General features: G+C 34.6%; 1 protein-coding gene across 2 annotated transcripts; it reads right to left on the bottom strand.

Annotated features, from left to right (window-relative positions):
- Positions 1 to 7,997: 7,997 nt before the first annotated feature.
- On the bottom strand, positions 7,998 to 61,401 carry Gp150 (leucine-rich repeat domain-containing glycoprotein 150). Of its 2 annotated transcripts, none has more exons than XM_072546815.1 (2): positions 61,217 to 61,401; positions 7,998 to 10,705 (listed from the first exon to the last, which is right to left on the bottom strand). In XM_072546815.1, the coding sequence occupies exon 2, from the start codon at positions 10,695 to 10,697 to the stop codon at positions 8,613 to 8,615; it is 2,085 nt and encodes a 694-aa protein (XP_072402916.1). In that variant the 5' UTR covers positions 10,698 to 10,705; positions 61,217 to 61,401; the 3' UTR covers positions 7,998 to 8,612. The 2 variants fall into 2 exon arrangements, with proteins under 2 accessions (XP_072402916.1, XP_072402917.1); XM_072546816.1 differs by lacking the exon at positions 61,217 to 61,401 and adding an exon at positions 23,010 to 23,141.
- Between the last annotated feature and the right edge of the window lie 6,590 nt (positions 61,402 to 67,991).

Below are 67,991 nucleotides of genomic sequence, written 5' to 3'. Positions count from 1 at the left end.
AAATCGAGGGAAAGAGAGGCCTAGGAAGGAAAAGACTATCGTGGCTCAGAAACATCCGACAATGGACAGGGCTAAATTTTGAACAGCTAATAAGAACAGCTGAAGATAGAGAAGATTTTAAAATTGTAGTAGCCAACCTCCATTGAGGAGAGGGCACTTTAAGAAGAAGAAGATAGGTTTATAAAAAAGAAGTTTTTTATTCTTATTTTTTATCTTGAATTCCGCATATATACACGAAGGGGATAGTGTGTTCTTTTATTGCGGATATTCCCATTTGCTTCTCATTTTCTCAGAAGCTATTTTTTACAACTGGTAAATCCCCCAGTCCCCCAACCATATCTCAAATATTTGTTTGGCAACGTTTACTCCTAGATACCAGATATGTCGCGATACTATTTCAAATTTTAGCTCCTCCTAAATAAAAAATGTCATTGAACTGACTAAGCACAGTTTGCGTAAGTACTTATATTGAAGTACCTTTTTTTTAAGATGGCAACATTGTAAATATATAACTGTGTGCCGGTACAAAAGAGTGTGTATGAGGCACTTGACACGTATGAGATAAGGGGAGTGCGTGAAATTGATACTCATAAATAGTATTGTCAATAGTCCATGTCAAAAATTTTTCAGACTATATTTAGTCCAGGCATATTTGACTTGTAAAAATATAAAATATGGTTATACAGTAAAATTTGTCTCTAATTAAACACATTAATTTATACAATAAAACAAGTCATTCAAATCTCTTGGTAGATTATTCTGAGATTATTATTATCCTATTTGACTATTTGACTACTGAAATATGGTTCATTCGTTTTAATATCACAATATTCCTATCACAATATATCTCTAAGGATTCCTCAAATGCATCGCGTATTGTGAAGATCAGACTGCTATATTAAATGGGCCCGTTTTCTGTAAATTTCAGTCAGAACTTGAAATATCAACAGAGTAGGTAGCGATATAATTTTGAATTTGACAAAGAAAGGTCGACAGTGTTCTAGATAACTAACCCCTGCTAAAATCCTGATAGCTTTCTTTTGGATTCTAAAAATTTGAAGTGCATTTGTTGAATTGCCCTATATGATTAATCCATAGTTTAGGTGAGAGTGGAATAAAAAAAATATCCTTTTTAATGTTTCAAAGTTGACAACCCTTGCTAGTTGGCTAATAACAAATAATGAACTTGATAGCTCTTTCTTTAGTTGTGAGATATGAGCCGACCAGTTCAGTCAGTCGATTATCTATGGTATATTCCCAATAGTTTAACAGTTTCTGTATTATCTGGATTATTATGTAAATTACTTGCAGATATAACGAAATTTAGCTTTTTATCGGAGTCAAGTTCCAGTTTGTTTGCAGCAAAACATGTGCTAGATTTAATAGAAACTTCCTCATAAGACATTTTTAAATCATCACTATTTTTCCTGGTATAACGTATGTCTTATCATCTGCGAATTGTATGGATTTGTAAGGAGATATGAATTTAGGCAAATCTTTGACATAAATAATAAACAAAAGAGGTCCTAAAACCGAACCTTGTGGAACTCCATGTTTTACGGACATAAAATCGGAGAGAAGACCTTTAGACACTACCGCCTGGTGTCTGCCACATAGGTAAGAAGTTATAAACTTAAGAGGGATACCTCTGATTTCATATTAATTTAATTTGTGAAGTAAAATGTCGTGAGACGCAGTCAAAAGCCTTCGACAAGTCGCAAAGAGAAATTGCTTTGCGATTGCCGCGTGCAAGCCCCTCAATCACCTCGCTCACAACATTATATACCGCATTCGTAGTAGAACGAGCACTTCACAATCCATATTATCTTATATACTAAAACGCTAAGCCCTTTTCTTTTCCACCACTTTACTCAAAAACCATATTAGATAATTAAAATATTTTTTCGGAATATTATTAGTATTACGTATGAGATTGTCAAGATATACTTTTGGTACAAAAATTCACTTCCGGTTTTGAGATGACCGGAAGTTAAAATTTACTTTAAGTTTTAGACCCCACAATGTATATATGGATCGAAAGGTCTCGTCGAGACGAATCTAAATATGTACTTCCGGTTGCGATCCGACACCGGAAGTGACCCGAAACGCGCATAAAACGTCAAGATAGAGCAAATCTGACACCGGATTCGTGATCAGCATGCAAAATTAACTGCTAAATGATAACATTGTAACAAAAAACATTGTTTTCGACGAAATATTTTGTGATATTTAATACACTTTTTACTTGCATTATTATTGATGAATGTTATGTATATTCTTGCTTATATTGTTTGTATTGATCTCTTAATTTTTCTCGCAAAATAAAAATTTCATTTAAAAAACTCGATGTCGAGTTGGTCCGCTAGTGAGTTGCTAAAGTAATTATTTGACTCCAAGTCAAAATAGGAATAAAATTGTTGTTTGATAAAATTTTCAATCACTTTTTCAAAAGTAGAAACAATTCTTATGGATCAGTCAGTCAGTCAGTTAAAATATTGGTTTTTATTGAAGGTACATAAATTGCACAAAACTCTGAACTGGTCTACATTATGTTCATTTAGATTAAGAGAAGAATACATAAGATTTTCTTTTACATAAATTGCAACTTCACCTTGTTTCTTTTTTACCCTACAAAAGAAATTAGTTAATGAAAAGCCGGAGACCTTGAGGTATTCAAAGTATTGAAACTAAACCTTGATTGTTGCTTAAACACACAAATCAATTTCAATTATAAACCTCTTTTTAAAATATTGTGGGGTTTAAGCAATTTTAAGTTATACCAACCAAAAATTACCTTAACTATATCGTAATGGAACCAACCATTTGCGTTGACTTACACAAAAATAATACATGGTCACAGTCTGCTTTCAGGCACAAATAAAATGCACTATAACCAGGAGCTACATTTTCGGCAAAGGATCATCCAGGACGAAAAATCCCACATTTCCAAGTACCTAAGCTTTTAACAAGCTATTCTTAAAAATTGTTAGATTTGCTGCCACAAGCATTTTTTACCTAAGACTCTTACATGCAGGGCCGCCGCTAAGGTATTGGCCGCCCGTGTGTAACTTAATATTTGCCGCCCCCCTTCCAACACTTTAGACATACATACTATTATTTAAAGAAATGTGCAAAAGATGCATAATATAACAATAATAATTTGTAAATAGATAAATACTTACTTGAACATTTAGACTAATCTCGATGATCCAACGTCCATAATACGAGTATATTATCCTAATGTATATCTTAATGATGTATATCCTAATATCCCATCCTAATATCCTGTTTTAAACGTCCATTATCCTAATTTAATAACCATGATCCAACGTCCAGAATATGTATATCCTAATATCCTTATTTAAACGTCCATTTAATTAAAATAAACCGTGAATAGAAACATAAACACATAAAAAAACTAAAACGCACTTTTCGGGCTTCCGTCTCGGAAAACTTTTTGACAATATCTGTAATGTCCAATGTCGCACACACTTCATGTTCTATAGATAACATTGCTAAAACAGAAAGTCTATCTTGCTTCATTAAGGATCGCAAATAGTTTTTAATAATCTTAAGTTTTTATTGTCATCAAATCCTCCGTCTCTATCCGCAGGAATATTCAATTGTTTGGTACTTTTTTCTATGGTTTGGACTTCGCTTGAAGTTGAAGGTCCTAAATTTATATCCGAGTCTTCTATATTTTCATGTATGTTTTTCATCAAAAATGATTACAGTGCGCCGCTAAGTTTTTTTTTCTCCTCAGTTTTTGCCTCTTTTATTTTTCTATATTGAAAGCCTGAAAGTCGTTTTCTTTTTCTTTCGGACATTTTGAAATTATCACTTAAGAACGAAGCCGGGCGAATTTAACAAAATAAATCCAAAAACACTTCAAATAAGTTGTCCAAATAATTTTTCTTCAAATAATATGTAGCCGTAACGCATATACGAATAAAATTGCTCTAATCTCGACGTTACTTTGAAATACAGTACCTACTGTGCAAAAGAAACGGGTACACTACTATATTTTACAAACAAAATCGTTTATCAAAAGCGTGTCTAAATTCTTAGAATTCTCAACTAAGACTGAACCTAAGACATAATAACCCATCTATAAACATAACCATAGGAACAATATTATAACAGAAACTTTACAACCACTTGCCTAAATTCTTGTAAAGTATCTACGTGTGAAATCCCAAATAACTGAAGTCCGAAAGCCGCCAGCTGCTTTCAATTAAAAAGTATTCCCAAAACTGCTTTATGACTGTACAGTACCTGCAAAAGGGCGGCAGTTCTTACAATAAATAATATTTTCTGACATTTTTTTTTTAGATTAGGATTAAAAAAAAGAAGTATACATGATAAATGAAACGCATTTGAGTATTATCACGTACTGAATAATTATTATTGTTTGGAATATTAGAGTTCACAGAATTATCTGAATCATAACTATTTAATTATTTGAATTTATTTTCGTTTTAAAAAAGTATTATCATCAGTGGACTGCTTTTGGTCGCCCGTGTGCGATGCACACTTGGCACACATGGTAGCGGCGGCCCTGCTTACATGCAAAACGAAAAATTTCGACATGGATGAAACCATATCATGGGAACAAACTATATTAAAAGTCGAAGTAAATCTTAAGGTGTACGGTACACAATTTTTATTAGGATGATTATTTTTGTAAATTTTTTTTTAATTTTGTATCTTATCTCTTTTGTATCTCTTATTGTATTTTTTTTTAAATGGGAAAGTTAAGTAAATAAATAAATACATTTGTTCCTGGCCTGCGTAGTTGCTTATTTTCGATCCCATTTCAAGGCAAAATCTCTACAACATATTGTGATTATGCGAACACGTCAGGATATATCTATATGTTGTAAATATGTTTACATACATACGTAAGAAGGATGTATACATAATCACTTAAATTATGCGACAATTCAAAATTTGTCTAGATGTGCCATGGTTGGCCTATTTTAACTCGTCATGGCAACGTTGTCAATTCTAATAGAACGGCTTGTGAAGTAGAATAGAGGTGACTTTAACTAGACCCCCAGAAATAAAAACACGCATGGAGAAAGCAAGGTTAGTATTTACGCAGATCAAGTCCCTTCTTTGTAGTAAAACTATAAATCTAGAGCTTAGAATAAGAATGCTAAGATGCTAAGTATATTTTTTCAATGTTGCCATACGGTTCGACGGCCTGGACTTGAGAAAATATTGAACTAGATAGAAGAACTTATTTGTTGAATACTTGAATAAATTGGACTCAGTGGCTGGTGGTAATAGCTGAATTACAACGGTTGGTCCCTGCGTCAAAGTTTCTTGCAGACGATGTGACAGACGAAAAGAAGAACACTTGACAGCAGCCATGTTGGATTAGCCACGTATTGACGGATGACGGACGCCACGTGACATCAATGGGCAAATATAAGTGCGGCGACCATCCTGGAAGGGGACCATTTATTGGGGAGAATTTCACCGAAATTTTTTTTATGATGTTACCTCCATTGTGAGTCCTTAAAATGTGTGAGTAACAGTGTCGGGGGGTTTAACCCCCAAACCCCCCTCCCTGGGTACGCCACTGTCCGGTAGGTCCACATCTCGAATACTTCAAGTCGATCGCTCACCTCTTTCTTTAAGGTCCAGGCCTCCACCCCATACAGCAGCACCGAAAACACATATGAACGTAATATTCTTATTTTGAGTTGCAAACTAAGGTCTCTACTGCATAATACTTTTCTCATCTTATTAAATGTTGTTCTAGCTTGTCCAATTCTCATTTTTATTTCTTCTGTATACTCGTTATTTTCATTAATAATTGTACCAAGATATCTGTATTTTTTTACTTTTTCTATTAGAACCCCTCTTATGTTTGAAATGTCTTGTTGTGTTTTGGAAATTGTCATAAATTTTGTTTTATTAGCAATAAGCATTAGTCCGCTTTCCTCACTAGCATTTACTACATTATCTAAAAGTGTCTGTAGATCTTTTATATTCTCTGCAATTAGTATAGTATCATCAGCATATCTGATATTGTTGATGGGTCTGCCGTTGACTTTTATTCCAATTGTTACATTTTCGAGTGATTTTTTAATTATTTCTTCCGAATATAGATTAGGAAGACCAATAAGTGGGAGAGTATGCAACCTTGCCTTACGCCTCTTTTTATCTTTTCTTCCTCCGAAAGTTCTTTGCCTACTCTGACTTTTGCTGTTTGGTTAAAGTAGAGATGAGTTATTATTCTTAAGTCTTTTTTGTCAATGTGTGTATCTTTAAGTAACTGTATAAGACGGTTGTGTCGGACCTTATCGAACGCCTTACTGTAATCAATAAAACAAACATAGAGTGGTTGGTTTACATCCATTCATCTTTGCATGAGGACGTTAAACCCATGGCATTCCTAAATCCAAATTGAGTTTCAGTGATGTCTTGTTCCACTTTTCTAAAAATTCTTAAATGGATAATTTTTAAGAATATTTTTAGTGTGTGATTCATTAGACTAATTATACGGTGGTCATTACATTCCTTTGCATTAGGTTTTTTGGTAATGTAAAGGCGGGTACACATTTGCGAGCAGAACTGTTCGCGAACCGTTTGTGAACGCTATATTCGTTAATGTGTACGGCAGAAAAAACCGCTTGCGTACTGTTTCATCGTGACTCGTCGCGAACCAAATTGTTGCGGTTTATTTCACGACTTCAAAGGAAGCTCGGCTTTCAGTTTGGACGGCGCTTACTAGACGCAGCGAACATTTTTATTGTGTCATCAAATCGACATTGTGTGAATGACGTGTTCCTTCCTAGAGAGACGTGAGAAAACAGTAAACTGATTATTGTCATGGACGTATAAATAAAGATAAAATCTTTATTTATACGTCGATGATTACTGTACATAATTTTATTTTTGTTAAACAAGCAAAAACAGGAACATAAATCAGTACCCAAATTATAAATAAAATGAATCATTTCGCACATGTGTGTTCGTTGTTGGTTTGTCGCTTTCCATGGATCGAGATAAGTATGCGATTAGTACGATGTAGAATATTTTTCAAGGATCTGTACGCGTACTGTACGTATACCGTTCGGCTCGCATATGTGTACCCACCTTAATAAATGTTGATTTGAGCCAATCTCTTGGAATAATACCCGTATTATACACATTTGGAATTTTATTTACGGAACGTAGGATTTTAAATACAATTACTAAGATTCCCTGATTTGCAATTAACCAGTGTAAATTTCTATATAACGCCGCAATGTTTTATAACTAATTTATTTGTTCCACTGGATTGCCTCACCTCTGCGGTTTGTAGAAGCGTATGTGGCACGCAGACAGTGTTGCTCCGTCTACCGGAACATCAATTTTGTTTGTGTTCATTAGGTATTATTTGAAGTATTAAATGTATACTTAAATACATTTGTTACTCCAAATATTGTTTATAATTTCAAATTAAAAAGAGTGTATTATTATTTTATTTTTGAAATTCCTTTTTATTTTTATTTTTAGATTTGTACTTTTTTTTTCAAGACGTTTTGGCAATAAAAAATAACCATTTTTTTTTGTTAAATAATATTTTAAATTCCATATCTACATTTTATAAATACGTACGTTTTTGCACTCTAGCTGTGTTCCGTTTTTACCCTTACACTGGCAGCATGAATTGAGACTCCAGTCGAACAAATGAATTAATTATAAAACATCGCGACGTTGTATTGAAATTTACACTGGTTAATTGCAAATCGAGGATCTGAGTTATTGTATTAAAAATCCTATGTTCCGTAAATTTGTTTCCAAATCTGTATATAGTATTATATAAGTCTACTAATACATTGATCTGATCTTCTGATATTAATTTAATTATTTCAGTTGGAATTGTGTAAGGCCCCGCAGTTTTATTAGATTTTGCCAGATTTATTGCAAATAATATTCTTCACATTATTCAATTTTATCTCTCCGACGCGTCGGAAATAAGTAGTTAAAAATAAAATATGTTTCTCCGATAAAAAATTTATTGAAAACATTTTGATTACAACTAAAAATTAGATAGTGTACAGGTATTAAGAAGAGCTGAATGCTGTTATTACATATGGCAAAACAATACCTGTTTACTCTGTGGCTTAACAATATTTTTCTATACTATAAGCGCAATAACATTTATAGACAGTTAAATCACGTAGAACTAAGACATGACAATACCAGTGCATGTTTCTAATTTGAAAATTAAGTAGATTTTAAATCAGAATTATTCTAAATTCAGTACATGAAAACGGATTTTCACCTAGTGCAATCGTTAGGAAACATGGTTAAGGAGTATGGTAAAAATCAATTTTCATATTGTCTTATTTTAAAAGTACAAAATATTTTTCGACAGGACCTTATCTATGGCGGAGTGCACGCAATGCCAGCTCTCCAGTCCCCAGGACGATTAAAGCTTAAAAATGGTTTTGGTTCACAGAAGTAATGGAAATTTGGTCCCTCGGTTATCTGCTGTACTGCGGCCAGCAGAATACATTATTGCTAATCTTATTTCATAAGAGACAATAATTTGATTATATACATATTAAACAAAATAGTCTTATCTATGAACCACAGAATTTTAAGTAACTTTAAGCAGTGTGCACTACTGGGTTTGTATTAAATTCATAGCGACTCAATTTAGGAGTCTTGGGACCTGAAAGGTCTTCAGAAAGAGGTCTGTACACAGATCCACTGTGTTTCTTTTGACCTGGAGTTGTATTCCAAAGAGGAATCTTCAGCCTTGGTAAGTTAGCTCGTTGCATGTCAAATCGGTTGTTTCTACGTAGAATGCATAAGGTTATGGTAACAGCTATGGTCAGTACTACTAAAGCACTTAAAACGAATACTGAAGTTACTGACAAGATGTAAGTGGCTCTAGCAAGGGATGTGTCTTGGAACTTAGTAGTCGTTTCTTCATCGTAGTATTCGTCGTCGTATTCATCAGAATCGCTGTCGTCGTCATCGTCGCTTTCCTCATAGTTATCATCTTTCTCAATTTTGTCAATAGTTTTATATGTAGTTTTGTTATCAATACGAGTCAGTTCAGGTACAGCAGATTCAGTAATATGTTCAGGACATTTACCTTTATGAACATCTTTCCACTCAATGGTTACAAAATCATCGATGTCTTCCCTAAAAGCCTTATCGGCTCCGGTATATATATTCTTGCTATAATCGATAGGAGTAATGCCTTCTAGATCTAAAAAGTATAATAATATACATAATTTTTCATCAAACACTAAAGGATTATCTTCCAATTCTATTGCCTCTAATTTGGGCATAATGTTGAAATCCTCGTTAGTTAGAGTTCCTAATAAATTTCCACTTAGAAGCAGTTTATGCAAAGATTTAACAGGTTTGTTGTAGTTGGACCACAATTTTGTCAGAGTAGCATTTCTGGCATCAATGTCTCTAAGAAGGTGATTTCCTGCAAACACTTCTGGGTTAAGAACCAGTAAAGGATTACCAGCAATGTTTAAAATTTCTAAATTGCTGTTATGTGCAAAAGCTGCTGGCGAGAAATATGCAATATCATTATAAGAAATATCTAATTGTTTCAAGCTGGTAATTTTGTCGAAGACATTATCTACATTCATTAAGTTATTGTGCGACAGTTCCAGATTAATCAAACCATCCATGTTTTGGAAGACGTTGGTTGAAAGACTTTTTAGGCCACAAGATTTACATGAAAATGTGTAAGTAGAGAAACTTTCATGGTTTTGGCGGAAGAAGGATGGTAAGGTCTCGAAATTGTTTCCATCTAAGATAACTTTGATGAGTTTACCGTTTCCGGAGAAGATATTATCTTCAAGTTTAGTGAGTTTATTGTAAGAAAGGTCAATTACTGCAAGATCCTGCATGTGGGACAGTGCTTTATTGGATATATCTTTGATATTGTTGTGACTCAGGTTTAATTCATTGAGAGAAGTTAATTTTTTCGTTGAGTCTTCGTCAAATGTCTCTAATTGACAGTTTTTAAGCGATAAAATCTCTAAACTGTCGGATGTATTAATGTTAAAATGTTTAAGAGGGTTGTTGTCGAGATTGAGGGTGATTAACTCTTGGTTATTAATAAATGCCGTAGGTGGGAGCTTGTGTATGTTATTGTCGGAAAGATGAAGCTCTCCTAGATCAAACAGTTCAGCGAAAGCTTCAACTTCAATATTTTTAATATAATTTCCCGATAAGTTTAAAAACGTTAAATTGATCAGTCCATTTAGATTGGGAATTTCTTCTAATTTGCTTTCTCCAAAATGCACCTCCTCCAACTTTGTAGAAAATAGCTCAGGACTGTCTTCAAAGGCACATTTGGAAAACTTTAGGCGTGTCACATTGTCGAAGGCTTTCACATCTATAGACGCAATTCTCGTATTTGTAATGATGACATCGTCAAGATTCTTGAACCCGGAGAAGGCACTAACTTGGATCTGGTTGATGATCAAATTGTCAAGAGTGATGACGTTCGTTGAGGTCTTGCTAATGTACTTAAAAGTGGAGTCGTTAAGTACTAGAGGCCTATCGCATTTGATTACCTGCAGCCTATTGGACAGCATTCCAAAGCTGCATGTGCAGTGGTCAATGCAAGTCTTTGCATTCGTTGGAAGCGACGGCGGCGGAGGTACGGCTAATACCGCCGCGGCCTGGACGGCCAAAAGCAGCAACATAAATTTCATGTAGGTATCTGAAACAAAATTATTATTATTAGTATATCGTGAAATATTTGCACTAAATTGTTACTTTGGGTACACATGGTAGAAAAACAATACTATAAATTATGGCAACCTACTTTAACCGTACGACGATAATAAAGTTGATAAAGTATCTTTCGGCATATACGATTGTGTTTATATAGCCGTAAAACATTATCGTTATCAGTACAATTTTACCGAAAACAATACAGAACAATATTATAATCATTGTATTGACTATAACATATATCAAATATCTATAACGGTTTCAGAAATGAAAACATTTTTCATTTAGTGAATAGTTATTGTTTGTTTTCATTTAGAAACCAACGTTCATTTTAGGGTACATACCCACATAGCCAGACACAAATTTTTTAAAAACAGATACAAGGATTACACAGGGATGACACTCTTCTCGCCCAGGGGCCGATCAGGGCATTTTAATAAACGATAAAAGGTAGGCCTCGGACAGATAGGTATACGTACATTAAGGAAAGAAATCAACGTTCATCAAACACCGTATACCTTTTAAATATAATTTATTATATTAATAAATATTTTTTCATTTTTTAATACATTTACAATTCTTTAAACAAAATCATTCATACTAGGGTCAAGGATTCTTTGTTTGGACATATCAAACATCTCATTTAATACTCCATCCATCTTTCATTCACGCATTCTAGTACTTTCCCACTACGACGGAATTCTTCTCTCCCTCTATTCCTCCCTGTTCATGTTCAATCTCACCCCTTCTCATTCTGCCTTATCTTCTTGCTTGGTCCTGCTGGGCATCCTGCCTACCTTCGGGTCGCCTTTCTTCCTTGTTCCTGTTCCTTTCTTTCCAATGTTCTCCTCACATATCTCTGAACTGCTCTCCACCGATGCGACGACCTAAGCATCTCCTCCACCAGTTCCGTGACCGATTGCACCCCACTTCCTAGCTCTCTCTCAAGCAGACTCCTCTCACCTGTCCATCTATCGCATACCAATAGAGTGTGTGAGACAGTGTTCGATATTTCACACTACAGGTATTTGTCATTCTCTGCCTTTCCAAATCTGTAAAGGTATGCCCTAAAGCAACCAAGTCCTGTGAGCACCTGCGTCAGGAAATAATCCAAACGCCGGTGCCCGCAATCCATCCATCTTCTCAGATTAGGAATCAACGACTTCGTCCACTGCGCCACCCTTCTCATCTCATCCCATTCCTCTTGCCACACTATTATGGACCTTTCCCTTTCTTCTTTTTCTAAACGTTCTGTTGCTATGTCTTCATTTCTTCTCTCGTATATTCTTCCTCTTTCCTTCACTAGCACGTGCATCGGAATACATTCAAATGTTATGCCGTCCCTTTTCCTTGGTCCCTTGAGAATTATAGCCTCGGTCTTACCCGCAGCCAGTTCTAGCTCATGCATTTTCATCCATTCCTCGACTTGGTTGCATGTACTCTGTGCACCAAAGATAAGGTCCTCCCTGTCCCGCGCCACTAGCAGCATAGCGAGGTCGTCAGCAATTGCGAAAGGGGTTACACACTCTCCGTATTGTTGGCTCACAACCACGTCATATGCCAAGTTCCACAGCGTGGGTCCTAGGACCGACCCCTGCGGCACTCCAGCCGTCACGTCAACCACTACTCCTTTTTCTACCACAAGTTTCCTCTCTGACAAATAGTCGGAGACCAAATTCATCAAGTACCTCGGACACTTTCTCTCTCGTAGAGCCTTCATTACCTCTTTCCATTTTAATGTGTTGAACGCATTCCGGACGTCAAACAATAGTAGGATTGCCCACCCCTGGTTAACTTCCACACCGCGTAACTCCCGGAAGACTTCCATCAGCGCATCCACCGTGCTCCTGTTCTTTCTGAAACCGTACTGCCTGGGTGACAGCCCGCCTGACTCTTCAATCACTGTGTCTATCGCCCTCTTAGGAGCCTCTCGTATAATTTACCTATGCACGACAAAAGGCAAACAGGTCGATACTTGTCTTCCCCCTTTGGGAGTAGCACGAGCCTCAAGATCTTCCAATTTGCCGGAAATCGATGAGTTTCAAGTAGTACATTCATGTGGTCCAAAAGCCACGTCGGCTCCATACTGTCAATGCATTTCACAGCTTCTGGTGGTATTCCATCGAGTCCCGGAGCCTTCATCGAGTCCCGGAGCCTTTCGTGTCTTTAGGGCACTTAACGCTTCGTTGAGTTCGTCTACGGTAAAAGGTACAGCTCGCTCAGCTTCGGCGTCCCACTGCACTCCATGCCAATGGCCGGGTGGAAATAGCTCTCGGGTAACCTCAAGCTTCCTGTCCAATGGCATTTCATACAGAGGGTACAGCTGTAACTGGTTCATTACGATTTTGTACCCCTGACCCCAAACGTCCTCATCCAACTTGTCACACAGTTCTTTCCAGTGCCTCTTCTTCTCGGCTCGGATCTTTCTGTTCAGTTCCTTCTTTCGCGCATCGTATACCATATCCATTCTGCTAGCTTCGGTTACTTCTCCTCTACCTCTTGCCCTCGTAGCCTGTCTTCTGATGGCAATGCATTCCTTCCTCTTATTGGCGATATCTTCGCACCACCAATAAGGCATTTTTCTTTTTTTATCTACCGTGTTTATACAATTTCTCATAGTCTCTCTTATTATTGATTTAAGTCCTTCTGCCGATGGCGGTTGGCATCTTCTCCTCTCTATCAACCATCTAGAATACTCATCAAACGCTAGCCAGTCCGTTCTATCTTCACCTCTGCTTCCTGTTTGGTTCTCTGATGACTCCACGTTGGTAGTCCCTACTCCGACGATCGAAAAGCCAATGTAGCGGTGTTCTGTAGCAGTGTCATCCGGCACCACAATGACAAAAGCCTGGCCTTAACCTCTTTCAGTAAGCTTCTTCAAAGATCTCGATCCACTGCTGTTCTTTTTTTTAAACGATTATGTATTGTGTCTGTACTTTATTTGCTTTTAGACCTATATTTAATGCAGATTCTTCAAAGCTTGAGCAAATAATAGGATAATAGGATATGCGGACGATATAACCATAGTAGCAACAGATAAAAAGGCATTAAAGAAAACATTCCAAGAAATAAAAAATGAAGCCAAACTGAGAGGACTGAAAATAATGAAAATAAAACAAAATACATGAACGTAAGAAAGAAAAAGAAGACACAAATGACAGAACTGACAATAGATGCACACAGTTTCGAATATTTGGGAGTACTAGTCAACAGAAAGAAGACTGTTAACCCTCGGTTAGTGTTCTAGGGTATACCATACCCCTGGTACTCCTTTTATTTCTATAAAATCGAAAGTAGATGAAATAGCGTCTTCTAGCGCCTAGTAGCTGTAGTTTATACATGTTTTCTCACGATGACCTTGTTACCAGATGTACATACAATTTCAGTTTGAATTAGAAGTTGCTCAAAGACGGTTGGGGTGTGTGATACCCCGGTACACTACTGTTGTAAATTTTAGTTGTTTTGTGTTCTAGAGATAAATTTACATATTTCTGATATTTTTTCGAGATGTACTATGATTTTTATTTTTCTTTCAGCGATACTGAATTATAGAATAATTATGTCTTACGAACAAGAGCAGGAAAGGTTAAAACGTTTATGGGCGAAGTTTGGCAGTATTTCTGACGATGATAAATCGTTCATTGATAGTGAATCTGAGGAAGAACAAACCGCAGTAGAAAGTCAAGAGACAATCATATTGGAAGACAGGGCTCAAGGAGAGACAGCACACAAAAGGGAAGATTCTGAAGAAGTGGAGGCTGAAAGAAGAAAGTTTCTGGTACTAAACGTAATATTACTTTCAATAATTGGTTTACCAGTTATCCGCTCATGATCAATCTACTTCAGACTCGTCATCTTACATCGGTTGGGACAGTTAGGAAGAACAAAAGGCAAATTCCAACAGCACTTCTGAACACATGAGGAAGAGAAATTCACAGTTCAAAATTTGCCTTCAAAGAAGATATAACGGCTGTCTCATATGTGCCAAAAAAGTCAAAAAATGTAATCCTCTTTTCTACATTGCATCATGATGATACTATAACTGAAGAAACTGGTGAAAAGAAATTACCTGCAATTCTCGACTTTTAAAATTCAACCAAAGGCGGTGTAGACACATTGGATGATCTATCTGCTAATTACAGCGTACCAAAAATAGTCGTCGTTCGACTTTGACACTATTTTTTTCGTTTTTGAATACAGCTGGAGTGAATGCTCAAGTTATATATAAAACAAATACAAAAAACGATAAATTAAAAAGACGATTTTTTTAAAGAACTGAAGATGTTTGAGTAAATGTTATGCATATGATCTGCAAAAAGATTTAAGAAACCGGAGAGTGACTCAACGACTGGACAACATCCACTTTCATCCCTATATTCAAAAAAGGAACTCCGCTAGATTGCAGCAACTACAGAACGGTAACTCTAATATTCCATGCAAGCAAAGGTTCTACTTCATGTAATACATGAAAGACTAAAAGCTTTTCTATTGCCTCAGATATCAGAAGAACAAGCGGGATTTGTCCCAGGAAAAGGCACAAGAGAACACATCCTTAATGTGTCACCACATCCCAAAAGAGATTAGGACTGAGGAGGAGGAGCCAACAGAAGAAATGAAAGTGTAGATAAAAAAAGAAGAATTCAAGCGGCAAATACAGCGTTAAAAAAAATGTTTAGAGATAAGACGATAAGCCCAAAACACAAAAATGAAAATCTACAAAACGATCATAAGACCAATAGTAGTATATGCCGGAGAAACATTTACATTAACAACAAGAGAAGAAGAGCAATTGAAAGTTTTTGAGAGAAAGATTATCAATAATATACTGGAACCAAAGAGGGAATACGAAGAGGATGCAAGACAATGGATGAATCACGAAATAGGGGAATGGATGGTCAAGAGAACATATTTAGAGCAATAAAAGCACAAATAATTAGATGGTATCGATGGACACATAATGAGAAGAGAGAAAAGCAATCTGTTAAGAGTTATAATGGAATGGATGCCACCAGGTAAAAGAACCAGAGGCAGACTTAAACTGAGATAGAGCTAACAAGTGGAAGAAGACTTAAGGAGAATGAAAATTAGAAATATAGAAAGGACCATCAAAGAGAGAGAAGAATGGAGAAAAGAACAGCGAAGTCACACCAGAAATTGTAAAACCAAACCCAGAATGGGATGATCGGGCTACGAAAACGTTATGTGATGTAGCCCGATAGGGTTTTAATATTATAACTTTTATAAAGGAATTTTTTAAATAATATTTTATTACAATTATTTCTTCGACGTATGGTAGTAATCTTTTTTAATCCGGTAGCCGTAGAATTACAGTATTTTCATTATTTTATGACTTATTATTACAAAAAAATGACCCGTGGGATAAACAATTCGAATAACTTTAAAACCAATTAATGGATCGAGCTGAAATTTAAGGGGTTTGTTAAGCACTATAAGACCCCCTTGGGAGCAATCACTAAAGTGTAAGTTAATTTTTACAATTAACGATTTGGCCTTATTTTGCGGTTTTTGGAGCAACAAATTAATTTAATAAATTATAGAATACACCATTTTGAAGGGTTTTCTATTCCTTAACAAATAAAATGTTTATATTTAAGTATAAAAGTTTTGTAATTAAATTTTACATAAGACAAATCTTAAGAATTATTATTATTATTGAAAAAATACGAAAGAATACAAAAAAACAGTTAAAAAAAAAAGGTTTTTTTGTGAGTTTATTTTCCATACTAAAATCAAACTTAGAACCTTCATATTCTGATAAAGAAAACTCGTTAATATGTTTAATTATCACACAAAATTTCATTAAAATCGGTTTAATAGATTTTTTCAAATTAATTTTTTTTAAATGAATACCTAATTTTCAAAATTATGTAGGTCAAAAATTAAAACTTCTAAATACTTTAAAAATAAAATTTACAAATAGAAGATCATTCAAGATTTCAAACCGATTTTGAAAAATTAAAATTCGGCGATTAGTAGCGAATAGAAATTTTATGCTCATAAAAAAATTTGACCAACTTCATTTATTGTTGATCGATTTTAATTTTCAAAACAGATGGTACTAGTGCGTCGAAAGACGATTCAAAAGAAAAGAAAAATAAAATTATCGGCGGCTCAGTAGTTCCGGAGTTATAATAGGTCCAAGTTGACTGTGATTTACACTAAAATAAAGATCCTAAGATCTGTTTTTTAAATAAAAACCTTTATTTACTAAATTTTTAGTTACCGTCTAAGACTAACAAACACATACAGAAATTTAAAAGCTGCAAAAATTCATAGTTATAGGAAGTTTCATAGATCTCACGATCGAGTTACTTAATTTTAATATCTATCTGGTAAAAGTTTGCTGGTCTAGTGCTATGAAATAGTATACTAGCCTCATCCTCACCTAATTATTTTATTAATAAACGACACTGAACCACTGCACAAAAATGTTAACCACCGTGACTTACATGGAATGTTATCATAGGTAAATTAAAAAATAACTGGTGTAATATCAATATTTCAGAAAGAAATAAACACTTCATTAGACGGGTGTCTATTAATAACAAATTTATTACGAGACCTTGAAACCTACATCTTGTAAAAATCCATCATGTATTACATATTCAATCATGTGAATAGGTGAGTTTTATGTGCCTCTTCAGATCAATTCTACAAGCAACAAAGTTTCATGTAAGATAATTATATTTAAAATTTTTTGATATTTTTTTTAATGGGATGTAAAGGCATTCCAGACAGGATTTAGAAGATAAAGATATGTAATGTGTAGAAAAAAAAGAGAATATTAAATATAAAAATAATACTAAAGAAAATTTCGATCATAAATATGGAAACTACTTACGGTTTCCATATTTATGATCGGAATCATACGGAAATATGATTCAGATGAAAAACACTATAGTGTATTTTTATGTATGAGAGAGTAATAAAACAATAAATTATGTATGCAAATCCCTAAACTGTTGATACGGGTGACTCAATGAAAAACAGATATTTGTCAACAAGTTTACAGAAGTATATAGAAAAACAATTTTAAATTGAGTATGACCACCAGGTATAAAGGTTGGAGCAGAATAGAATACAATAGTTGTGAGGATTACTAATCCCTAAATAAGGTTGCCAGTGTCGGAGTGATGGAGGTTAACAGGTACTAATGAATTTGCAAGAAATGTAAGATGTTTATTTTATTAAAATGTTAAAATAAAGTTTAATTCTTTAGATAAAATAAAACGTTTTATTTTATCTGAAATGAGTGCATTCCACGAAGTAAGGGTTTCAACAATCAAACATTTAATTCTTTAATTCCAGGAATCTACGACAGTAATTGACTAGATAATTACCTTCTAAACTTATTCCACAGAAAATGTGATAGTGGGTTTTTCCATTTTGTAGGAAGGTCCAAGTGGCGTATTCAAAATTCTTAACAGTTCACTAAAAGTAGGTACTTCAGTTGCAAGGTGCAGTTTATTGTGTATACTAGTGTTATGGAAAATTTGGAAGTGCCGTGTAAACGCCGAAAAATTGGTCCTCTAACAGTTAATGAAAAAACATTAATATTTAATTGTTTTAAATCATTTACAGACAAACGTTTATGTGAAAGTGTTGATGAGACCGTTGAGTTAGTTAGCAGTACACTTGGTGTTGGGAAATCTACGATTTACAGAGTTATTAAAGAAGAGAAATGTGGTAGTTTTCAAATGCCACGTAATGCTCCAGGGAAACCAAAATTTCAAATAGAATATCATTTTAAAGAAGGACTTCGACGGAAAGTGCATGAATTCTTCTTTAGACAAGAATTTCCAACATTGGATAAAGTTCTTGTCTCAGTTCGAGATGATAAGGATTACCCAGAAATGAGTCGAAGTACGTTATGGAAACTTTTAAAAGAAATAGGCTTCCGCTGGAAAAAGAATCCCAGAAAGTCTATTTTATTAGAAAGAAGCGATATTGTCATATGGAGAAGACATTTTCTAAGAACCATAAAGGAAATGAGAAACCAAAAAAAAAAAAATATTTTATCTTGATAAAACATGGATCAACGAGGGTCATACACCAAATAAATTTTGGCAAGATGAAACTGTTACAAGTCAAAGGCACGCTTTTGTAAATAACTTATCTACTGGTTTAAACCCACCATCAGAAAAGGGACGCAGGCTGATAATAGTACACATTGGCAGTTCAGACGGTTTTGTTGAAGGTGGTTTATTAACTTTTGAATCAACTCGTACCGGTGACTACCATGAAGACATGAACGCTGATGTCTTTCAAGAATGGTTCGAACAAATGATAGATCTTCTTCCTAAGAACTCTGTAATAGTAATCGATAATGCAAGTTATCACTCCAGACTTATAGAAGGACTGCCCACAACCAAGTGGTTAAAAAAAGACTTGCAGAATTGGCTGAGTTCAAAAAATATTACGTACCATCCCGGATCTATAAGAAAGGAACTTTATTCGTTGTGTGCCCTTCATAAAGAAAAATTTAAAAAATACGAAATTGATGAAATTGCCAAAAATCGTGGAATGACAGTACTTAGATCCCCACCATATCATTGTGAATTAAACCCGATTGAACTGGTATGGGCACAGATAAAGAGTGAAGTTTCAAGAAAAAATACCACTTTTAAAATTCATGATGTTAAACAGTTGTTTTTGGAGGCCGTAAATAATGTAAAACCTGAAAACTGGGAAAAGGCAGTAAATCACACTATTAAAGAAGAGGAAAAAATGTGGAAGCTGGACAATATTACTGATAAAATGATCGAGCCAGTTATTATAAATCTTGGTTCTGAAAGTTCATCTTCTGAATCTGATTTGGATTTGTAACAAGTAGCTGTAAGTTTTATATTAATATTTTTATTCATCTATTTAACATACCTTAGACGGTTTTAAAAACTCTTTTTCTCTTTTGTAATTTTTAAAAATTAAAAAAAAATGTGAATTTTTTAAAACCCTTTTTAATGTAGGCCAGTCAGTTCTAATATAGTGTGTGATAAAAGAGGTCACTTTTGTTTACATACACATAACACTTTATAACACTGAAATAATTCATTTATTTTTTACAATTATTCAAAGTAATTTTTCAATTAATCTTGAGCACGCCCATGGAGTGGTCGGAGCTACCAGTTAAAATTATGCTAATTACTCTCTCGTTCATAAAAATAAACTATAAAATGATGACACAAAACAAATATTTTGTACGTTAGGTATACTAAATTTACAGAAAAGAGTTATCAATCATGTCATCATTGTATGAAGGAACGTTTTCTTCGTCCCTTTTTCATATATATATATATATATATATATATATATATATATATATATATATATATATATATATATATATATATATATATATTCAGGGATTCTACAGTATTCACTGCCTTCCCTCGCTCAACCGTTTCCATCCCTCTTTGTTGTCACATTCTCCATCGTTTAGGCCTCTCTTACTCATAGCGTCGTCTACTTCGTTCCTCCTGGATCTTCGGGGTCGTCCTCTTTTCCTCCTTCCTATGAGGCTCCATTCGGTTATTCTCTTTATCCATCTGCTGTCGCTAGTTCTTCTGTTCTGTTCTGTATCCATCTGTTTTTAATTTAATCGTATAGTTTTTTGCTGTCTTTGTTATTTGTTTCTATTGCTTCGATTTGTTTCTTTAATCCATTCTGATTTTTTCTTTTTATATCGTTTTGCCGTTTATAACTTTTTTTTTTTTCATTTATAGTACATTTGAAAATGATTGATAGCACAAATTTTATTGCACTTGAAATAAAACAAAATATAACATCATAAAACAGTGACGGAGATTTTCTAAAATAAACTATTCAGCGTTGATCTGAAAAAGTTTGGGTTTTACCTAAAATTTTTAAATATACCAATTTATTTCAATTCTTTTCTTAAATTTTGTAGTTATTTTAATCAACAAATAAGTACGCAATCTCTGCAAGTAGAAAGAGGGAAATGGTGGCCGCTGGAGTAATGGTAGCCATGAAATATTTACATTTACGGCCTAATATTATTTCGCGTTTAATACCTGTTGTGCCATCTTGACAGTGTTTCGTTCAAACTGTACCTAAAACAATGACGATGTTTTGCCGAAGAGTCCAGTCCTCCGCGAATAGTTCCAAAAAGAAATTGTATAAGAACACAGAAGATATATCATCTGAAGATGAGGATGATGACAATGACCGTGATAGGGACGTTAACGAAGATATTTGCACAATTTGTGGCGATTTCGGTAAAAACAGAGCACTCTAAATCCAATGCAGCATTTGCGGCCAATGGGCACACAAAGACTGTACCAATTTCGAAGGCAAAATTTACATTTGCGATTTGTGCATTTAATTATTTTTTAAATAGGGGTAATAGTGGCAGTGGCCACTTTTACCCCTCGGCAGCGGGTAAATATGGCCCCCAGCAGAAGTCTGAAAAACCGTATTTTTTTTTGTTCTGTTAAAAAATTTTTCGTAAATAGAGTAAAGTACTAAGGTTTGAAGTTTTATTTACGTTAACAGTATAATTTGTAAAGCTATGTAGCGGTATAAATAAACCAAAATGCTTAGGCGGCCACTATTCTCCCCCTTTCGCCTACAAAATATTTACAATTTCCAAAAAGGAGGTCAATTTATAAGCCCTCAAATTTCTTAGAAAGGATTGAAATTTCCAAGCGACAAAACCTGTTTTGCAAATTGTGAATCATTTTAGTTAAGATTAATAAGTTGTGTATGTAAAGCCCTGTGATTATAACAAGCAGAATTGTTAGTTTTATAATAAAAAGCGATATTAATGTTGTGAACTTGGGTTGCAAAAATGACACAAACGTCTAATTTTATTCTTGTGAAATTAAAGTGTCATTTAACCGTACCAATGAAAACTTTACGTGTTAAATGTACATGATGCTCTTGTACATGAACATTTTACAAGTACTGTTCGAAGTATAGTTTCTAAGTGTTCAGATATGACCGGAGTTAGAGAAGCAACTATTTATAGACTATTAAAGTAACGAAAGAGTGGAAGTATAAAGAAGCACCTAAAACGTCAACAGGGAGAAAACCCATTCACATAGACGATACTGTGAATCTATCGATTCGAAGAAAATTTCATTCATTTTATTTACAAAAAAATATTCCTAGTTTGGATAAACTTTTGGTAGACATAAATGAAGACGAATATTTGCCAAACACTGAAAGAGATAAATTGTGGAAAACTTAACGGGGATAAGGATTCTTTTATGAGAATAACAATAAAAAATCAGCGCTCGTAGAGAAAGAAGAAATTATTTGTTGGAGGAGGCAATATTTAAGGGAAATTAGAAATTTGAGGAGAGAAGGCAAAAATATTTTTTATTTAGTTGAAACTTGGATAAATAAAGGGCATTTTGTAAAAAACGTTTGGCGAGATAAACTGGTTACAAATACTTGTCAGGCATTTATAGAAAGTTTGTCTACTAGCTTAAAATTTCCAAATGGTAAAGGTCGCCGTTTCATTATCACTCATATTGGAGGAGATAAAGGATTTGTTGATGGAGACTTGCTAGATTTTATTTCAAATTCTACGAACGACTACCATGAACAAATGACTGTTGATGTTTTTGAGAAATATTTCAGTCATATGATAGATTTATTACCGACTAATTCTCTAATCAATCATTTATTTTCAAATGTACTATAGTTTTACATCTGTTCCAATTTTTATCTATATCATACACGCTTGTTTCTTCTCCATGTTTTTGGCTTTGTATTCTTCATAAAAAATCTTCATCTTTAAAACAGCATATAACAACGAAATGGAATGCAATATATACAATGTTAACTAGTATTCAAAACGTATACAAAAAAATTCAGAATATAAAATTAAAAGAGAAAAAATCAGCAGACTAGGTGGTTAAAATCACATGTCACTGAAATATTCAACTAAAAATAATACAATATAAAAATCTTCAAAGTAAAAAAAACAAACAAGGGATGGATAAAGGACATACGGCTGGAAATGATGGTAATACGGTCACTATATACTTTGTATGGCTATTCAACACAAAATATCTGCTCTTTTTAGAACAAGGATCAAAAACTTGCAAACAAAAGCTTAGAACAAAATAATTTTAGCGTGACTTAAAATTTTTGGTCGTCAGTGTAAAAATTCTAATTGAAAACGTATCTTGATCTCGAAGTATAAATGCCAATAACGAACTCACAATTTTTGTTTTATTCTCTGGCGATTTGGGAACAACAATTGACACACTGTAAGGAAATAATTTTAGAAGAAAACTTACTTTTTCTGTTTCAATCACCGTCAAGTTTAGTTGCTACGGAACAAAGTTAAATATGTCGCTATCTATTACTAGCATGTATTTCAAAAAATGTTAACATTATCGGAACGTGACGCCGATTACTGAGATACGGTATTAAGATAATCTTACTCCACAAACAAATTGAATTGGGAGATATAGCAAAGGACATTGAATACATCATATTTGAATAGTTGGGTAGACGAAGGATACGAGTGACTCATCAAAAACCACGCTAATTTAGATATCTACTATATAAAAACCAATAAAATGTAACACAATTAACTATACCAAATTCATTTATGAATTATGCATATATATTTATGCATGCAACTTTATACAGGGACTTCTGTGGTAGAGATTCACGATCGACTATTACAAATATAAAGGATGCATCCTCTCCAAACTATTGCTTAACATACAATGGAGAAAATATTTATTTATCTTGTACAGAACAATCAAAAATAATAAAATAAATGGAATTTCTATAATTAATGCCGTCCAACAAAATAAAAAAAATCATATAATGTTTGACGGGTCGGTTTCAAAAATGTCTTTTTTTGTTTGTACCAGCTCTAACTGATCATTGATCGACGGCGTTTAATGACAAACTAATTAAGTTCATGGCATCTACAAGTGTAAACCACCACCACAAAAAACGAAACCACCTAAATATATATATATACAAGGATTTCCACAGTTTTCACTGTATTCCTTCGCTCAACCGTTTTCTCCAATTTTTCCTGTTTAGCCAGTCCCCTTCCTGTAGGTTTCTTCTACTCATTGCTTCGTCCACCTCATCTCTGAAAGATCTTCGGGGTCTGCCTCTCTTTCTTCTTCCTATCGGGCTCCACTCTGGTATTCTATTTAACCACCGATTTTGGTCTGCTCTTCTGACATGTCCGTACCATGTTAATCTCTTCTGTTCGATGTAGTCTATTATGTCGGAGTTCATTCCCATTCTCCTCTTAATCTCCATGTTATTTATTCTGTCTCTTCTTGTTACTCTGCAGCTTCTCCTTAGGAATTCCATCTCTGTTGCTCTTATTTTGTTTTTGGTTTTCTTATTTATTGTCCAATTTTCACACCCATAAGTGAGGATACTTCTTGTCATGGTATTATATATTTTTTTCTTTGTTTTCATGCTGATGTTCTTATCCCATAGTACCGGGTTCAATTTTCGTATGCAGTCTCTTGTTTGTCCTAGTCTATTTTTTATCTCTTCCTCCGTTGTTCCTTTGTTTGATATTATGAAACCTAAATACTTATACTTGTCTGTTCCTTTGATTTGTTTACCTTCGTCTATTTCCAGCTGTTTTATTTCTGTATTCTCCGTTGTTAGGTATTCAGTTTTCTTTAGGTTTATTTCCATCCCATTCTTTGTATATTCCTGCTCCAGTTTTCTCATCATAAAACTGAGGTCATCCTCGTCTTGTGCGATCACTATTTGGTCGTCGGCAAAACTTAGCGTATATAGATATTCGTTCCTTACTGGTATACCCATTCCTTCGCACTTTCTTTTCCATGGTTTCAGGGTTTTTTCCAGGAATATTTTGAACAGGGTGGGGGATGTGGAGCAACCCTGTAGTAGTCCCTTTGTCGTCTTAAATGGCCTGCATATTCTATTGCCCGTTTTGATAGCTACTTCGTTATTCTTGTAGAGTGCTTTTACCGCGTTTATTAATCTTCGTGGAACTTCGATGTCTTCCATTGCTTCCCATAGCTTGGTTCTAGGTATTGAGTCATATGCCTTCTTAAGATCAACAAAAGCCAGATGGACGGATCTATTTTTGGCCATTCTTTTTTCTATTAGTTGTTCGACCGTGTAAATGTGATCTAAGCATGCTTTCCCCGCTGTGATACCTGCCTGGTCTTCTCCGATTTTATCTTGTACTTACCACCTAAATGAGGAACTTAAATATATAGAAAACCTCAACAGAGAGAAAGAATTCAGAGCATTCTATAAGACAGTTAACTTCAACAGAAGAGAATTCAAGGCAACCACAAGACAATGCAAAAGTCAGAATGGCGACCTATTAACAAGGAAAGATGTATTGAATAGATGGGTGGAATACTTTAACCAGGCACTTAATATAGAGGAGGAAGAAGAAAACCTGGAAGACGAAAGAGATGAGGTAAGGGGAACAAAAAGAGGAACCACCAACGATTCTTGAAGTTAAAGATACAGTTAAAAAGCCAGTCAGAAACAAATTACCCGGAATAGATAATCTCCCAGCTGAACTATATAAAGAATGTGGCCATGATACCATAATAGAAATTGGACACAGAAATCACTCCCCAATGGTTGGAATACTTTGTACCATACACAAAAAAGGATCTAAATGCAGGGTATAAAATATTTTCCACAGTACTATGTCACGGTATGGTACCATATGCAGAACAGATAGTAGGAAAATACCAGGCTGCTTTCAGAGGTGGTAAATCGACAATTCATCAGATTGCAACCCTGAAACAAATTTTGGAAAAAACACTGGAATATGGCATTGATATTAATCACATATTTATAGACTACAAAGCAGCCTACGACTCTGGGAATAGAAGAGAAATGTTCAAAGCAATGAAAGAGCTAATAATACCAAATCAGTTGGTAAATTTAACAAAACTAACTCTTGAAAAAGTTGAATGTAGATTACGAATTTAAGGGGAACTGTCTGAACCTTTTAACACAAATAACAGGATGCGCGAGGGAGACCCTCTCTCCTGTATACTGTTCAATCTGGCTCTGGAAAAAGTAATACGTATGTCACAAATCACAACCACTGGTTCAATATATAATAAATCAGTGCAAATCCTGGCCTATGTTGATGATATCAATATTATTGGGAGAACGGAAAATGGTACGAGAGGTGTATGTAAAATTAACTTTATAGAATATACCAGGAACCTGATATCGTAAAACATATTAAGATAGGACGTCTGAAGTGGATAGAACATGTAATGCGGATGGAACAAAATGACCCAGCAAGAAAAACGCTCATTGATAGACCCATTGGTCAGAGAAGGAAGGAAAGTCCCAGAACAAGGTTCCTTGATAACATCGATGAAGACATGAGAAATATGGGAATACGTGCTTGGCGGAGAACGGCGATATATAGGGCCGACTGGAGAGAGGAAGCTAGGATCCACACAGGGTGACAAAGCCAGAATGATGATGAAGACAATAGCTTTGTTTCTCATTCTTTCTTATTTACTCTGTTTTGTTCTGAAGGGTTGTTGACCCATGTCACCCTAGCAGAATTTTTTAAAGTTCTCTCTGCTTCCTTGTCGTACCAGCATTTATTGGACTGGACGTTTTTTGTTTTATATGTAGTTATACGTATATTTTGAAAGACGACAGAAATTCTGTGTCCCACCCTGTGAAAAAAACTTTTCTGGCCTTTTTTTATCCCTTTAGGAGACTAGGATAAAACTTGGGCTCCACATTTGATATTTACAACGAGTACTGCCTTTTCCTTTAATGAAGATTAATAAAATAAGAGAAGAAGTTCCCTTTATGAATTATCAGTCTTATTAGTTTATCGGGAATGTAGAATTCGACCATGGCTTCATACAATTTACTTCGTTGGATTTTACAGTGTCTGCCTCAACAAAAATCTGCTCCGCTGTCGATCGAGACTTTGATATTCGACAAGAAGCTTTTCTGAAAACGCACTTAGGCGACCATTTAGGATACTCGAAATTAATTTGTATACTTTGTTAATACCTCTATATATACCTCTAAATTTCATGCATTTCAATTGACCACCCTTCTGGTGTAACGAAAAAACAGTACCAGTACAGGGTGTCCCAAATTGTTATGTTTTGCAGGGTATACCGAAAACTAGAGGAGATAGAAAAAAAGTAGTTAAGATGTCATGATTTCTTTTTTCGTTAAAGTAACTATTGTCGAATCAAATCAATAGCTCCCACATTAGCGAGAATACAGGGCGATTATTGAAGAATGTCGACAACAAAAGGGTTAAACATCTTTATTAAGAACAATTTAAAAAAACTTTATTAAAACTTTTTATAGATACATTATGAAAGACTTCAGTGGCGTACGAAAATTTTTTTAGGGTCTCACTAAGGAAATATAATACAAACTTATGTTTTTTTATATGGGACACCCTATATCTTTTGACATTTTTCTTTACAATTTTAATTTTCTTTCACCTGATATGGCATGTTGTATATCTATTTTCAGTTTTTGAAGCTTCTATGCAAATACAATGTTTATAGTTGTCGTCATTTTATAGGCACTAAAAAATAAAACACTCGCAACAATGGTAACGCATTTTAACATTTTATTATTAGGATACTAATCCGTTGACAGTTTTACTTAGCAAAAATAAAATCAGTACCTACATAACTTGAAAGTAAAGTAAATATTTAACTGCTTATTGTTGGTTCTAAGTGATTATTATTTTTAAATTATTGATTCCATATTTTATAAATAAAATTGTCACGAAATAGAACACACTGTATTTTATTGCCTTTTTACATCTTAATACAATTTACTATTTTTTTGGGAATAAGTCACAATCTGACTTTAAAATAAGTTTATTTTGACGTTTAGATGTCACGTTGACGTTTTGATGTTCAGATGACGTTTAAGTGTACTGGTATGCTGAATTCTATCATGGCCTTGTACAGTGCGTTTCTTTCAACACTATCATAGGCACATCTAAAATCAACAAACAGGTGATGAGTATCAATGCCATACTCCTATGTTTTTTCCAGAGCTTGCCTTAGAAGGAATATTTGATCGGTCGTTGATCTTTCTTTAGGAAACCCACACTGATATTTACCTATTACGTCTTACAATATCCCGATAGTCGGTCGTAAAGAATACATGCCAATATTTTGTATGTTACGTTTAGGAGGGTTATTCCTCTGTAGTTGTTACATATTGTTTGATCTCCTTTCTTGTGGATAGAATGTAGAAAATGGGGCGGCCAATAGAGCCTGATACACTGCGACCTTTGCAGATCTATTGTGTTTCCCCCTTATTTTAAAGCACTTCATCTAGCTTGGTCCTCTTAATGAGACTCAACAGCCTTGATAGTGGCCTTTTCATGTAGCCTGGTGCTTCCGGTTTTTCCTCTCCGAGTTCTAGAAACCGCATTCGTGCGAGACCTTCGCAATGGCACAGAACGTGTAGAGCGGTTTCCTCTTCTTCCAGACAGAAACGACAGGTGTCCTCTTCTGTCAGGCCTATGAGACTCAAGTGTCTATTGAGTCTACAGTGCCCAGTGAGCAGACCCACTATCATTCTGACAGTCCTGCGTCTGTGCGAAAGTAAGTCTGCTGTAAATTTAGCCGAATGTCTTTTGATGAACTGTTTGGTCTGCCTCTGTCCTGGTGAGTTGTTCCACCACTCAAGACTTCTGTTGCACCCATTTGTGTATGGCTGCCCTTTTTATCGTGTTTGCGATTCCAAAGAAGGGTTCCGGACCAACCAGTGGCGTAGATGCGCCTTCTCGGGCCAATTCATCGGCCTTCTCGTTGCCACGATGACCCTTATGTCCCGGCACCCAGGCAAGTGTCAACCTGTTTTGACTTCCCACCTGAGAGAGGACATCCAAACAGTTCCATACCAGCCATGAATCGACCTGTACCGAACTGAGAGCCTTTAGAGCCGCTTGACTATCCGAATAGATAACGATGGAATCGTTAACTACATTTCGGCCGATTAGTTCCATAGCGCACCTGTGTATAGCAGCTAATTCGGCTTGAAATACGGTCGCGTATGTTCCTAGACATACCCGGACTTCCGTCCTTGGTTTTATGCCATATATTCCAGCCCCCGTACCTGTATCCGTTTTGGAGCCGTCCGTATACCATATTGAGTTTGCTGTTAGCGGCGGACCAGTTTCCCAGTCCTCTCTTTTTGGTATTGTAATTTGAAAATTTTTGTTAAAACTATACCTCGTAACCATTCGGTCTACAGGCATTCCTAGAACGGGGTCTGCCTTTATGTCCTGGTATAGCCTTAAGTTATCAGCTCCCTGCATCATACTTATTGGAACTTGGCCTTGGATCAACCGATGTACTGTTGATCTGGCTTCACTCTGTATGTATATATGCAGAGGTGGTAGGTTTAGCAGAACTTCTAGCGCGTCCGTTGGGGCTGTTCTCATGGCTCCTGTAACACTCAAGCATGCAAGCCTTTGTGTGCTACTGAGCAATCGAATCGCCCCGGACTGTTGCGTTTTGTTCCACCACGCCACTGAACCATAAGTTATCATGGGCCTTATAACCCTTGTGTATAACCAGAGGTTCATTTTAGGATTTAACCCCCAATTCTTACCACACATTCGTCTACATGTGTTCAGGGCCATAGTGGCCTTCTGTGTGACTTTCTGAATGTGTGCATTCCATGTCAGCCTCTGGTCGAATATTACACCTAAGTACTTGGCCTGACTTGTGAATGGGATTTCTACTCCCTTGAGCACTAGTGGCTGTAAGCCTTGCAGTGCTCTTTTTCTGGTGAAGGGAACAACAGATGTTTTTTTAGGGTTAACCTTCAGGCCTTCTTCCTCACACCAGCTGTCCACCATCCTCAGAGCGACTTGAAGTCTCTCCGAAATTATTTTGGTAAAGCGTCCTCGGACTACAATTACCAAATCGTCCGCATAACCCAGACAGTAAAATCCCTCCCTGGACAGTGTATTAAGTAGGTCGTCCATAAGCGTAGCCCACAGTAATGGGGATAAAACTCCTCCTTGTGGGCAGCCGCTTCCTGCCTTCGCTTCAATAGTGGCTTCACCTAACGAGGACACAATGATCCTGTTTGTTAAGGTCGCCTTTGTCCACTCGCATATGAAGGCAGGAACTCCTCTTCTTTTAAGCGCGTCCGTTACAGACTCGAAGGAGACGTTATTAAACGCTCCCTCCACGTCCAGAAACGTCGCCACCGCTATCTCCTTGTCATCTAGCGACTTTGAGAGCAGTCTGTTAAGATCATCCAGCGCCAAGTCAGTTGACTTTCCTGGCTGGTATGCATATTGGCGATCGCTAAGTGGATTCTCCATCAGCACGTCGTCCCTAATATACCTGTCTATCAATCTTTCCAGCGTTTTTGCTAGGAAAGAGGATAGACTTATTGGTCTGTATGACTTGGGGGTCTGGTCCATTACCCTACCAACCTTGGGGATATATGTGACTTTCACCCTTCGCCATGCGGTTGGAATATATCTCCATGCCAAACTAGCTTTGAAGATCTTTGTTAGATGCGGGATGATCACATCCTGTCCCTTCTGTAGCAAGGCTGGATAAATCCCGTCCATTCCAGGTGATTTGTATGGCTGGAATTTATTGATGGCCCACCTGACTTTTTCCGGTCTCGTGATGTCGGTAGCTAATTTCCAGTCCGCCTTAGTAGGCCTTCTGGGATGAGCTACCTCTACCGAAGGATTATTGTCAATGGATGAGCTGGGAAAATGTACCTTGGTGAGCATTATTAAGCTTTCCTCCAGGGTTTCTACATACGTTTCGTATTTATTTATATATTATTTATTTCTTGTGGATAGGTACAATTATACCTACATTCCAGTCTTCTGGCAACTTTATTTGCTTCCAGATCAGTTCTACCAGTCTTCATATACAGTATGTCAGGTTTTTTGTCATGCTTTAAAAGCTCTGAAGGAATGCCATTTGCCCCAGGAGCTTTGTTTTCTTTCAATTTTTGTATAGCTTGGATGACTTCCTCTGTTGGGATATTATCTTTCTCTCTTTCGTCGTCAATGTCCTCGAGTTGGATTTCTGATTCGTGGAGCCCTGTCTCACCTCTTATATTTACCCTTTCCTCGAAGTTTTCTGCCCAGCTTTCTAGTATCTGGTCCTGATCACCAATGATCTCCCCTGTTCTATTTCTAACGATTGATAATCTAGGTTTGAATTCTTTCCTGTTCTGGTTAATCCTCTTGTAGAGCTTTCGCGTTTCTGCTTGTGCCTTATAGTTCTCTAGTTCTTTTAGTTGGCTCTCTACATGCTCTTTCTTCTTCTTTTTTTAAGTATTCGTTTTTCTTCTCGTCTCAGCTGCCTACCTTCTTCCTCTGTTTGTCTTGTTCTTCGCCCTTGGAGTCTCCTATATGCCTGATTTTTTCTTTGCGTTGCTTGTGCGAATAGGTAATATTAAAGGTAATGTTTAGAGATGAAGCCTGCAGTCCAGTGCAGGAATATTTAACTGGCACAATGAACTACATTGGAATGACTTAAATCCTCACTTATTTCAGGGGATCAGGAGGTAAGGAAGATTCGGTTTAGACGTTAGTGTTTTGTCAAGCATAATCAATTAGTTTATCATAATATATTTGATACTAAACTAACTGCTTTCGGATATATAGGTAGCTTTAAAACGAATTTAAATAACATTTTTGATAAGAAATGTTTGGCCTAGAGGAATAAATTTTTACTATTTTAATAGGAATAAGCCACAATTAAATTTTAAAATAAATTTATTGACGTTTCAATTTCCACTTCAGAAATCGTTCGTATTTTGAGAAATAAACAATTCAAATAAACAGTTTATTCGCAAAGTAGCTCCAATGACTGAAAATAGATATATAACATGTCATATCAGGTGAAAGAGAACTAAAATGTAAACGAAAAATGTCAAAATATATAGGGTGTCCCATATAAAAAAAAGTTTGTATCATATTTTTGTAGTGAGACCCCTTAAAAAAAATTGTACGCCACTGAACTCTTCTATAATATATCTATCAAAAGTTCTTTAATATTTTTCTTAATAAAGAAGATATTTAACCCTGTCGTTTTCAACATTTTTCAATAATCGCCGTGTATCTCGCTAATGTGGGGAGCTATTGACGATTTGATTGGACAATAGTTACTTAAACGAAAAAAGAAGTCATGACATCTTAACTACTTTTTTTCTATCTCCTCTAGTTTTCGGTATACCCTGCAAAACATACCAATTTGGGACACCCTGTACACCACTTCCAGAATTTGTTCTTCATTTCAAGCTCTTAACTAATATTTTATGTATCTGATTAGTAGCCCCACATTTAAGTTCTGCAGCTATGCCTTCACTCCTTGGAGTTTTGTTATTTTTCCTCTTCAACTTTGATACAAAGTATAATAAGCTTCCTCGTCATAGACAGCTAAATTGTTTTACTTTTGTATTATCGATAATACCTATGTACGTAATGAATCGTGCATCATTTATAGTAAAAGATCTAAAGTGGGCTTTTTTCGAATATTAACATAGCAAAAAAAAGATACCATCTAAAAAATGCCCAACTATGGAAATTATATCAGAAGAAAAGATTAACAAGAAGCCAAAATATACTTCGTTTGAAAATAATTAATAGCATAGATTTTATGTAAATGTATCTACACAATTTGTTCAGGTGTAAAATATTATTTAGGAGAACGTGAGTTTCTGAGAAAGCTTCTGTTATGAATGAAAGGGAATTGGAATAGTAATAATTGTTAATTGTTATTGTAGTTTTGTTTTTATTTTAATTTTTTTATTGAGTTGTCCCATTATCTGCATCTAAAAGGACTGGATTTAAACATTCATAATTTTTCATGATTGATTTGGGTGCACCTTAGTAGACCAGAGAACTAAGGATTTTCCCGTGACATTCGTTGATACAGGTATCTAACAAGTGCTTTTGATAAATTTGCTGATAACAACAATAGCAATAAAGAAAATATGCAAAATATTAAACGTCATTTTTTACTATAAACAATATATAAACAATGTAAGATCGCTTGTGAGATATCTTGAAACGCACTGTTATATACAATGTATTTACTTTAGCAATCTATGTTATTTCGTTGTAATCAAATTGATACGGGAGCAACATATAATTATAGATTCCAGGAAAACATGTTTTTCCAGTGTCTCAATGGTTTCAAGTTAAATAGGAAATATTAATAATCACCATTTATCACAATTATCTACGCAATTGTTTGATTTTTACTGCTAAAGAACTTTTCTATGTATAAAATTCTAAAATTTACAGCTAATTACGAATTAGAATTTACGTTCGTTATCCATTTAACGTTCAAAAGGTGTTGGTCATTAAAAAATTCCAGCTCAACTTATTATGTTACCAATAAATATGTATTAGAGAAGATGACGAATACTTTTAAACGTGCATTAATGTGATAAAAGTAATTAGAATCATGTGTAAATAGAATTAATTGAAAAAACGATAAGCGAATAGACGGCTATATCGTTATGGTTAATGGTATTCACCTATTAAAGTTACAATCATTAAAACCTCATCCTCATAACTTTGTTAATTTCAAAGTGTGAGTAGTTTCTTCTTTTTCCTTGTATTTTCATACGATTCTGTTTTTCTTGAGTATCCTCTTATACTCGATTTGGAAATGCATGATAGTACAGTTTTATGACAGAAGATTACAACTGTTATGTATGTCTCTCAAAGAAAACGCAACAAATCGATGAATATATATATATATATATATATATATATATATATATATATATATATATATAGAGAGAGAGAGAGAGAGAGAGAGAGAGAGAGAAGAGTACGACCGTTAATTAAATTTAAAATATATTTAATGGTTTAATGGTTGAATTGCAGAGGTTTGATCGGTCAATAATGGGCAAATGAAAATCGTTAACTATTTCATCGATTTACTACAATACGTTTCGCTTCTTTTTTTTAAAGCATCATCAGTTCTCTACAAATAGAAATGATCTTTGAATATAAGTAACAACGGACAGACAGGGTTCATACTTACAAAAACAATTTGTAGGTTTTTTTGATGTTATAAAAACTGTACGATAACTTAACATTAACATTTGAACTAACTAAAAGAGAAAAAAAAACAAAAACACAAGAAAAACTGTAAAGAAGCACTATTGTTCATTTATTTTATTTGCTGTTTTTTTTTTTAATTCGACAGCAACAAATACGATTCAACAATATTACTACAAAATATACAGCTTAATTTTCGATAACGAATGTGGTTTTTACACGACGCGACGGTGCTCCAGTTCACCACACTGCTCCTTATTCACAATCATCTAAATAATAACTTTCCTGAGAGGTGGATAGGCAGAGGACCAACTGTTTGGCCACCGCGATCACCAGAATTCTACAAAATTGATTTTTTCATGTGGGGCTATATAAAAGACCTTGTGTACCAGAAGCCTCCAACAACGATAAGAGAAGCTTTTATTAAAATTGACTTACAAATGTTAAGAAATGTGGTTCGGTCATTTGAATATCGGTTACAAACTTGTGTTGTGTGTGTGAAAAACTTGTGAATATTTTGGAGCATATTATTCATCTACGTAAACAGATAAAATGTGCGCAAATTTGCTAGTATTGTTATGTGTTACTAGAACAAGTTTTTGTATCTTATGACAAAGCCTTGTAAACGTATATATGTAGGTAAATATTTACATTTTGACTGGCACATGCAAAATATTTGCACAATGATATCTATCACGATTACCACAAATAAAATGTGTGTTAAAATATTGTTTTATGAATAATAGCAGTTGCCACGGCCTACATGGGATATAGAATGTCGCTGAATGGGAACAAGGCTTGATAATTTATAAATACACTAGAGAACCAATATCAGTAATAGCAAAATAATGATCGTTTTATATCATATATTCAGTGACGTCAAAAGAAATTAATGTCATGATGCCAAAAAAGTTAAAACTTTGAATTTAATTTACATATTTTTAAACAGTTTCTTCAAGAAATATCAGCAAACGACAGAGGAAGAATTCCAAAGACAGACAGGTCTGAGGTAAGAGAGAACAATATATTTATAAGCACCGAAAACGTGAACAGGAAAGAGTCCCAATAGTAATACGATATTATAAAACAAACAATTCGAAAAAAAGTGAATTCATATTATTTTCAAAAGAAGATACCTATTTTGGACAAATATACAGACGAAACTTTGACAAACATAACAAAAAACAAATTGTGAAGAAGAACTGTGTAGAGAAATAATTCAGTCGGGTTATTCACCTCTGTCGGACTGAACAGATTTACTTAAAATTTGGTGATTTGATGGGAAAGTGTTCAAATAACAAAAGTTCTGGGTGGAAATTCTTTTGCTCAAAATAATCACGGAAACCGATAGAGGGTTAAATTCTAAGCAACTTTTGTTTATAGAGTTTGTTCAGAAAGTCAATACTTTTTGAGCTATTTATGGTTGAAAACAGCGAATTTTCATACGAATAACTCAACAAATATGTCTTTGATCGAAAAAGTATGCGAAATAAAAATGACATAAGGCAAGTAAAGATCGAGTAACATTACTTTGTAGCGATGCATCAGGAGATTGGATGTTGAAACCGCTTTTAATAAATAAATCTCTTAGACCAAGTGCTTTAAAAGGTAAATATTTAAAACAACTACCAGTGCATTGGATGGCTAACAAGAAAGCCTGGGTGACAATAGCTATTTTTACAGAATGGTTCAATAATTGCTTCGTGCCAGCAGTAGAAGCCAAGTGTACTGTGGAAAACGTGTGGAAGCAATTTTCTATTTTTGATTGTTATTCATGTTGCATCTGCTTCCGCTCAAATAAGACCAAGAACTTTAAATGCCTGTTGGAAAAAGGTTTGACCTGTATGTGTAACAAGGAATGCAACCATTCAAACATCGACACTATCAGATGAAATAATTAATTTGGCACATGAAATTGGCGGAGATGGTTTTAATAACTTTAGCCACGATGATATAGATGAAAAATTCAATTGAATAATTCAATAATTCAAATATTGCTTGTGGATGATGCATTAAGTGGCCATGATATAATTGAACAAACTTTAGATTTAATTTTAGATGGCGTCGTAAATCTAGAAGATGATAAAGATGAGGAAGAAAAACCAACCCCCTTGACTGCCAAATTAATTCGAGGTCTTCAATTTTGCAGTAAATTAGAAAATCATTTTCTTATTAATGACCCCAATTCTGAACGAGCGTTTAAATTACAACGTGAGCTGCAGAACTGCATGCCAGGATATCGTCAGCTACAAAAAAAAAAAAATGACTAGCACCATCATCGCAAAGTTTAATTACTGATTATATTGTCAGAAAAGGTACAAAACAGTAATTAGACCAGTGGTCACATATGGATGTGAAACGTGGACCTTCTCAACCACTGATGAAAATCAACTGAGAATATTTGAGCGCAAAATACTAAGGAAGATATTTGGACCAACCCAACTAAACTGGCTTGGTCACCTAGAAACAATGCCAGATAATCGAGCTGTAAAAGTAGTCCAGAGATGGAAGCCCCAAGGAAACAGAACAAGAGGAAGGCCCCGTAAAAGATGGATAGACGACGTAGAGAGGGATCTTAAAACCATGAACATCAGGCAGTGGCGAAGGAAAGTATCCGACAAGGCAGAATGGAAGAATATTGTTAAGCAGGCCAAGACTCACAAAGGGTTGTAGCGCCATTAGAAGAAAGAAGAAGAAGAATTGTCACAAAAGGAAGAGCTACACAGAGTGTAAAGTTTGTGAAAATCCATCGCCTTTACCGCAAATATCTATTGCAGAGACGATGAAGATGATTTTGAGCCACTTCGCAATCGGTGCAAACCGTTATCAGATAGCGATAATGATTAAAAATGTAAATGTAAAACTATATGTACCTATTACTTTCCCCATAAAATAAAATTAATTAAGTTTTGAATACAACATAATGACGGTATTAGATTTTTGTTTCGATACAGGGCAGCGACAAGCCGCTTATACGTATTTCGACCTCTTTAGGTCTCCTCAGAGCGGTATAGTCTCTGCTCTGAATCGAAACAAAATCTATCCCGTCGTAGACCAATAGTTATCTAAATAACTATTTACGGACGTAACTACATCATCATCATCACGTAGTGCTACAACCCTGGGTGGGTCTTGGCTGACTGTACAACTTTTTTCCAATTTGTTCGGTCTTCCATCAAGCTAGGGTCAATGGAATGTTTATTTTCCGGAGATCTGCTTGGATGTTATCTCTCCATCGCATTCTGGGACGTCCGAGTGGTCTTTTGCCTGTGAGAATCTCCTCCCATACCAGTTTTACAAGTCTCTCGTTATGCAGTCTGTGCACGTGGCCTGCCCATCTTAGTCGCTGTGATTTAATTTCTTGGACAATATCGGCGTCATTGTAGAGTACTTTTAATTCGATATTGGTTCTGATCTTATACTGGTTTGTGGTGATGTCAATGTGAGGTCCGAAAATTTTTCTAAGTATTTTTCGTTCAAAGCGTCTGAGCTTTTTTTCGTTTGCTTTGGTCATGGTCCACGTTTCGCATCCGTATGTTATTACAGGTCTGACGATGGATTTATGGACGTAACTACGCCATCTAATAACAAAAAGAGAAATCATACGATTTCTACCTGGTGAAACCGAATTCAAATTTTTACCATTGTGCCTTCTAAAACGTGCAAAGCAAACAGCTTGATAAATTACTCGGCAAGGGAATCTAAAAATTGTATTCCACCTGCCGTTCATCATGGTCAAAATTCGTAGTGAATTCAGTTTCTGGTACTCCAAACGGAGTAAAGAAATAAAACATAATGACGGTATTAGATTTTTGTTTCGATACAGGGCAGCGGCAAGACGCTTATACGTATTCGACCTCTTTAGATATCTCAGAGCGGTATAGCCTCTGCTCTGAATCGAAGTTTTTGAATACAAGTTTTTTTTAAGCTTTTGTATGAATTTCTTTCAGATATTCAAAATAATTTATCATGCAGCCTATTTCTTTTAATTTCTGCAAACTTTTTTTGTTTTTGTTTTCGTTTTATGTAATTTTAGAAGGCTACAAAACGTATTACTACTTTTTCGAGGCAAGTAATGTCTTTTTTTATGAGATTTTTTTATTTTTACTTTTCTTTGTAACCTATCGACCGCATAAAACGAAACCTTACTGTACAACAATTTTGCAACTATTATAAAAATGGTGAAACTAAGATAAGAATTTGTCATAAAGGCATTGTCGGGTGATATTAAAACGAACATTATCACAACTTAATTGAGACAGAGAAAGCGAGATTTTTGAGATACCAAATGAACATAGAAGAAACTTACAAATATAGAGGAAAATATGACATTTTTGTTATAGATGTATACAGATACAAAAGGAATGAAAAGATAAAAATCAAAGCTATAGGGGAAAATTTTGATTAAAGAATCCTACAGCCTATTTGCTGCTGCCGTAATCCTAGCATACAAAAACGAAGAAAACCAAAAATAAAAACGTATAGATTTCTGAAAATTAAATAAAATCGCTATTCCGCAATGCTCAATCACAATCCTTTCTGCTAATATTTCTCTACTTTAGACATTATTTCAGCATTTTGGTCAATTCTTATGACAATACAAGACGAGGAAACTGTCTTTGTAACGCAGTTAGGTCATTTCTAATGGACTTGTTTAACTTTTGTTTTGAAAATAACTCCGGCAATTATTAAAGAAATTTTGCAATATTGTAAGAACATATAAACTTTTATTTAAAAAAATTAAGAACAAATAATATCCAATTAAAATCCAAAAATTTTATATAAATATGTATAAACGGAATAATGTAGTTAAATAATCAACTGTTCATAAAGATTTTCCCAACAGCAGACGCTAATAATTGTGAAAATAGTTCCAACACATTCATACAAATAATAATTGTGTTTCTGTTACTTGAGTCGAACGGTGTGGAATTTAATATGACCGTGAAAATTGTAGCAGGTGTAATGTCTGTCAAGAGTAATTTCAATGTGTGCATAATTAAATTTTTTACACAACCAGTTGCTGCAAGAACATTTTTTAGTTAGAAAACTGTCTAAATTTTGTTTCTCGTAGTTGCAATTTGAAAATTTCATGAAATAATTTGTTAAATTTAGTCCTAAATTGCATTTGACAAAAATACCACAAAGAAACAGATTGTATAATAGACGATGTTTGAAAACAAACAGTTAAGATTACTACTAAAATAGTAAACAGTGGATAATTCTTGGCAGAATTCGCAAGGTCAACAGTGAATGATGGACTACATAATAACAAATAGAGAAACCAAGCCAAAGCTCGACGTAAGAGCTTTAACATTGCTAAATATAGGGTCAGATGACAAACTAGTAAAGGGTAAATTTCTATTAAAATACCGCGAATCAAGAAAAAGCCGTCCAAATACTCTGAAAAATTAAACTGGTCCCTAGGAGACCAAAATATAACATGGGTTTATAAAAACACACTTAGAAGCAAAGTTTAAGCACTCAGTAAAAAGGGGACAAAATTTAAACAGTAGTTTTTTGAAAAAAAAATCCCAAATCACTAATTAAGGCATTTTTTCAACAAAAAATTGCAAATAACTCTAAGAAATCATTTTTCGAAAAATTACCGAGATAGAAAAAGTTTTTATTTCGATGAGACAAGCCTAAAAAATTCAATATACTCGAAGCGATTCGGGAAATTGTTTTGTTGTCAAAGTTATTTGTTAATAAGAATTTCCGGCCCACTTGGAAAAATACATTTGAACTTGAAAAAAATATAAAATTGCCGGATTATGATCTGCTTATATGGGGTAAAACGCTCGCCTATTAGTACACAGGACACTTGCACACAATGAACGGCAAAATACCTTTTAAACGAATATGGGAAGCAAGATTGACAAAAACAAGAACAGGAACAAGTCAAGAGACTTGGGAAAATTTGGTTAAAAGCATATTGAAGACTCAGTGCAACACGTATATATATATATATATATATATATATATATATATATATATATATATATATATATATATATATATATATATAATTTACTACAACACATTTTCAAAAAGCTTTTCTAAAAAAATATTTTCATTAGAACAAGTACCTTTGGCTTCTTTATTAAAAATATATCATCTACATACCCCAATCATTCTGTGGGTTTTAAATAAACAAAACTCGATTAATATTATTTGTTGAAAATAGTCCATACATATATTTCTAAAAACTACACTCAATGCTACATAAGCTGTTGACTCTACTAATATATTCTATCGTCTAAAGTTATTATTATTTTTAAGAAGGTGCTAGATCCTCTGATAATCACGAAACCGCAACCTCATTTAATAATTTATTGTTTAGAATAACCTTTCGGAATGCAAACAGTCGGAAATTCTGCAACCAAACAATTTCGCAATTGCTAATAATATACATATTTACACACCGTGAATTCCGATTAAAAGGAGCCATTTTAATCACATCAGTTGGAGTTTGACAATGAAAACACGACAATCGTTAAATGTGGTTTTCAGGATGACATTGCTGAATAAATTTAACACTGTGTCAACTAACCTTTCCTCCGGAACTTCAAATAGTTCCTTTAGCAACTGGCACAGCGCAACAGGTAAGTTTAAGCAGAGTTTCGCTAAAGAAGAACCTAGTACTCGTTTTATCGGACTAGGACCATTCTATCACAAGAAGATATCCAGAAACTAGAAAAAGACCTTCGTGCATGTAGGGGAAAGGATGAGGTAGTTGGTTCAATGATTTAAAAGCAAATATTTGTAAAAATAAATCTCGAAGGACCAGCGACCAATAGGTCACAAAATTGCGGATCAGTAATAGTCTAGTGAAATTGAAAATGGAATAATTAAAATGAGGTTTCCGGTAGAAAAAATTTTATTTTATGGCTTACATAAATAAATAACAATATCGAAATTGCCAACAAATCCTTTTTAAATAATAATAAAATATGTAAATGTTCTTAGAATACACAAATGTTCATATTAAGTGTTCTTAAAATTAAACAAATGAAATGTGTAGAGCAAAAAAGTTTAGTTGTATATCCGGCAACCCTGTAGTTTGTCGAACCGGCATTTATTAAGAATGACACAAAAAACGCTCATATGGTATTCATTGATCTCGAGAAAGCATAGAGATAGAGTGATTTTCTCGAGAGATTCTGTGGTGGTCACTTAATAAGAAAGGAGTCCCCGGTGAATATGTTAAGATTGTAGAAATGTACGACGGAGTAACGACTAGTGTTAGGACAGTGAAACATTTCATGTAAAGTTGGATTACACCAACGCCCCAAGTCTTCATTTCTCATTAGTTTTGGATCAGGTAACTGCGAAACATTGAAGACACATGACACGAGTTTTCACAAAAACGTTTCTGGATAACATCTTTGTAAAATTAGCAGAGTGGACAGAACAAATGCAGATTCTGTGGAAATGTCTATGCGATGAATCCATCCACTTGGACTTGCTCCTTCCGCACATAAATCTCATAACATTTCAACCATTTAAAATGGGAATGATAATTGAGTGAGCCCTTAGTTCTATTCCCTGTCCAACTCAGTAATATTCAATAATTAATTGAATAAAAAAAGAAATATAAGTGTAAAAGGACTTCTGCTCTTGATGCAAGGGAACAACTACATAGACTAAGTACATAACAAGTACTTAAACGAACAACACTTTTGGAATGGAATAGAAAATTCAAAAAGAGTCAAATTATTATTATTTAAGTGTAAAATCGATAAAAACCTAATACAACAGAATTCTAGTACATGAAAGAAACATAATAATAGACATTTCAAAAATATTTGCCATTCATGACACACTGGGACATGACTCAGATTGAAATACAAATGGCATACCTTTTGGACAAAGCGTCTTAGGAATTATGCCAAACATGGAGTCGAAATAGCCGTGTTGGGTGACTTACACAGCTATTGACAGTTTTGTCATCGTCAAAATGCTAAAAATGTTTGTCATATAGACACCTGCAAATGACTCAGACGCAAACACAAAAGACATACCTTTTAATACATCACCCTAGGAATTAGACAACAAAAAATGGAAACGAAATATCTTTTTAGGTGTCTAAACTTAGCGGAAAAATATTAAAACTGTCTGTGAATAAAAATGGAAAAGTACATACGCAATCATACAATGACTCAAAAACAAATCTACTAATTACCATTAATTTACAACACATATTTCATGTGTTGATTTGTAAACTCATTTCATTGTTTATTTCGTTTACGTATGAGAAAGATTCGCCGATTTCTTCTTCCAAGTTATCTAAGAAGGCCTGGATTTAGTTTTTGTTTCAATAAAAACAAATTGTATACTATTTTCAAAGAAACATGTCGAGGATAAACCAAACCTCACTCTTGAGAATCAAAATCTTTCCTATACAAACGAAATAAAATTCCTAGGAATGATATTTGATCAACAGTTAAATTGATAAAGTCATATTCAGCAGTTAGTTCTTTCATGTCGAAATGGCCTTAATTTGTTAAAGTACCTAGCTCGCGGGGTGCAGAGTTGTGTTATAGAGGTAGCACCTTTTATCGGAACGACCACATCGAGCGTCATAGACGGGAGATGGTTCTTGATAACTGGTCCTCATAAGACAGCTAACTCTCACTTATGGCTCCACGTGCCACACCCCGGGCAACTGCATTGGTCTGCAGGCTAAACTAAGTGAGGGTAGCCAGATATGGCGAAAATTCCACCGAGCGATTGCCGGTATAAGCAATCCCACACTTACTGGCCAACGGCTTCGGGCGGATGAGTTGGTAAGTGGAAGGGCACTCTTTTGTCCTAGTGCTAAGAAATTGGCACCAAAGGCGAATGAATCAAGTAAATGGTCAACGGCATAAGGATGCAGAAGGCAAGGAGAAACCACTGCATTAAAGATCCAATTGGATATCTCTAGTACAATTATCATGGCAATGAGTACTAAAGGGAAAAAAGAAACTGATCATGGGAATCGGAGCCCAAGATCCGGCAGGGGAGGAACAGACAAGGACTACCAGGTCGTTAACCGGCGAAATCCTTGTCAAACTTTGAAACAAGACAAACTAAACTTATCAAAAACAAAAATAGGTACGTGGAACGTCAAAAGCATGTATCAACCTGGTAAAATGCATAACATCCTTCAGGAAATGGGAAGACTTAATATAAATATATTAGGAGTAAGCGAAACATGGTGGCCTAACTGAGGATATCTTTCAACAAAAACCGGTACCTTATATTATTCGGGAAACACTGATAACCAACATAGACGTGGAGTAGCAATTATTGTCGATACAGAGGTCAACAAGTCAATAGAGGGCTTTGTCCCAATCTCAGAAAGAGTGATGCTACTACAAATAAGGACATCACACACAAAACTAAATCTGATCCAGGTATATGCGCCAACGACGGATGCAACAGAAGATGAAGTAGAAATATTCTACCAACAAATTGAAGATGCACTGAAAATGACAAAGAACAGAGAAATCACGGTAGTTATGGGCGATTTCAATGCAAAAGTCGGCAAAGGAAGAGCTGGAACAGTAATGGGAGACCAAGGACTAGGGGAACGTAACGATAGAGGCGATCGTCTAATACAATTCTGCCAAGAACAAAGTCTAATAATCACAAACACGTTCTTTAAATTACCAATGAGACGGTTATATACATGGCGCTCACCAGCAGATAAACCGGAAAAAGTTGTAAGAAACCAAATCGACTATATAATGATTAAAGAGAGATATCGTAACACCATCAAATCAGTTAAAACATATCCAGGAGCAGATGTCGCATCAGACCATAACCCACTAATCGCTAATGTCACGCTTAAGCTTAAACGTATAAGAAAACCACAAAGAACTCCAAAATTAGATGTTAGAAAACTGAAAGAAGTTGACATAAAAATCAAACTTCAACAGAAAATATATGAAAACATTGATAAATTAGATACTAACCCTTACGAGATAAACGAACAATGGGAAACACTAAAAAAACTGCCTCCTCGCTCCATGCAAAGAGATATTAAAAGAACCGACACGAAAGAAAGACAATTGGATGACCGACGAGATACTCGGCATGATGGAACAACGAAGACAAGCCAAGAACAAAGACAGTCACAATTACAAAATCATTAACAACAAAATCAGAAAAAAGATAAGAGAGACAAAACAAACTTACTATGAGGAAAAATGTAAAGAGATAGAGGATCTTCAGAACAAATACGACCTATTCAACATACATAAAAAGGTTAAAGAAATGGCAGGACTGCAAAAAAGAAACCACAATACAACTCTTTTAGATAAAAATGGAAATACTATGATAACGACTGACGAAAAACTAAAACGATGGGAAGAGTATATGGGAGAGCACTTCGACGACGAAAGAGGAAACCCACAAGACTTGTCTTTTGAGGACAGAGAAACAAGTGCAGAAATTACAAAGGAAGAAATAATGTATGCACTAAAGAACACCAGAAACGGAAAAAGCCCGGGGCCAGATCAACTGCCTATTGATATCCTTAAAATAATAGAAAATGTGTACATTGATGTCCTCTTAAAGCTTTTTAATAAAATTTATCAATCGGGTGACATACCCAACGAATGGTTGACCTCAACATTCATTTGTCTCCCAAAAAAGAAAAATGCTAGAGAATGCACCGACCACCGTACCATAAGCCTGATGTCTCACACACTTAAATTGTTTTTAAAGATCATTCATAAACGCATTTACAAAACACTTGATATGGATATTGAAGAAACTCAATTTGGATTCCGTAATGGCGTAGGTACCCGTGAAGCTCTATTTGCATTCAACGTACTAATCCAGAGATGCTTGGATGTGAACCAAGATATGTACGTCTGTTTCATAGACTACAACAAAGCTTTCGACAAAGTCCGCCACAAAGAGCTAATGGACATCCTCAAAGCAAAACAAATACAACACAATGACCTTCGAATTATAACAAATCTATATTATAAACAGCAGGCACACGTACGCATTAATGAACACAAATCAGAAGAGTTCGAAGTTAAAAGAGGAGTGCGACAGGGGTGTGTATTGTCACCACTACTATTCAATGCATACTCTGAAGAAATTATGAAAAGAGCTCTTGAGGGAGAAACAGCAGGAATCAAGGTCAATGGAACACCAATTAACAACATTAGATATGCGGACGATACTATCATTATAACAGACAACCTCCGAGACCTCCAAAAGCTAATGAACAAGATAGTTGAGTATGGAGAGGAATATGGATTATCAATAAACACCAAGAAAACCAAATTTATGAGGATATCAAAAACCCAAAATAATGGTGAAAGCCTGACAATTAACGGTAGTGTTTTAGAACAAGTTGAAAACTACCACTATCTTGGCACAATAATTAATCACACAAACGATTACTCCAAAGAAATCAAAGTTCGAATAGAGAAAGCACGTACAAACTTCAATAAAATGAGAAAGGTACTTTGTGCAAGAGAACTGAAATTGGACTTGAGAGTTAGGCTGGCAAGGTGCTATATTTTCTCGACTCTGCTTTATGGGATAGAAGCATGGACACTTAACGCGTCGACTGCTAAAAAGTTGGAAGCATTTGAAATGTGGGTGTATAGAAGAATCTTGAAGATATCATGGACCGAGCATGTGACAAACAACGAAGTCATGAGAAGAATCAACAAAAGAATGGAAGTATTGGAAACCATCAAGACACGAAAGCTGCAATACCTGGGGCATGTTATGCGTAATGAGAGATACAACCTACTTCAATTGATTATACAAGGGAAAATCCAGGGCAAGAGAAGTGTAGGAAGAAGAAGAATCTCATGGTTGCGTAACTTGAGGGAATGGTACGGATGCACATCAATTGAACTATTCAGAGCAGCAGCATCTAAGATCAGAATAGCCATGATGATTGCCAACCTCCGTCGCGGAGATGGCACGTGAAGAAGAAGACCTAGCTCACAGAACTTGGGGTGCTGATGGTAAAACACTGCTCATGTTATGTAGATCCTTAATTCGTACCAAGGTGGATTACGGATGTGTAGCATATGCATCTGTCAAACCTTTGGATACGTTACATAACACCGTCCTAAGGATTATAATTGGGGCATACAGAACAACTTCGATAAATAGCATACAAGCCGAAATAGGTGAACCCACGCTAAAGCTTCGTAGACAGCTGTTAACCCTAAAATACGCTTCTAACATACATGTAAATAAAAGAATTCCAATAAATAATATTTTAAACATATCTATGATGAATGACTCATCAAATTTTAATCTTCCATATTCCCGCATAATCCATCATGCAATGAAACTACTTAACTGGAAGTAATTTTCGCAATTTTTACCCTTATATCAATACAAAAATATATTTTATGCCCACCTTGGATTGTAAAAATTCCAATACTCAACTGTAGTTTATTACAATTCCAAAAAATAGCACTAACCCCAATTTTCATACTGTAGCATTTGAAAATTCTTTGGATATGTATTGAAATCCCCTCGTATTTGTTAAAGTATCAAAGAACACTCTTAGTGTATTTCATTTCCCATTCGTACGTATTAAAAAACCGAATTCTTCCAATTCATCTTTACGTCGCCGAAGTTAATGTAAACCATTTCATAGTTTGTTTATATTTCACAAGATGCGTATTTTGTCGGTATTCCTTGATCGAAGCCTCTTTTAGTATATTCTGCGTTTCAAATAAATATTCCAGTTTATATGTTTTGTTTATGCTAAGTTAACCGAATGAATTTAAAAGAATATTAGATCACTCTCGCTAAAGCGGCTGTCGGCTAGAGTCGCTTATAGTGTTAATCAAAACTGTTTCTTCGAATTTGTATTGTTTCCTGTTTTGTTCCTTGTCTTGGAAATGTAGTATGCAGTAGCAGTTAAATGTTTGGTATTGAGCAGTTTTACAACAGTTTTTGAAGTTTTGTTTGTTATTGAGCATGTTTACAACAGTTTTACAACAGCCTCATGTTGTCATTGTGCTGTGCCTGTTCCAGTCTTTGAAGGAGACGAGTTTTCCAGGTTTGTGTTCCAGCCGGTCCTGGCTTCCGCCAGCATCTTCTTATCCCTGATCGTCATCCCAGATCTGCCCCCAGTATAATTCCAGCATGATTCCAGTTCCCGACCCCAGACATGCAGAGTGAAATTTAGTGAAATTTAAGGTAACTTTTTGTGTTCAATGTTAAAGTCAAGATAGACATTTTTTTAAATAATAATTGCTTTCATTATTTAAAAAGATAATTTTTTATTTGCCACAGTTTATAGTCCAGTAACATTTGTAAGTTTTTGTAGCATCTCCCGAGTTTGTAAATGAATAGAACACATGTAAGTTTTTCTTTGTTATTTTTATATTTACTTTTGTGACTGTCTTTATGTATTATCTGTATTTTTGAAACTGTTTGTGGTGAGATACAATAAATGTTTAATTTTTGTAAACCATTTTGTTTGTTTATCTTGACTGACTCTCCAACCCCATTTTTTGAGTTTCATTTGAAAAGATATATTTTTTATGTTTAATAATTATTTCAATACAACCAGCTGTTGTAATGGTTATAATCTGGCACCTCGAAGCGGCGTCCTTTTTAAATTGCTAGAGGTATTTCCTGTTTCCTTTTGTTTTGTTTGTCCCAAGAGATTCACGTTAGTACCCCTTTGTTTCATTTTTTTGCAGTAGCCCCAATCCAAACCCCTGCCATTTACTTATCCACGACCCCACCTCTCCTAACAAACCCTGAGTGCCGTTCGCATACGTTTCTGAAATGGAACTGGGCGGGCCATGTAGCGAGAATGCACGACTCACGATGGACGAGCAAAATTACAAATTGTAAAGAATGGAGGAATTTAAGGGAGGCCTATGTCTAGCAGTTGACGTGATAAATGAAGGCTGGATGATAATGATGATGAGAGCCGCTATAACTTCAGTGCATAAGACTTTGAGATCTTGATTCTCTGCTGTTTGTAAATATCTTCGGGTGATGTTCTGGCTGATCGCTGAAGAGACTGGCAGTATTCTTTTTATCTGTTGAGGATATTTGATTTCTTTGTTAGTATTTGCCTTTGTTCACCTTTAATCAAAAAGCTGAAATTTCGAGGAATTTGCGTGATTTTTATGAATAGGTCTCTTGGCTACTGTCATTGTGCTTCTCGATCTCGTGACATATCCCCTTCATGCAATAATTGTGTTTATCATTTTGGCAAATTTTTTTGAGTTTACTTTGTTGGTTGTTTTCTTGTTGTTGTTCGCCGTTTTTTAGACCTTTTTGGGTTTTCTCTGGACTTCATTTCCTAATAATTGGTGGCGAAAGACACAATCATCATCATCAATTAGTCTCTAACGTCCACTGCTGAACATAGGCCTCTCGCATGCTTTTCTACTTAGTCCGATTTTGCACCATCTGAATCCAATTTGTAGTCAGTCTTTTTATGTCATCTGCCCATCTCGTTTAGGGTCGACCTCTATTTCTGTTAGCTTGTATTAGGGGTCTCCATCCAAAATTCTTTTTGTCCACCGGTCATCAACTGATCTTGCTACATGACCTGCCCAGTTCCACTTTAGTGTTATTATCCTTTCAATAACGTCTGCTACTCCTGATCTTTTGCGTATAGTAGCATTGGGTATTCTATCACTTAGAAAAATCCTTAACATTATTCTCTTCATTGCCCTTTCCACAACTTGTAGTTTACTCACTGTGGTTCTTGTGAGTGTTAGGGTTTCTGCGCTGTAGGTCATCACTGGCAAAATGCACTGATTAAATACTTTTCTTTTTACACACATTGGAATATTAGACCTAAAAATATCCTTCATCTTTCCAAATGCAGCTCAAGCGAGGTTTATTCTTCTTTTCAGTTTGTTTGGTTGTCTCCACTTATTCTGATCTCATGGCCCAAGTATTTATAGGCTCAATATCTTTGTCTTCTACTGAGATGTTTTTGTTGTGGACTAAATTTGTCATAAATTGTATTTTTGAACAATTTATTTTAAGACCAACTCTTTTTGTGGCAGTATGGAGTTCTTGGAGCATTATCTGTGCCTGATCAAAGCTGTCTGCAATAACAACGATATCATCTGCAAATTTAAGGTTATTTAAAAATTTTCCATCTACATTGATGCCCTTTTCGTTCCAATCTATTGTTTTACAAGCGTATTCTAGCAAAGTTGTAAATAATTTAGGACACATTATGTTGTCTCCTTGCCGAACGCCTCTTTCAATACGAAAGGTCCCAGTATCTTCATTAAGTCTTACACAGGCTGTGAAAGACACAATACAGCTTACGTAATTTGATACCATTCAAGATCGTTGATCAGCTGAACGAAAACTTCTACTATATATAGGCATACTATATAAAGAACACATCATCTTCTGTTTTAAATCTACCTTTCGAAATTAATGAGGTGGGTATGTGGTTTATGTTTTACATAGAATCAACATTTGTTAAAGATACAGAAACTTTAAAGTCGCGTTCGAAGCTTCCTCGAAGTAACGCACAAACTTATTTTCATGACGTATCATGGTCTCAATGTCCAAAAAAACTGTTTGCGATGTTTATGGTGTTTAAATTATTTCTGAAAAACCGCGATAACTAGGAAGAATATAAATAAGTAGGAAACATTTACAATTAAAAACCACTTTTTATAAATATTCAATGCACTTCCACCGTAAACGACTTGGATGACTCACGTCAACATTTTGTTCAAGGTTATTTTTCACTCGACAAACTCCAGTAAACGATATTGTTTAAATTTGGTCAAATTTGTAGAATTTGAAAACCACTCGCTTTTGTTTGGCTGTTCTTTCTATTTTGACAAGATTTTATGTGTGGTATTTTGTGGAAAAATGTTTTTTACAAACTTTTTTTTTTATTTCTAAGTTGTTCTGTAAGTTACTTAGTTATTAACCATAAACGACAATCATTCTTTACCACAATATGTTTTAATAAAGGTTTTTTTCGTACTATTTTCGTTATAAAAAGTAATTTTTAACATTTATTTGTGATTTCAATAATTTTTGGTGATAGATAATCAATCAGACAAGTGTAAGCAGAGTTAAACATAAACAAGTAATAGATTAGTGACGAAATGTTTTGGCAGAAATTATTTAAACAATGTTTTTAAATAAATTTCAAAAATCACCTTTTTTTGCTCCGGAGATCGTTTTTTAAAATTTTTGTGTCATTTTAAACAAAAAGGTGTGGTGTAATTTTTTCTCTAAAGTTGGTAGTTTTTGAGTTACAAGCGATTTAAAATATAAAAAATGAAAAAATACACATTTTCGAGACTTGAAGTGCCTATTGAAGTTTAAACAGTCTGTTTCAAGATTCTTAAGATTATCGGAGCTTATTTAAATTTAAACTCGATGTTTAAGGGCATAGACGCAAAATGTCGCCTGTCAAAATATTTAACTTGTTTTAAATGTATTCATTTTTTTCGAATCCTGAGAAAACTAATTTTTAAAATTAGTTTTCTCTAGAAAACTAAAGTATTTTTGAAAAATTTAAACGCAGAATGAAAGATTACATTATTAACGTGGGCCGACAGTCCCTTAGAATAACCAAAAAGTTTCTTTTGAATGAAATATTTGAAATTACAAGTCACACTAAATTTTGTCTTTTCTTTTCAGCCCTGTGACTTATTAGAATAACCATTATAGAAATTTTCAGGGACTTTCGGCCCTCGATAATAACGTAATCTTTCATTATGTGTTTAAATTTTCAAAATATACTTAATACTTTTCTCAGGATTAAAAAAAAATGAATGCATTTAAAACACATTGAACATTTATTAAAATTTTGTAAGAATAGTACACAATAAATTTCAAAATAAACTACTTCTAATAAATTAGAAAATTTTAATACATGTCAATATTTGTTGGTAATTTTTCGCGTATAAGTGAGATGAAACTCCAGGGCCTGGAAACATGGACACTGAACTAGTGAACATAGACCAGACATCCTGTTAGAAATACTATACGAGACATTTTTAATAAATGTTTAATTGAAGGCCAAGACATTTCTACATTGTAATCTACCAAATAAAGTCTCCATGAAAAGAAAAGGATAGTTACAAAGAAAATACGACCTTAAACAGGGATGCTGTCTGTCCCTTACTTTATTCGAAATCTATATTCAAAAGGCATTACAGAAATGGAGACACAAATGTTGAGGTATGGGAATCAAAGTTTGCGAAAGCAATCAATATCAATTTTGTTCCATCAACGCCTTCCAGTGCAAACAAGACGTAATAGCTGTTTCGTTTGATATCGAAAAAGCATTCGATTTAACGTAAGAGAAAATGGCAAAATCTCTAGGACTTTCAAACAAACTAATGGCGTTCCCCAAGGGTCGGTATTGAGTCCTACACTCTTTATACTTGTTATAAACGATATATGTAAAAAAAATGAGCTTCCAGTCACGTTTGCACTCTACGCAGGTGATGTAATAATTTTCTGCCGAGGAAAAGACACTGTTGCCACTTGCAAACTGCTACAGAATGCGACTGACCAATTGTTTGAATGGACTTCAGTAAGCGGATTTACCCTTTCTTTTCTGTTGAAAAGACAAAAATTATTAAGTTTTCTCGCAGGACAGCCAGTACTGTAAATCCTAAAATTACCATAAATGGTACTTGTCTACCTGCAGTAGAGTATACGGATTTTAGGACTCACATTCGACAGTAAACTTACTTGGAAATGCCATTTAAAAGATCTCAAAACTAAGTGCATGACAAATCTTAACATACTAAAAACTCTGTCCAATCATCATTGGGATGCAGACGAAGACTTTTTACTTTAGATTTATAGATGTCTTATTCGTTCTAAAATAGACTACTGCAGTTTCATGTATGTCAGCCAGCCCATCAGATTTAAAACTTCTTAAATCTGTACACAACACTGCACTTCGAATCTGCCTTGGAGCCTTCAGGTCGAGCCCCGCAGAGAGTTTATACAGAGAAGCTAATGAACTTCCCCTCTGGCTACGTCGCCAGCAACTCCTTTTAAAATATTCGTCTCTAATCTCAGCTAATACCGAAAATCCAGCCCATAAATTACTAAGTAATGACCTTTTAAACTCTCCTTCTCCTATTAAACTTCAATATATGCCACAGTATCTCTCACCACATCTGAATAACATCGATCTTTCAGCCACAACTCCCATATAAATATCACGTAAACCTCCCTGGAATAAAATAAAAGCAGATTTTAATTTCACGTTAACTAATTAGGATAAGCATCAGACAAATCCACAATTTCTAAGGCAAACCTTTAAAGAATTAATTGCTAACGACAGATTTGAGCAAATTGTATACATAGATACTTCTAAGAGTCCTATAGCTGTTGGATGTGCTGTAACTTCAAACACACTTTTAATCATATCTTGTAATCTCCCGCTCTTCTGCTGCATACAAACTGCTGACTTATTCTCTCTTCTCCAAGCTACAAACTTACTATCACCAGAATATAAAAAAGTAGCAATATGTACAGACTCTTTAGCTTATATCTACTCTTTCAAAAGTATGTACATGGTACATCCTTTGGTTCAAACTATTCAAAACTCTTTCGATAGTTTAATCTCACTGGGAGTATCCATAACCATGATCTAAATTCCGTCTCATGTAGGAATCCCTCGTAGCAAACTAGCCGACCTCTTTGCAAAACAAGCCGCATCTTCTAATATGGAGACTGAACACATTCAATTACATACAGATTTACAGTCGTATTTTAAAAATATCATCCAAATGTCTTGGCCAGATCACTGAAATAAAATCCCTTCCAAGCTTCATAATATCCGTCCCACCGTTAAAAAGCTTGAGTTTCCTTCCATGACACAAAAAAACAAAATCTTAATTCGCCGACTTATAATCGGCCATACAAGACTAACTCGAACATTTAATGACTTCCCCAGATCCACCTACATGTACACACAGTGGTAATATTCTATCTGTTGAACATCTTCTCGTAGACTGTTCTCTCTATTTCAACAACAACAGAAAAAATAATCTTTTGAGTCGAAACCTACAAAATATTCTCAGCTCACCAGATCAATTTCAAAACCTTATTAATTTCCTCTCTCAAACCAGGCTTTATCAGGAAATTTAGAAGAAAAAACGTAGTTTAGAATTTGATATTGCATAATTGTACCAATATTTAATGTATTTCTTTATCGATTGTAATGTTACTGTATATTCTTGTAATGTATGTAATAAAATTGTACATGTATGAGTGACCTACGCTGTAGAGACACGTAAAATTAAATAAAAAAATATTTGTTGTATCGGAATAAATCATTTTTGTTGTGTTTTTGTCTCAAAATTGCCTAATTTTTGTATGTTTGTTTTTAAACAATTTTATCTGTATAATTTTTGTTTATAAGTTTTAATTTTTAGTAAGTTAACATCTCTATAATTCGAGGGTGTTTTCTTATCACCCTTGCTATACATACGAATGGTCTTTTCCTTTATGAAAAATGAAGTGCGACAACTTGTACTCTCCCGTATTTCCAGTAATTCGTTGGAATTCTGTCTTTGAAACTTTTCCTTTAAATTAATTTAAAAAAAAGTCAAAATCATCTAATTATTCCTGTACAGAGGTACAATTGTTGTCATTAATTTTAATTGCCATATGTTTATATTATAAAGTCCAAACCATTTAATTGTGACTTCATTTTATCTATAATGTGTTGTACATAAAGATAGAGATGTTCCGATCAATAAATTTACCATTAAACGAAACAATTCATCATTAACTTTGATTTTTGTTTTATAAACAAATAGATTCAACATCATGTTTGTATGAAATTAAGCGACGATTGATTGTAATGAAAATTGCATTTAAAACTACTGTTTGATGTTTGGATTTCCACTCCGGAAATCGTTTTCAAAAGAACTGTGCGATTTTTAAAAAATTATGCGAAAAGTAACCTCAAGCAGTTGTTAAAAGGGTTATATTTTACAAATCTGACGATTGACTTACTCGGCCTCGAACTTGTAGGCAAACTATGCTTTTATTTGAAAAAATCTGACGAATCTTGGAGCACGCCATGATCCACAAGAGATTGTCGAGTCAAGGATGATTTTAGGACTCGAATACGGAGACCCAAAGGAGTTTTCCGCTCACCAAGGTAATTTTTAAATCTGGGAAAAGTATTTCTAGCTACTGGTACTCGTACCTTCACTGCTTCGTCGCAGATCCGCTTACTGTTTAAAGGTAGCTCCAAGATATTTATTTCTCAACTCTGCCTGTAAGTTGGTTGATTATTTTTAACTATGGTTGCATATGCGATTGTCTGCTGATTATCATTAATTTCGTTTTTGTGATTTTATAATGTCGAGACCATATTCCTCCCCCACTGTATTAAAATTATTTACTATATCTTGTAATTCTTCTGCTGTTATCTGCTGACAGCTGTATCATCAGCATATCGCAAATTATTTATGGGAATTCCATTTACTTTGATACCTTTTTCATTCTGCAAGTGGGAAGACCTTTTCCTCATATCTTTTTCATCCTCATATCTTTTCCATCAAGGCTTTTTTAAGATTAAGTATATTAAAACAATTACAAATACCTCACAAAACATTAGGAAAAATATAAGGAAATAAACGAAGAATAGCTTTTAAGGCATTCAAGCATGCCATCAAGCAGTAAAAAACAAGCATGCAGTTTCGCAGAAATGTTTATAAAGCAACTCCTGATTAAGCAGGAAAGTGTATGAAAAAACATAAGCAAAAAGATGACGCAAAAGAAAAAGAAAGGAAATATTTTACAGGAAAATAATAGATAACAGAATATATGCTCACGAGGGAGATCAGAAAATTCTAAAACGAAACCCAACAAAAAATTCAAGAGTTCATTCCAGGAACAGCTATCATAAAATTGTTCAACTCGATTCCTTTTGCAAAATTGCAATTACAAGTATGATGAGCATTCTATACGTATATATTTCCTGAATGATAGCATCCCTATCTTCTGGTTGGTCATCTTAGAAGTATACTTATTTGCCCGGTAGGTGTTTATTGTTGTAATCGCTGGAGGACTGCAAAAGCTAGCTGATAGTAAATAAATTTGTACAGACAAAAGGAATCCCGGATAAGGAAACATATTTATGAAAACGGCTTGACATTGTAAAAATATTTCAGAGAACTCTATAAAAGTTGACGAACCAGCGACAAACCGGAATACAAAACAGAAGAAAGATACATCGACAAACGAACAGAAGTAGTGGCAAGAATGAAGACACTTTAAAGAACTATCACAAGGAACTGATGGAATGCTGAATGGAGTGGTGAAACATGGAGGCTAGGAACTCGCAAAATGCCTCAGAATCTTGTTTCAACAAAATTTTAGACAGAATGAGATACCAAAGTGCTGGCATACCAGTATTACAATTGCGATTTTTAAGAAAGGTCAAAGAACATTTCAGGACAACTACAGAGGAATAACTCTCTCAAATACGACAATGAAGCTATTCACAAGTATAAATTGGAACTACAAATAGAGGTCAAAGAAGAACAACAAAATTTCAGAAAGGTTAGGTCGACGACGGACGCTGTATTCATTATGAAACAAATGAAAGAAAAGTCAATAGAATACAACCAGCCAGCACATGTATGCTTCGTGGATCTAAGAAAACATTTAATAGAGTCAAACTTAACGATATATTACAGAAACTGAGGCAAAAAAGAATCCAGGCAAACATCTTGGAAATCATAAGACAACGTAAATTCAAATAATCGACATCACTACGGCCAACATACCAACCTCAGAGAAAATCAAAAGGGGTGTTTGAATAAAACCTTCCACCTATATATTTTCCCAGATCTTGTGATCATACGAATTAAATTTCTTTCTTCACTGCCTTCACTTCACTTTCTTCACTCAAACGTTTTATTTGGCTATTTTACATACAACTACAGTGGAACTTGGATATTACGGCCTCGGTAGTTACGTCATCTCAGTTGTAACGTCAATTTTTAATAGGTTCGGTCAAAAACTATTCGATAACATTATTAAAAACCCGGTTTTACCAGCTAAAAATTAAGTATGCCTCGTCTATATCGTCATACAATTTTACAGTAGGTTGTTGTTTTTAATTTTATGAAGAATAAAGTGCAATGCGTTTCCGGCTTTACCATTGTTCCTTCCAAGAATGTGAGACAGCCCGATTATCCCTTCTGTGTACAGTTATGTGACCTTGACAATTCTATGATTTCTCATTTATCAGTACCATCCTCTAACAGTCAAATTTTCTGTTTCAGAACAGTCAGTTTAAGAAATTTTCGCTACCGTGAAATTGTGTTGGGCTTGTTTTGTTTTTAGATTTTAATTTAGTAATTAACTTTTTATTTTTTAATATGACAAGTTGCAGTACTAAAAGGAAGGCTTTGCCTATTAAAGATAAAGTGCATGTTTTAAGAGCATTTGAAAGTGGTCGAAAAATTGCTGATGTATTTCGGCAATTTGGACCTGTCGACTCAATCCTAAAAAACAAGGACAAAAGTTTAAAAGCCTTTGATGAGGAGGGAGAAAATGTTAAAAATATTAGAAAGTGCATTCGTGGTGATGTAGATTCAGCTCTACTCAAATGGTTCAAGCAGTGTCGCAGTTTTGATATTCCTGTGTCCGGACCACTTTTAAAGGAGAAAGCTACAGAGTTCAATCATATGCTCTAACGGCTGGCTAGATCGGTTTAAAGTCCGGACCTCAATTTCGTTCGCGAAAATTGTTGGAGAGGCAAAATGTGTGAACGAGAACGTGACAGGTGATTGGTAACAAAACACGTGGCCACAACTAAGGCAACCATACAAGGATGAAGATATTTTCAAAGGCGATGAAACTGGTGTCTTTTACAAATTAACGCCAGATAAAACTATAAATTTCAAAAATCAAAAATGTGTCGGTGGAAATCTTTCAAAACAAAGAGTCACGGCTTTTGTTTGTGCAAACATGACAGGTACAGAGAAAAGAAAGCTTTTGGTTATTGGGAAAAGTTTACATCCTAAACTACACAGCCAACAAAAAAGCGTGGATGACTTCTGCTACTCTTAAAGAAGAATTGAGAAAATAGGACAAGCAACTCTCTTCAAAAAAAAAAAAAATTCTCTTTCATAAGAAGTTTAAAGTGCCATTATCGGGAACAGCTTTTGAAAAGAATGATTTTTTGTATGGACAATGGGGAACCCATGAACATTACCATCCTTGATGCAGCTCAATTTGTAAGTCAGTGACAATTTGTAAGTGCTTTCGTCAAGCTAAATTGTCTGTAGTTTCTCCCAATGTTCAGGATGTTGACGAGGATGACGAAATGCCTTTTTCAGAGTGGATACAAAAATTGAATGTAAACTAGAGAGAGTTTGGAACTGATAAAGAAATTGTGGAACAAGTGCAACATGTGGAAATGGATGTTAATGAAGATAATGAAGAAGAAGAAGACGGCGTTGATTGTCCTACAATCCAAGAAGGAATGAGAGCTGTTGAGACCATATCCAGGTTTTACCAGTTCAGGGAGGCATCCACAACTACCAAAGAAGCAGCTCAGATTATTAAGGGCACTACAGACAAATTTTATTTTTCGGAAAAGGTTGTGCAGAAGAAAATAACTGACTTTTTTCAGCATTAGGGAACTTTTTCATAAAAAATGTACATGATATGTTTTATTTCTTAATTTTTTTATCCTAAATGCAGCTGTAATAAAATTTTGCCTCGTTAAAATTTCATTTTTTTCTACCTCTCTTATAACGTCACTCTGATATAGCGTCATTTTTTTACTGGACCCTTCAATTCAATGACGCTATAACCCAGTTCCACTGTACTTATATTCTTAAGAAATCTTAAAACATTCTTATCTTTTGTAAAATGCCTTGAAACGTAATGGAACGTGGTAAGTCGGTTATCAAAAAGCGTAGGTGAAATTGAAGTGTAATGAGCAATTTATTTTCAAATAATAATAAATGTTATTAAACAAACAAATCATTGATAGGATCAAAGGTTGTTTTGGCAACATATAAATAAAGTTTTGCGTGTATAGCTTATGTCCTTAATAAACTATATAAATACTTTCTTGATTCAGTTTACTTATGTCTAGTATTAATCGAAAATTATTTATTAATAATATTACCATGTGTTTGATTGGATATACTTTTCCAGTAAAAGTTATGGTCGCGACGCGGACGATGCTGTTTGGCACTGCCCCAACCGGCGTATTTTGTAGCTTATGACAATGTCGCTGGTTTTTGTTTTTATAAATGATTTAAGTACTTAAGTAAGATTAAGGGGGAATAATACTACAACTCCCTACTGACAGAAGCAAGACCACGTTGCGAAATAAATTAAAGAGACTTAGACGTTAAACAGACGAACCTTAAAGGAAAAGAAAAACGGGAAAGCCAGAGGACCTGGAAACATCTCCATTGAATTAATAAAGTTTGGACTGTCAGTACTAATAGAATTGTTGGCGGAGATCTTTATTAATTGTCTAATCAAACAAGAAAATAGTCCAGAATATTGGAGCTTGGCGTGTATAAGCTCTATCCACAAAAAAGAATTTAGGCGGTAGCTAGAACAAATATCAATAGTCAGTGTAATCCAAAAAAAGAAATCCTATCAAGAATCGAACAAGCAAGCAAAGCATTCATGAGCATGAAAACATTTTTTACAAGATCAGACCTTAATCTGCAGCTTAGAATCCGAATGATCAGATGTTACGTTTGTTCTGTCTTACTGTAAAAAAAGTCTGGCTGTGAAAGTTGGACAATGGACTCTGAAATAGAAAAAAGAATAGATGCCTTTGAGATGTATATATACAGACGAATGTTGAGAATTCCATGGGTACAAAGAGTTACTAATGTTGAGGTACTTCGTCGCATGTGTAAACAAAAAGAATAATCAAAGAGAGGAAAATGCAATACTTGGGTCATGTGTTGAGAGGCGAAAGATATGAATTACTTCATACTGGAAGGAAAAGTACAGGGCAAAATATCAGTAGGAAGACGCCAGAACTCATGGCTGAAAGACCTGAGGAGATGGTTCGACCGCTTATCCGCAGAAATCTTTCGCGCAGCAGTTTCCAAAACTACAATTGCCATTTGGATCGCCAACCTTCGAAAGGAGACGGCGCCATGAGGAGAAGTGGCTAGAATAAGGGCCTAATAGGCCTATGGGCCATTCTTCCGGAGAACACGGAATTGAACTCTTTATGTTGTTCTCTGTCAGTCTACCAATTTTTTCTACGATATTACGGTTTTTAACGTTGGTGCAACAATTATTTAGTGAAGTGTTGGACAGCTTAGAAAGATATGTGCCTTTAAATCAACTCTGTTTTGGTGAATTTCTGACAATGTGCTTGAGGTTATATTTTAAACTGTAAGTGTATTTTAAAGCAATGGCTAATCCTAAAACTATTTTAGATAAAGCGGTGTAAAAAAGAAAACTGTTCAGAAAGACCATTCTAAACAAAACGTGGCAGAGTCGAGACAGAGTGGACATGAGTATGTGTCAAAATTTACGGGAAAAAATGAAGAGTAAGGTATTTTCTGTTGTTCGTAAGTGTTGTGTAGAAAAATGTTTTGCAAAAATAACTTCGCAATATCAAAAGCGTTTATTTGACTCTTTTTATGATAATGGTTAAAAAAAAAGAACAAGACATTCTTCTAGCAGGTTGTATGGCATTATGGGAGCCTCCAGAAAGGTGTAGAAAGATAGAAAATCCCAAAATTAGCAGACAGCATCACTGGAAATACAAGCTTAAAACTTCTGGTTGTGATGTACCCGTGTGCCGTTCCTTTTTTGTTGACGTAAATCAAGTAGGAGTGAAGCGTGTAAGAATAATGCAGAAAAAAATTGTTGAGAAAACTCCACAACGGATCGAAAATTCTTAAAACTACAACACTTAAACAATGAAAATGTTGGTTCGCCTTAGGCATGGATGTTAAATCTGTGGATGCTTATTTCCCAAAATACACTTTTAGCAGATAGGCCCTTCTTCTAGCCACCGCCTCAATTACAAAAGTTAGTCATGTCTGAAGAATTGCCCAAATAAGATATTAAAATTATTATAGGCGACGCCAATGCAAAGATATATATATATATATATATATATATATATATATATATATATATATATATATATATATATATATATATATATAAACAACAAGGGATACTAATGACAATGGCCAAAGATTGCCCAAAAGTAACAATCTTGCTTTGCCAAGTTTTTTTTAATGCTGTTTTGGATATTTGTGGTAACATTTAATTATTGAATTTTATGACGTAATTAACAAATGACGGCAATTGTTTTGCTAGTACTTTACAACATTCTACATTAATACAGTTAACGACAGGAAGAAGCAAAGAACAAAGAGAAGTCGGCACCACGCGTGTTCTTGGTCACGAAGTCAAAAGGTTATAAAATATATGGGCTATTGTTTTAAACTGAGGACGAAAGATAAATAATTAATGAAGGAATGAATTAAACAGAAAAATATTTTATTGTGACAAGTACATACGTCAAACTTTTAAGTTGCTATTAAGTAATTAATACCAGGTACTACTATCTACTAGTACTATTACTATTATAGCTTAGGAATACCTATTTTACCTTTATTATGCAACTATTATTCTAAAAAAAGTGATGAATCTTAAAAAACGAGGCTATAGAGATAAAGTTTTTGTAACATTGACATTATTTAGTAATGTTCTATCGTCTCAGTTAAAAAAATATTGGAATTTAATGGAAATGTTTAAAGTATAAAAACAAAAAACTAATGAAAGTGACTAGAAGACTAGATGGTAGAAAGTGAGCTGACTAGAAACAATAAATTTTTTGCATCATTCAATGAAACAGTTTATTGGGGTCACTTTGGAACTGTTGTCATTTTTCTAGGAATATCCAGCAGCGGATTTTTTGGTTGTTAGGCGTAGCAATCTCACTCGCAATAAAGATAAAGGTGAACTTTAAAGGGTAACAACCTATTTACTTCATATCGACTACACGTGATCATGTGATCCTTAGGTACAACCATTTGTTGTATTTTAGGCAATAAACAACGCGAAGAAAAGTATTCAAATAAAAAAATAGTGAGTTAAACATTTAATTTACAAAATTCTGACCAATTTTCTGCTTATCAAGGGGTACATAATTCATTAAAAACCGTACTCGTGTGTAAGATAGATAACAAAGGTAGATAACGTTAGAGAACTCAAACCGATATTTTCACGATTACAAGTAAGCTGCTTAAAGATAAAGAAAAGATAAACATCAGCTTACAAAAGAATGACTTTAGTTTAAAAAAATATGTCCACCCAACCTTGACTACCTGTTGCGCATTAATACAACTAACCACTATAAAACGTAAAAGTAAATAATTATACCAAAGAATGTACCTAATAAATATCAATAAAATAACACTTGAAACTTACCTTAATTTACAATCCCTAACAAAACTTTAATCACTAAAAGGTACTACTTAATCACTTCGTTCACCAATAATGGTTAGGAGTTTTACCTGTACCACTTACACACAGGCAGGTAAACTTTCCCACTACTTTTGTGTCGTATTCCTTTCTGAATTGCTCACTAGAGGCAGCACCGTAGACAGCGAACGTTTAACAAATCTGATGAACTGCTTGACCTTTTTACTAAGGTTCGCTAATGGTCGGTTTCTGGGTACCGCCCTCTCTTGGTTCCCCGACTGAAAAATGTTTCATCTGAGCGTTTTTGTGAACGTGAAACGTAGACGGGTTTTTGTTTTACAGGGTTCTATGATTCACAAAGTCTTCCATGGAGCCCGCTGTTTTAATATTCATGAAGAAGGGATAAATTGTTGAAAACCATAAAATATTTATAATTTTTACGTAAATTAAATTTAAACAAGAATTTATTTTTCAACTATCAAACATATACCAACAACCTCAAGAATTTTGGAACGAATTTGAAATTCAATTCAAAGAAATTTGTAGAAATAACGATGATAAAAATGGATCACAGAATAGATCTTAAACTTGATCAGATGTTATTGGAGAGTGCGGCACTATATCAAATAAGAAAACACGCTATTAGATTGATTCTGACAAATTATTAATTTTTGATGAGTAACAATAACCAATAAAAACAATTGCTTATATAGGTATGTTTATATTATGATAACTTGCTGTGTTAGTTCATTGTGCATAGAAAAAAGAGAATCTGTGACTGCATATTTTATTAATAATAAAGTAATCAATAATTATATTATCTCAGAAACAAAATAAATAAATTATACCAGCCATTAATCAACTTCAGTTTTTGTCATCATTGCTACACCAAAACCTATAGCGTAACAGGTCCGTATTTAGACTAAACAAATGGTGATTAAAAAAGAACCTTTATCTTATTCAGTTGAAAGTTGAAAACAATAAAAAGCAATCTATATAGACGAAGGTGTCCTAAAATGACATACTTTTTATTTGAGACATTTTTTGCAGATACCATTCGAAAAATTGTACTGAAACAAATGTAACACATTCCTTTAAACATGTTTTATTCATATACTTAAACAAAAACATCTCATCTCTATAAAAAACTTGTGGAAAAGTATTTTTTTAAAAACCTTACACTATATATGTCATTTTACAAACATCTGTCATGTAAAACGATGCAGTCATGGGGTGTAAAATGACATATATGCTCACAACAAATGGTAAAAATCGTACCAACAAAAAAACATAAAAATATAGGTAGGTAAATTAACAAAACAAGAAATCAGTATTGGCAAAGCTCATAAATAAACTTTTTCACAATGTGTCCAATTATTGCATTTTGTGCAACTAATCCAACACTCCCTAGACCGAGAATTTCTACATAAATCGTGGGTGTAAAAACAAGCCACATAAAAAAAAATAAAAAATCTGAAAAAGCTGAAGAAAAAATCATCTTCGGCTGCAAACAAGTCTTCTTCACTTTCTGTTTGTGCAGTGGATTACTTAAAATGTTCCTTTTAAATCGATGAACATTCTCATGTCTTTTCTTTTCTTCCTTGTGCTTGAGTTCTTCCTCCAAATTAGGAGTAGTTGTTAAAACTTCGGAGATTGTTTGTCTAGACTTTTTTTTTCTAGTTTCATTTGCTAAAGGCACTGGAGAAATTTCGTGCAGTGCAGTTCTTTTTTTTTTCAAGTAGATATTCTTTCGTATTGTTATCTTTCTTATCACCTATGGTATCATTTTCTTTATTGTGAGTGTTATCTTGCGCTTGTTGCGCCGTTTTTTTCCATAACACTACTTTCTTTGCTGACCGACTTTTCTGGTAGATTAGACGTATTGTCTTCTGTACTGCTTGTTTGTAATATTCTATTTTTGGTCTCAGCTGGTTCAAAAAACTTGTCTGGGAAAATCCTTGGGCTGAGTGGGTGAAGAAGAAAGAAGAAATAAACACCAGCCTCAGAATAGCAGAAAGTCAAATCCGCAGAACAGACAACATAGATGAAAAACTTAAGTATATAAATACTACAATAAGAACTACGGGAAAGAAATGCCTAACCAGATCTGCAAAGAAACACAAGGTATGGATGACACCAGACATACTAGAACTAATGGATGAAAGACGTAAAATGAAGAATAATGCACAAAAATACAGAGAGGTTGATAAGAACATAAAGCAAAGAATAAAGAAGGCCAAAGAATTATGGATTGAAGAACAATGTGTAGAAATGGAAAACTATGAAAGAAAATATGACACATTCAATTTACATAAAAAAGTAAAATAAATTACAGGAACTCAAAGAAGACATCAAATAAGTTTGCTTAAGAACAAAGACGGAAAGATTATTATAGATTTAACAGAGAAAATTAATAGATGGAGTGAATACTTAAGAGAATTGTTTGAGGAGAACAGAAATAACATTGTTCAGGTAAATGGTGAAACGGGACCTGAAATCCTAAAATGCGAAGTAGAAGTGGCACTTAGAAATTCCAAAACTGGAAAGGCAAATGGACCTGATGAGGTTCCTACTGAATTGCTAAAGCTCTTGAATGATGACTCAATAGGTATAATTGCACTTATTTAACACAATATACAAAACTGTATACACCTCAAGAGTGGCTGTTGTCTACATTCGTTACCCTGCCAAAGCAATCCAATGCAAAAGAATGTTTAGAACATCGAAAAATATCTTTAATGAGCCATCTACTAAAGATATTTCTAAAAGTCATCCACAACCGAGTTATTCAAAAGTTGGATTCAGATATTAATGATACACAGATGGGGTTCAGAAAGGGACTAGGTACTCGAGAAGCTCTCTTCGGTTTGAATGTTATTACACAAAGATGCCTAGACGTTAATCAGGAAGTACATGCATGTTTTATCGATTTTGAAAAAGCGTTTGACAGAGTACGCCATGATAAGCTAAGAGACATTCTTGAAAGAAAGGACATAGATAATAAAGATCTGCTAATAATTCTCAATCTATATTGAAATCAGAAAGCTAACATCAAAATAGAAAATGAGATATCACAAGCAATAGAAATACGTAGAGGAGTACGACAGGGACGCATTTTGTCACCGCTGCTATTTAGTGTTTATAGTGAAAGCATCTGCCAGGAAACCCTTTTGCAAGCAAACGAAGGAATCGTAATCAATGGAGAGGTTGTAAATAATATTCGATACGCAGACGACACTGTACTAGTTACAAGAAAAGTAGAAGAATTACAACGATTACTTACAAATATAAATATTGCCTGCAACAATTATGGCATAAGTATCAATACAAAAAAAACCAAGTATATGGTCTTCAGTCAGAACATGACACAACCAGCACATATTAATATAAACGACATTCAAACTGAAAAAGTATCAAGTTACAAATACTTGGGTACTTCAATAAACGAAACTGGAGACCAAAACAATGAAATAAAAAGACGTATCGAAATTGCCAGGGCCACCTTCATAAAGATGAGGAAATTCTTCTGCAACAGAGATATAAGCATCCCTCTACGATTAAGAAGGCTAAGGGGCTACGTATTTAACACGCTTTTATACGGTGTAGAGGCCTGGACTGTCAAACAGAACAACATAAAAAATATTGGAAGTTTCGAGATGTGGTGCTACTATGGAATGTTGAAGATAAGTTGGGTTGAAAGAATCACAACGATCAAACGAAGAAAACTCGAATATTTGGGTCACCTGATGAGAGGACATAAATACGCATTAATTCGAAATATAATGCAAGGAAAAATAGAAGGAAAACGAAATCCAGGCCGTAGAAGAATGTCATGGTTGCGTAATTTGAGAGAGTGGTTTGGCTGTACCACTAATGAACTCTTTAGGTCAGTTGTAAACAAGGTCAGGATAGCCTTGATGATTTCCAATCTCCGATAGGAGTGGCACAAGAAGAAGAAGAAGAGTGGGTAAATGCACGTTTTCAAAAAGCCACTTGTAGCATTTTTATTATTGCTGATTTTCCGTAAGCAGAATTGAAAAGTTCACCGAATTGATTCTGTGTGATTACCCGTCCTGGATGGTTTTTTAACCATAGTGCTCATTCCTGGTTATAAAATGTTTTCAGGGGACCATAGAAGAAAACATTAAGCGGCTGGATACGATGTCTGCAGTGAACAGGGAAGCATAAAATAATTATTTCATCTTTTTTGGCAAATGTCAATGCTTTCAGTAATTTTGGCTAGTGTGTCTATCCAGAAGCAATAAAAGTTTTGATTCGAGAAATGCCTTAACCAAATTTTGGAAATGCTTCAACCACAAAACAAAGGTATTAGCTTGGATGGTCATTCATCCAGTTTCTTGAAATAATCCCAAGAACCCAGAGAAGGTAAAGCATCTATAAGTTCCTCTTTTCTATTTTTCCTAGGGAAAATCAAAACGGTGCTGGTCAACGATCCAACTTGCTTTCTTCCAGTTTTTTTAAAAATTAGTACTTTGTACTGTAGACAAATCACTTTCGTCCATAATATAAATGCGATGATTTTCAATTTTCTCTTTTTCCTGGGTAATTTCCAACGTATTAAAAAAATTTGTATTTGAGGCTTATTTAATATCATAGCTCTAGCTGTAGACACAGCTTCAGGTTGCCTCAAGGATATTTCAGGATATCGCTTACGACCGCTTCTTAACCACCCTCGTCCAGCGCTGCGATCTTTAAATCTATTTGAAATGCCATTTTTAATGGCAAATTAAAATGCAAGTTTTTTATATTATGTTGTAGTAGTTATCCCAAACAATCTAGACTCTAATAACAGTATGTGCTCAACAAATTCTTTTTCTTCATACGTCCCCCATTCGTCATACGAATGTCCCCCAAGCGACGTCTAAACGTCGCTTGGGGGACATTCAAGAGTTCAAGAGCTTTCTTTTAACCGTTCCATTCGACCACTTTTTACAGCCTCAAAAGCATTCTGCATTGCTGCTTCATCCCACGATTGTCTGGTTGATGTTCTCTCGCGTTTACCCACCATAATGTAATTAAAAAAAAAACAAAAATGATAGTTTTTATATAAAAATTAATTTTAGGTTTGTTTGTAAAATGACATTGTATGACCTATTGATTTCGCCTTCGTCCTTGGCATAGAGGCTTGCACCTTCCCAGGCTTCTAAACCAGGAACTATGCTCCTAAACCATTGTGTGTTTTTGCACTGTCTTAAACATGCTTTTTGCCATCCATATTAACCGCAATTTTTCATTATATGGGCTTCCTTGACTTTCTTTATAAATATTCCCCTAATATTGGAGCCTTTCACTGCCTTAAGCTTTGTGCGGTATATGTGGTTTCTGTGGAAACTGAAAATTGTTACGGTCACCTTTACTAAAGAAGCAGAATTTGGTCGTTTTTTATTAGATTTCTGCGTGACTATTTCTAGCCTTTGCTTTGGCTGGTCTGTCTTATGATGACTTACAGTCCTCTAAAATTTGTCTTAATCATATACCATTTGGTCTATATGAAGTTTTGGCCCTTTCCAACCAAACTTTTCACCCGTTTCTTAAAGGCATCAGACATCTTAGTCTGTACGAACTCTTCGTCAGTCATTAAGTCTACCTCCTCAGTAAAGAACTGTTGAACTCTGAGTGCTCGTTTTTTCCCCGGTAGCAATGCCCTTAGAGCCTTCTGTAGCTGCCTCAGCTGTAGTTTTACCTAATTATTAGTTTTCTTAGAACTACACTAATTTGATTCTTACGCGCAGCAAGGAAAATAACTGGTCCCGTATGGGATTTACAACTAGCTCACCATTCAGCCTACGGCATGGAAGATCACACCTTGGCTTTTGTATATTCAGCTTCTGTTCTCGATCTCGATCCGCAAAGTCTCTCCGCCGAGGTCAAGGTCTCACCACTCTCTCGGAGAAGAACTAAAGAAGCGAATGATTAAGTGACAGAACATGTTTAGTTTGTGCTATTACATTCAAAAATATGGAAGCTAAAACATAACTAATTGAAAATGTGAATACATACAGGTTTGAAGGGGTGAAGAAAGAAAAACAGGCTTCTTGGATAAAACGTATTCGAGATTATTCTAAAATACGTATTTGCCTTAAATTCCTTTTTGTTTCATTCTAAGTTTCCTTTTACATTTCTGTTTTCCTCTGCCTTATTTTGCAAGTACTCGTAGTATGGTCGTTTCTTTTTAATTACTGCATTATCACTTGTTGATTCCATTATTACAATGAATGAATAAATCAAACAAAGAACTGAAGAACAGATTTTCCAACTGGATTGAATCCAGTTTTGTTTTAATTTCGGTTTTTGCTAATAGTTTCAAACTAAACTACTTTATCAATACTCCATCAATTACAAAAGTGGGATGACCTGAAGCTTTTGTCGAAAGTGAAAATAGGATTAGAATATAATTAGAAGAAAGAAAAAAGCTGGTGCCAAAAAAGAAGTTAATTGATGGTTTATTTATAGAATTGGTAATTTCAAAACAAAACAGTATTAGTGCATTTTTTGGAGATCCTAGATACCCCAGTTAATGAAGAAAAAAAGCTGAAAAAATCTTATACAGATATTTGAAGGTTCTAAAAGGTATATGAGGGGTAGGTAATGAAAAATCCGGGAAGACCTACAGCTGATTTTGTTTTTTTTTTAAACATTCTTAAGAAGCCAAAAAATTTTGTGCCTATAAAAAGTTTACTGTACATTCTAGAGAAAAATGGTCCAAAGAAAAGTTGTAGATCATAAAAAGTTCTTGATTATGAGAGTTTTCAAAATAAAA

Source organism: Diabrotica undecimpunctata, chromosome 10 (assembly GCF_040954645.1).
Source record: "Diabrotica undecimpunctata isolate CICGRU chromosome 10, icDiaUnde3, whole genome shotgun sequence".
In the NCBI taxonomy this organism is placed as follows: Eukaryota; Metazoa; Arthropoda; class Insecta; order Coleoptera; family Chrysomelidae; genus Diabrotica; species Diabrotica undecimpunctata.
Note: the sequence above shows the minus strand (reverse complement) of the source record. Positions and strands in the feature narration are given on the sequence as shown.

Excerpts from the sequence above, each read along its gene's own strand:
- Gp150 (XM_072546815.1), bottom strand. The coding sequence starts at position 10,697 with ATGAAATTTATGTTGCTGCTTTTGGCCGTCCAGGCCGCGGCGGTATTA.